This window comes from Zootoca vivipara, chromosome 5 (genome assembly GCF_963506605.1).
Source record: "Zootoca vivipara chromosome 5, rZooViv1.1, whole genome shotgun sequence".
NCBI classification, from domain to species: domain Eukaryota; kingdom Metazoa; phylum Chordata; class Lepidosauria; order Squamata; family Lacertidae; genus Zootoca; species Zootoca vivipara.
Genome location: NC_083280.1, coordinates 37,884,583 through 37,945,530, shown reverse-complemented (window position 1 = coordinate 37,945,530; position 60,948 = coordinate 37,884,583). Strand labels below are relative to the sequence as shown.

Genomic DNA, 60,948 nt, shown 5'->3' with positions numbered 1-60,948 from the left:
GAACTAGTGGGACTAGGCTAGTTCCCAAAATGTCCCCTGGTAAATTAGAGTGTTAAAGTATGGGGGCAACTCCTTCCCAAAGCCAAGGAAGCTTCTGTCCAGCTTAGGGAGGGAGGTGCAATGCTCACACATGCAACGTTGACAGCCTGCCCCCAGTGGCGGAGCTTCATGCGGAAAGCAGGTGGAAAGCAGGCACGGGCGGGGCTGGCGTGGGTTCTGGGGGCATGGTGCACTGCCTGTAGGGGCGTGGCACACGTTTTGGGGGCAGGGACTGCTGCCTGTGGGGCGGGGCAAGCCAGCCACAATGGCACCCTCAGGATCGCGCTGCCCGGGGCGGAGCACTCCCATCGCCCCTCCCTTCCTACTCCCCTGCCTGCCTCCATCACCTTCGCAAGCTGGTGCCTCTGGCCCTAACTGTTCCTCTATTTAAAAATATCACCGCACACCACTGAGGGGTACATTTTAGGAGCAGAGCCAAGATGAATGGGGTGGATCGGGGCTAGAGCCAGAGCAGATCTTGGTGACATGACTTACGGATGAAATCTGATAGAAGTTGCTGGATCATGTGTGCTGCCTGTCAGAATCTGAAGTTTACTGGCTTCTCAGAACCCAATGCTGTTTATCTGACAAAACAGTTTACTGGCCAAACTAGTAAAGTTGGCAACCTTGCACTATCCAGGATGCTCCAATATCGGGACCTGTCAGAAGCTAAATAAATCTGGTTTCAGCTCAGATGTTGGCCACAGGTAGTGGATTTTTTCTGGAAGAGAGCTGGCAGAAACACCATGTGTTGTAGAATATTTCCATGTTTGCTTTCAACATGGGACAGATCCTGTTGCAAAAAAACAGCTAAAGGATGTAGGACTTCTTAATGCAGTCAGAGCAGAACAGAGCAAACATATACTATGATAAGATATCTAGAAGTTTTACTCCTAATGCATAAATAATAATGGGACAAGGATTATGCAACAATAGTTCAGTTTAAGTTGGTATTATATATTACAAATATTGTATTAAGAGGTGCGGCATAGATGGACCATTATTCCCCATTTGTAATGCGAACCTCTATACACAATCAAGAAAAGAAGCAGATTGAATCTCCCTAACTCTGGCTAAGAAAAAGACAGAAGGATAAATTGACATCAAGCACATTATTGTCCTATACACAGAGATAAATAGAAGGGCAGGAGGAAATATTGGGCAGCACATTGGCACAATGCATGCTAAGATCTCCAGTGAAGATCGAATGCAGTTTGCTAATGCATACCTATACAATTACTGGTAGCAGTTTGAAAGCACATCAAAGTGCAAGTAGATAAATGGGTAGGTATACAGCGGGAAGGTAAACAGCATTTCCGTGTGCTGCTCTGGTTCGCCAGAAACAGCTTTGTCATGCTGGCCACATGACCTGGAAGTTGTACACTGGCTCCCTCGGCCAATAACGCAAGATGAGCGCCGCGACTCCAGAGTCGGTCACGACTGGACCTAATGGTCAGGGGTCCCTTTACCTTTTTATGTGCTGTGCTTAATCTGCCCCTCTGTTTTTATACTCCAGACAGGAAGTAAAACCAGGATGTTTATAGTGCCCAGGATAGCCTGCCCATACATGGGTGTTATACTGTATTTGGCTTGGCATATTACACTCCCAAATCATTACACACCAGAAAACCTTGATAGGTTATGAGCTTTATCCACACTCTGAGATACATTCTAATGACAGGCTCTCTCTAGTCGGCAGCTTCTTCCAATCCTGAGATCACTTTGGTAAGATGCCGGTGCTGTAGAGTTGCATATATGGTTGGATGTAATAGTCCAGGAACTGCCACACAGGGCGCTGATATGCCTCTGTCACTGTGTGATTGGAAAGGCAGGCAGTGAGGATGAAGACGGTGACTAGCAGGACGGTCAAGACAATCACCAGCAGGACACCAGCAAAGTGCCACAAGCCTATCAAGACCCAGGTGATCTTTGTCCTGTGAAATAAGAAAAGAGAGGCCTGCAGTTTAGAAAGACAAGGCAGGGTGATGCTGTCCTCTCTTGGTCCCAAGTGACGATCTGTTGATGGGGCAAAATGAGCACATAAGCAGCTGCCGAAAGGTTGTCACTCAGACCAGAGAGAAGTTTGGGCTTTTAAAGAAGGAGAATTGACTCCAAGGGTTTTTAGGAAGTGACACCAAAAGCACCTCTGGGGGGGCCCTTTCGTATTATCTGAGCACATTATGATCACTGGTTTTGTAATGCGTTTAACTGGAAGAAATCCATTTTGGCTGAAAAGGAAGATACATTCAAGTCAATCAAGGTTGACATTGCATTCCAATTACAGAGGAGGAAAATGCAACACAAACAGCATTATTTAAACATCTAATGCCACAATAGCCTAAGATGAACAAGGCAATGGACCATTCAATTCCTTCCTATCTGTATGGTTCCATGGCTAGTATGTTTGATTTGAATGTGGCAGAATCATGTTCAAATCCCTGCATCAATAAAGCTCTCTGAAAGGGTTTAGACCAAGTCAGTATTCCTCACCCTCGCCTTCTTCCCTGGAAGTTGGAGATGACAATTGTTAAGTACATTCGCATTCACGCTTCAGAGATTATGAACAATATGCTTTGCTGCTTCACCCATCCCTGTACCCTCCATGCCCAGTTACATGCCTGCTTCTACACATCTCCTTTTAGTTTGACAGTGTCTTCCTTTTCCCCTTGAATGGGCCTGATTTGTAGAAGATGCTAAGTAGCATGCCTGGGAAAACCAGGTGGACAGGGCTGGTCACACCTAATAATACCTTTCATGTACTTTGCTCACTTGTAGTACCTATTAATTAATCCACATCAGAAAATGGGCAGTTTCAATATTAAAGACAACCATTTGAAAAAAAACACACATCAGTACTTCTTCCACATATCTTGACGGGTGGAAGGAATTCACTGTTATTTATTTGCATTGTCTGCATTCATATGTACTTTTCAATGCTCTCTGTTTAGCATCTAGAGTTTTTTCTTCTTTTCTTCCCTTTTGCCAGTGGTACTTTCACAGTGTTGTGGTTAATGAAGGTTTCCAAACCTGTAACAGAATCTTGCTGGGTTTGTTTAGTCCTAGCATTGTTTGGAACAGGCAATACTGCCATGGATGAAACGTAAAACCCACCTCTAGATTCTGGTTATTTTATGGAATTTGGTACCATAGTCAGTTAATCGTAGAGTTATGAAAATCCAAGCAGAAGTCGCACACAGTCTCACCATAAATAATGGGGACCAACTCCCACTTAAAGTAGTATGACTAAATGAAATATAAGCCAGAGGCTATTGCTGCAAATTGTTATACATTTATGGATGCGTGTTTTTAAAAAGTGAGAAGACAGTGACAAATAGTAAACATTTTCTTCACTAACCTACCACCACAAAGCTGTTTCTTCACAAATTTCTCTTCTCTTCGCATTTTTTCTTCCTGTAGTTAAAAAGAAAGTTGGAAAAAGTTACCCCTCCAACACACATACAGTTGGAGTAGTAAATGAACAAGGAACTCAAAGCAGTTCATTTCTGTGAGTTTTAAAGTTCTAAACTGTGTGAATCTCCAAAGTGAAGTGAGGAAAATGGAACTGGCTAGCCATGCAATGTTTTTTTCTGTCACCAGAATAGCCATGCTGCCAAATTAAAACCACAAACTTCTCCCACCATGCCAGCTGTTGTGAGGCAAGCCCAAGTTTGCACTACAGCAGTTAGAACAGCACCTAGGGCTATTTTAATCGCTTGTGATGAGGAATATATAATAAGAATAGCCCTTTCTGAATGAACCCAAAGGCCTTTTTAGTCCAGCACTGTGTTTCCTAAAGTGGCCAGTGAGATTCCTTACCATTGTTATTTCTCAGCCACTGGAATTCAGAGGCATGCTGCCTCAAATGCTGAAGGTAGCATATGGCCACTATGTCTGGTAAAACAGCAAAAGTGTTTTACTTGGGAGGCGGTTTACTGAAACACAGCACAGAGGCTGAAATTGGGTCACAAACTAACAGCAAAATGACAAAACATTCCCTTGGAGTAGTGCGCTAGGCTCTTGTACCAGATTCTACACTTTGCTACCACTGAGAGGAGAGAGTAAGATCAGGCTGATAAGCCAGAACTTGTAGGACAGCGCATTCCTCTTGGCTTTCTAACAAGAGAACTACTACAAAGCATCAGTGATGTAGAATGTGAGCTTATGATGCATTCGTTGGCCACATAGCATGCAACACACATCTCCTTCCTTTCAGAAGCTGTTAAATAGCATTCCCTCTACCTTCACATCCAAACACAAGGGGGCAACCAAGCCTCCGACGCTGCTGGCCTGACCCTGCGGGGTTCAGCTGCAATAACTGTGTCAACTTTATGTATAGCATAAAATCAAAACCTTCCTGTTTATTGATCGATGAACTAAAATTCATGCTCACAAGACTGACCAGATAGCTTTCTCTTTATTGGGTAAAACAAGATTACTGACCAGTTCAGCCCTGGCCATTTCATACATCAAGCTCTTTGGGTGAAGGTTCAAAAACTTGCCTGGCAACTTGCTCTGATGTCTGAAATAATTGAGAAAAGGTTGGATCATTAGCAAATTTTTGTAGCAGCTATTCTGTCTCTCTGAATTACAGGAATGTTCTCTTTGCAGCCCCAAACAGGGCAATGCACAAAGTCCTCTGGTTCATTGAAGAAGAAAATGTTGTAAGGCACATGGATAAGCCAGATTCTGGCTCTCCCTGAGGGAGCTGGTAGCCTTCTAATCAACATTTCATGATAGGACCATGATAGGAGATTTTCGATTCATCCACATTTTTAAGTGAACTGATCTTCTTTGCTCCTCAGGGACTAATGCAGAGATCAGAACATAATTATGTTTCAGATTTCACCAAATTTTACTGTACAGTTATTCACTCCATTAACGTACCAATACAGTATGTATATTTTAGGATAAAATATGTTTGGGAATACATATTTTACATTGAAATAAAATACTGTCCATGCTTGAATATTGTTTTGTGATAAAATATGAATTTACGTACACTTCTGTATTTGCATTCAGTAATGGCTTTTTATTTTGAAAAGAATTAGGAGATTAATGTGGAAACATTGATGGAATGGGTTTATGAATAAACACATGTGAAACTGACCAGAAATGGATTGATCCTGAAGTTATTTTGACATAGCATACTACACATGATGCATGCAGAGCCAGGATGTACCGAAGATCACATTGTAAGCATAACACATCCACATTAACAGGGTGGTTTGGTTATAATGGTTATAATGTGGCAAATGATATATTCCCCCACCTTTTTAGTACATATGTACATGATGATAAAATTCCCTTTAATGACTATGAATTAGAACTAAAAGATAGGTCCCCTCCTCCCAATTATTTAACAAGGCAGACAAATATATAGTGTTTGTGGTACTGGAATTCAAGCTCAATACCTGGCCCAACATCAAATCACTGAAGGAAAAAGAAGATTAAAAAGGTTTCTCTCACAATGCTAGTGGCTAAGTACATGCATAATAGTTTAGGATGCAAAGTAAAACACTTTCAGTTTAACTCCTAATAATTTGATGCTCTTTCAGATACAATGTAGATTCTCTGTGGGTTCTTTACGAAGCAGTTCCCTTTGAATATGAGGACCAATGTGGGAGTGCATAATAAATGCTTCTGAAAATAAGGAATCCCCTTAATTTATGAATTTATTTCCCAGATCATGGCTGACAGTGAATCAAGCTTTCAAGCAGCCATTTCATCATACATAAAATCAATTACTGACTGCTGTGAACTGAACTGAACTCTGAAGAGCCAGCTGGCTAAAAGGTAGCCAGGATGTCTGGAGAATAAGAAAGAGGAAATTGGGAATAGCGCTGAGAGCACTTGTATGACCACAAAGATGGCCCATAAGCAGTCTGTCTGTGGAGCCATATAGTTTCCTTTTACAAAAGGAGGAGCATTTTCTCTTCTAGTTAGTTCTAGGATGTCATTCTGTCTCATCAGCACAAAGCAAACTGCTGGCATTTTCCTGAGATGTATGGTGGTACCTCAAGTTACAAACGCCTCAGGTTACAAAAGCTTCGGGTTACAAACTCCGCTAGCCTGGAAGAGTTACCTCGATTTGAGAACTTTGCCCCAGGGTGAGAATGGAAATTGTATGCTGGCGGCGCAGCGGCAGCAAGAGGCCCCATTAGCGAAAGCACGCCTCTAGTTAAGAACAGTTTCGGGTTAAGAACGGACCTCCGGAATGAATTAAGTTCGTAACTAGAGGTACCAGTGTACACCACTGAGTGGAAAAGGTTGTGTGATAGAGGGACAGTCTTGAGGAGCGCTTGTGGTAATTCTGTTGTCTTTAAATAAAGAGTCCATGGCCAAGGAAAAGCATGGTTACAGAAGAAGTGCCTGGCCAGTGCCTGGCCAGAGATACATTGAGGTCATGACCTAGCCAGTGCCGGGTCTATGGCCAGGCTGGGTGGAGCAGGGCGCCATGGTGCCGGCCCGCCAGGGGGGGCGCCACGCAGCTGCTCCCGCCCGCCTGCCGCCCGCTCTGCCGCGCAGCACTAAGCGCTGTGCGCTAAGCCCGTCCACTCGCCGCAGAGCAGCGCCCTCAGCGGCCATGCTGCACGCTGAGCCCGGCCGGCCGCCCGTCGCGCTGGAAACGGGGCGGCGGGGGGCGGCGGAGGGATCCGTCGCACCACGGCACCAGGGCGACAAAGGTGCCTAAGACGGCCCTGAACCTAGCCGAGGCATCCCCAAACTGTGGCCCTCCAGATGTTTTGGCCTACAACTCCCATGATCCCTAGCTAACAGGACCAGTGGTCGGGGAAGATGGGAATTGTAGCCCAAAACATCTGGAGGGCCGAAGTTTGGGGATGCCTGGCCTAGCCCAATGCCGTTTAAGTCCAGACCATGTGATGTGTATGTGTGAAATTACATAGATGACATAAGCAATTCATGAATGAGCAGGCCAACCAGAGTAATTAAAACTTGAAAGGTTGTGTTTGAAACATATTTGGTGAAGAATGAAGTATGGATCTAGATAAAAACAGAGTGATGAGTTTACTGGCCTTTGGTCCAGTAAATTGGTTTTGCATTTTGCAAAGGTTTACTTCCATCAGCATCTATACTTTGGATAGTAGACTGCACCTTCTGGGTCAACCTCTGGCACATCCTCATCAAATATAGCTCAGGAAAACGATATGAATCTGCTGTTTCCTTGACCGCTTGCAGTCATAAAATAACCTCAGCTATTCCTTGCTGTCTCTTTTGCTCAGTAGTATTACATATGTTACAGCTGAAAGCTGTGCTCTTCACTAGAAGAATTACCATGACTTTGATTCATCTGACATGCTTCAAGGACTGACACTGGTTGCAGAAAGGATTGGACTCATAGAGGAGTCTTACCGAACCTTGTCTTTCGCAACAGCTGACAGCTCATCCTGCAGGCTTTTCTCTCTGTCCTGAAGCACCTGAAAACAAAATAATCAGCAAGTCCACTTCAAGTTTCTGTTTCTTCATCCTCCCCACAGAGATCCCTTATAATCCCCACAGATCAAGACCTAGAGCCATTTTGTATAAATTCCATGGGTAGCTGGTGTGGTGCCCTCCAGATGTTATCCATGTACACTCCTTGCTTTGACAATTCGTGGCCTCTCCATTCCAACAACCAATGGGGAAATACCCAAATATTCAGAATTCCCAAACAAAGCAGTGCTTTCCCATGCATGTTTACTCATAAGTAGGGGTGGGTGTGTCCTTTTCAGTTCCCCCAGTTGCTCATTTTTCAAATATAAAATCCAGTTCTCCACAATTTACAGTAACTGTAATTTTTTAAGAAAAGAAAATTCTCATGAAAAATTATCAGCATTTTAGTGTGAATTTCTCCTAACAAACACATTGTTGCATGTAGTGTACACATTATTGTGTACTAGTGTTGTGTACATTGTTGTACTAGTGTACACATTATTGCAAGCAATTTTCCTGAATATGATGCATTTTTGTATGCTATTTTCACTAATGTATTTTATTCACGCTTCCCCTTAATATATGCATTTTTGTAAACATTGTTTGGCTGGAGAACTGCATTGCAAAATTTGGATAAGTGAATTTCAAAAGATTGTGTTTTAGTTTGTGTGTTGTTTTGGAAAGTATGACTGTGATAGATTCAGATTTAATTGCACACTGAATCAAATTTTTCCTGCATTTCTACTCAAAAGTAAGTCCCACCATGCTCACTTGTGGTTACTCCCTGGTAAGTGTCTTTAGTGCTGCAACATAAATTAGGCAGCTGTTGCTTTCCTTATTCAAGTCATCAGTGGTTAAGCATTTCACACAGATACCTGTATTTTCACTTTGTATTCTTGTATATACTCTTCTAGTTCCCAGATTTGGTGTTTCATCTGGAAAAAAAGAACATGCCTTTTTTCTTTTGTCCCATCCTTGTAATGCTTCTTGCCTTGGGTTTTTAGTCAGCACACTTATAATTTTTGCCTAGTATGATCATACCAATTCCAGGTGTTTTATCAATATTCAAGGGATAGATCAGACATCACTAGGCACGGCCAGGCTGCCTGGTGCTCACCTTGAAAATCAATCAGGCCCCCTTATCTTTTGGTTTGAAACCCTTTTGGGGGTTGGGGTTGGAATTGAGCAAGAAAGAGGGCCTGATTAATGTCAACCTTCCATTGCCTTCTACCCCCCTTTGCCAAAGATGGAGTAGGTGTTTCTCTTTGAGGATGGAGAAAAGATAGAAAATTTTGCAAATTGGGAGGGGAAAAGCGGTCCTTGAGGTATTATTTTGTATCTTATATTGTTTATTTGTAACCATTTCAAAACTGTTTCCAGTAGAGCTTTGAAACATTTTCCTACTTTGCACATGGGTTCATATCAGGGATTCCATTTGTAGCAACTGTAACAGTTATGCAGATAATATGGGGAGGGGAAAACCCATGTATGCCACCTTGGACTCCTTGGAGGAGAGGTGGAAGGTAGGCAAATGTGCCACAAAAGGTTGGATGTTTTCAGTTCAGCCTTTAGCTAACTGATGACTCATCACTGGAAAGTCAAGCGGAGAGCTCTCACAGCAGGAAGATGAAACCTGAGAACTCAGTGCCTTAGTCCATTGATGGAGACAGCAGCCACAGCAGTGGCTAAGCTCTAGAATGATGAACAAGCAAGTTGCTTAGGATCTCTCTCTGGGACCAAATAGAGGAAAGTATATCAAACAGTATTAATGACTAAAAAGAAGATGGGACTGCATTGCTCACTGTTAAACAGCAACATTTTACTTATTTTTATTATTTACTTATTTAATTTGTTTACCGATCCTCATCCAAAGATCTCAGGGTGGTTCACAACATAAAAATACAAAATGACAACTCAAAAAACATAATAATAATAATAATAATAATAATAATAATAATAATAATAATAGAAAACACCAAATAACTCCCTTCCCATAAACATATTTAAAACGACATAGAATGTTAATCAAAGCCAAAGGCCTGGTTAAAGAGAAATATTTTTGGCTGGCATCTGAAGATATGTATGAAGGCCCAGGTGAGCCTCTCTAGGGAGAGCATTCCACAAGTGGGGAGCCACTGCAAAAAGGCCCACTTTCATGTTGCCACCCTCCAGACCTCTTGTGGAGGAGGCGCACAAAAACGGGCCTCAGATGATAATCACAGGGTTGAGCTCAGTTCATATGGGGAAAAGCTGTCCTTGCGGTATTATTTTGTATCTTATATTGTTTATTTGTAACCATTTTAAAACTGTTTCCAGTAAAGCTTTGAAACATTTTTCTACTTTGCACATGGGTTCAGATCAGGGATTCCATTTGTAGCAACTGTAACAGTTATGCAGATAATATGGGGAGGGGAAAACCCATGTATGCCACCTTGGACTCCTTGGAGGAGAGGTGGAATGTAGGAAAATAAATAATAAATAAACCCACTGGCAAAATTGTGCATGTTACAGCCTAATTGATTTCAACGGGAGGGTTAGCCCAAAGCAACAGAACCCAGAACTGCTTAACCTTGGCTCGGCTGTCTCCTATGTATATGATAATTAAGTTTACCTTTGTAAAAACTTCATCCTCCTCACCACAGGTCAGTTTGCATTCCTGGAGCTCTCTCTAATTAAAAATAAATATATAAATTTTCAGTTGGCAACATCTCTGAAGCAAACGCATGTAAGACTTTTGTTTTCCACTCTGGCCAAGAGAGCCAATCCTCAGTGAAAGGAAACGGCCGCCTTCCAAGAGAACACTTCAATGCCGCTTGTACTGGAGACCTTCTCAACAGATTGTGCCTCTCACTGGAAATCCATCTGAGTGCTAATGTATAGCAAAGTATACACATTTATAAATCTTTGGAGAACTTTAGATGAAGTCCCTTTAAAGTATACAAAACACGTTGAACTAAAAGGCCGATGCACACTAACAGAGCAATCCAAACCCTCTTTATGTCTTGCTGAGGTTGGGTTGGGTGGAGGTGTTTCTATGCCAGGCGTCAGCAATGTTTTCTGCCCGTGGGCCGGAGGATTCCCACGGACTATCATCCATGGGCTGGACATGGGCCGCACAGGCGCAGAAGCGATTTCCGGTGCCGTGCCGCCCATGTCCCAAACACCGGAAATGGCTTCTGTGCATGTCTGCTGCTGCACAGAAGCGATTTCTGGCGCTGTGGACATTTTGAAAATGTCTGCAGCACCAGAAATCGCTTCTGCGGCTGCGTAGACGCGATTTCCGGCGCCGCTCGGCAAGTCGCTGCGCCACGCTGCGCCAGTTTATCGCAGTGCACCGGGGACTTGCCGAGCAGGTGGCTCGGTTCACGGGTGGCCCGTGGGCCGGATAAACGGCCTCCATGGGCCGTATCTGGTCCATGGTCTGGAGGTTGCCGATGCCTGCTCTATGCCAAGCTCTGCAGGCTAAGCTGGACTTCCACCAGCCGATGATGACAGAGTGACGCAAGAGTCACTCTACTGGTGCAACACTTCCACTTGCTAGATAGCAGTGAAGTCAGTGGAATTCTCATTAATAGTAACCAGCAAAAGCCCCAAAGTGGGGAGGCGAGGGGCTGAGCAGGCACGGGATCTTTTGTATTCGAAGCCAGTCTCGCTACCATCACACAATGACAGTGGACCCAATCTGGGTCTCATCTTTGTGACAGCTCTAGGGTGGCCCAGTGATCTTCTACACATACACACCACCTTCCACCTTGGCCACCATGAACCACAGAGGTGCATATGTGGCTGTGGTCTCACAACCCTGTGGTTGAGGGGAGAGGTTTGGATTGCATCCTAAAATCTTCCAAATCCCTAATGGGACAAAATGAAAATGACCTGACGATATTTTGGACTGCCATCTTTTTCAACTGCCCCCCCCCCCTGTATCTGTCATACCCAGGTGCTAGTGTGCAGAGCCAGAAGACTTTAGCACAGTGCAGCAAAAGAACTTCATCTCTTTGGAGTTCCACATAAACAGGAAATGCAGAGGTGACCAAAACAGGGATGTGTGAAATCTTCTTGTTTCCCCCATATATATGTCACCTTCACAAATACTGCTATCTCCTTTTCTCAATTGCCCATGTATTGTCCCCCATGTGTTTTGTATTAATTCCAGCGGGCACTTCTTTTAACCTTCCTCCTCCAACCTTCCTCCAACTTACTTTACTATTGTGGTTCTATAATATTACTCACTTTTAGCTTGTTGACATGGCAGCAGAGCTGCAGGTAACTCTGTTGGTTGATCTTCATCGATGCAGTCAATGCTGAGCTCTGGTTTGAGGCACAAAACACACAAATATTCAGATTCAGTCTCACCAATATGCACTGGCCAGCCCGAACCTTCTTTGCTATTCTGTTACAACCTCAGTGTTTAGAGGGCAAATCAGAAATGACACTGGTGATCCTAAAAAAGGACCCTCCTTCCCTCCTTCCCCCCTCCCTCCCTCCCTCCCTCCCTCTAATTAGTGGTCTTTTCTCTCAGTTGAGTTAATAGGAGCTTCAAGGTAGGGAGGAAGGAGTTTCAATGGGGCAATGTCATGGGACAAACAGGTAAAACCCCCTCATTCAGGCCACATCCATCAACTTGCAGGAAGTCAGGTAAGGGCAGTTGCTCAATGGAGGAGTCTGGTTTGCATGCGGAATGGCCCATGTTCAATTCCTGGCATCACCAGGTAGGGCTGGGAGAGGCCTCAGCCTGGATCCCTGGAGATCAGTGAAGACAATACTGAGTTAGGTTGGCCAACGATCTGATTTGGTGCAAGGGAGTGCCCTGTGTCCCTGGGGTGCTTGTAAGCAAAACAAAAGCAATGGGAAATCACCATCATGGACCTGCTTTGTCATTTTTGGCTTTGCTTTAGACATCCATTTCAGAATGACTGAGTGGAACAGTGTCTATCAAATAACACTAATATTTATTCCAGTAGAAATTAAAGAGTAACTGCAAAGCTATGCAATGAAAAGGACTGCGGTCTGTCAAAGCCTAGAGCTTCAAGCAAAACATTGACTTCTACAACAAGTGAGCATACAATGGAGATATTCAGGTATGCATGCTGTTTCATGCCTACTTTAAAAAGGCTTTGGTGCTGCCAACACAGGCATACAACAAAGAAAGATGAGCATCAGGGAGATAATAGATGTATTACATTTTTTTTAAAGGGATTCTTTTGACATGACTGAACGAACACTAATGCAACAGTGTCGATTTCCATTTCCATTTCAGAGTGGAAATCTGATGCAGTTATTCAGGACCAGCACAACGCAAAGACTGGTTCATGCACCCAAACTGGCATGTTGAGAATGTGGGTTGGGTGGGCCCATGCAGAGCTGACAATAGCAATTGTGCAAATCAGTAGTGATCAGTGGGGAGAAGCATCATCATTTAGCTGACCTGTCCCCAATTTCACTGCGCTTACTGGGCTGGCGTGGGGCAGAAAGGCAGCATGGTGACCAGCATGTCACAAACACATCCAGTGTTCCTTCTGGTGCATTTGCACCATGCCGACCTCTGCACTTGCCATACATGCCCTTCTCCCTCCCAGGAAGCTCAGCAATGCTAGTGACAGATCAGGTGAGCATCACCACCCCCACCTAACCACTACGGGTGTGAATACTTCATCAGAAATCCAGCCCACTACTCAACCTGCGTTTATTTTTTTCCAGCTCTCGACTCACTTTCAGTGGCTTCACGTTGATGAGGTGCTTGTGAATTATACACCTGCAGCACATTCACAAACATGGGGAAAGATAGGATATGGTGCACGTATGGAATTCAGAGGAAACCTAGCTGATTATTGGTGTACCTTCTCAGAAAGCATGAAGATCCTCAAGTGTAAATTTTCGTTATCCTTCTCCTGTGAGGGTCAGAAATTGCCACAGTTAGTTGCAAAGATTGATATATACCTGACCCTTTGGGCTGCGGCTGAAGGAGCACAACAATTCATTACAAACTAAAGAAAACCCCCAGGAAAGGGTCACACACCACTCAAAGTCCTAACTCTTCAATTCTAAGTTCCAGTGCTGCTGAATTTGATTGGGCTGATGCAAAATGAGTTTCCTGTGCTGTGCTAGCCCAGGCAGATGCCATAACAACAGCAAGTGCCTTCTGCTGTAGTCCTCCCTCTTTCTTGTTTTGTAGTGGTGTGCGAAACACCAGAGGGTCCACATGATGAATAGCTGTTCACAGATGGCAATATGGAAAGCCTCCAGGCAATTGGTTTTGCAGTCTCCTTATTTGTAGGGAATGAGCCTCCCATTCACAAGGCTCTCCCTCAGATTTGTGTAAGTTATTCTTTGCACAGCGGATGAAACATGATGAATACAAATAGGTCTATAGCTGGTAAGGGCTACAGAATGGAATCTATATTAACTGAAGTATTCATTCTATAGAAATATACAAGTTTTTGGTTTGCCACCAACATGGTAGGATAGTCTTGACCAAGGTGGTGCCTTACAGATGTTTTGGACTACAACACCCAGAAGCCACAGGGAAGTATGAGTTGTAGTCTAAAACATCTGAAAGGCATCAGCTTGGTGAAGGCTGTTGATGGAGGCCATTGACTCCACAGAAAATACCATACTAGTAAATGTCCAAAACTAATACGGTTTTTCTTTTTTAAAAATGATTATGGAATAAATATCACCAGACAGTGTTCACCTAGCTAACAAATCTTTGGGTTTTGTTGTTTTAATGATGCCATGCAGTGTGTGTGTGTGTGTGTGTGTGTGTGTGTGTGTGTACGCGCTTTAAACTCTGATCAGGAAGATTTCTTTTGCCTACCAGCTTTTTAAGATACTGCTCCTCTAAAGATGCTGTTACAGTCTCTTCTTCTTGATTTTTCTTTGTGGCTTCAATCTCTGTTTCTAAATAGGTTATTTTCTCTTCAGCTTGCTTTATCCTGTATATTGTTGAGGTAATGATGATGATAGTGTTGATGATAACAACAAAAACAACAACAACAATTCAAAGACTTGTACCCCCCATTCTGCCCCAAACAAGACCATCAAAGCAGCTAACTATCACAGTAAACCACTGATGAATAAAGAAGTATACAAATTACTTAAATAAGAATAACATTTAAAATAGCAACAGTGTTACACCACCCAAAAATATTTGTAGCATGCAACTGATTTTTGTGAAGTTTTCAGGGGAAACTTGGTAAGGTTCAAACCTTCTGAAAAATAATTGTTCCCAAGCTGGAATCAGCCATTCACTCAACACCCCATTGATTATTGACACGTGCCTTTTGAGCTCAGCTTTCATGTTCTTCATAGCTCCTTGTAAATCCAAAATATTTGCCTTGATGTTGTTCCCTTCTGTAATGAGGCAGTTGATTTGATCTCGCAACCATATATTTGTATGCCTGGACTGGAAGATGGAGGCTCCTTTTGCTGCTATCCAACTGTCCCTAGTTGGGATATTAAAAGATATTATACAGTACCTTACTTATTGCAAACTTGGGATCTAAGAAGAAATGGTGTTCAAGTTAAAGTGGAAGACCTGCAGAAGGATTTACATTTGTGCAACAGGACTTCTCTCTCACCTTGCACACCCTTGAAATTGGCACAGTATGGGTCAGTGGGTCTGAAGAATCTCCAGATGTTGAATGCTGACCATTAACTTAACACATGCAGATGTATACAAATAATCCTCTTTTTTGGTGATGTGTAAGTTGCCACCCTGTTTCATGCTCCCCTCCCGGTTGACCCCACTTCCCTTAACTTAAGAACACTTACCTGGCATTTTTGGTTCCTATGTTGACAGCTGTAAAGGCTTCAGAAATCTGCTGGCAGAAATGACAGTTTAAAAGAATTTTTTGTTTAGCTTCCAAAAGCAAAATAATTGCACATAATGTTTAGTGCAGACAGTTTTCCTTGTCCAGAGTTCACTGTTGATATTTTTCAGCTCAATCTTTTTTCAGATGACCTCAGTAGTTTGTTACCATGAGCCCCCAAAAGAGCCACAATATGCCTTCCACATTATTTTTGGTCATTAACAGAATGATAATATCAGTTATAGAGTCTTGTTTTTCTCCTTTCCTTTACAGTGGCACCTCATGTTACGTACCGCCCCGTTACGATTGCTGTGGGTTGAGCGCTCCGCTAACCCGGAAGTAGATGCCCCTTGTTGCGACCTTTGCCCCGGGATGCGAGTGGTCGGCAGCAGCGGGAGGCCCCATTAGAGAAAGCGCGTCTCATGTTACGAGCGGTTTTCTGTTATGAACGGACCTCCAGAACGGATTAAGTACGTAACACGAGGTACCACTGTATTTTGTAACCAGTTATGCAAATCTGAAATTTAGGCTCCTCTTAATCCGAGGCCCTAAACAGTAGCTTACGTAGCTTAGAGGTCTACCTACAGGGACTGCTATCATAGCTTCAATGTAAGCTATAAGGAGGACACATGTCTCATTTCTAAGCCAGGTGGCTTTTTCTGTCGCTTTACCCAAAGAGTGGCACATGTTAGCAGTTGAAGCAGAAACTTCACAACAACCATCACCACCACCACCCAATTCTTGGAGGGGTCCTGCTTAGCCTACTTTGAGAAAGGAAAGCAGAGGTTCCTTTCTCACAACCCACCAACATGGAACCTTCTGCATGCAAACCAGATGACCACCCCTGAGCTGTGGCCCTTCCCCCAAAGGGCTCCCTTTCAACAACGCCTGTGGGTTAACACAATGCCATGCTCCATCACAGCTACAGTTCTTATGAAGCTTCAGAACTATAAGCAGCCACACAGAGACCCACCCTTGCTCATTAGCATCAACATTACCTTTGCTTCACTCATGTCATTCTCTGCCAAGAAATATATTCAGATATGTCTAATTTGATTTGCTCTGTAGCCTAGCCGAGTCCATGCATAGCCTATCTGTGTTGTGTGCTCTGTGTGTCTGTGTGACTTGCTCTGGGTAGTGTCCCTGCAGCCTCTGATGTCACAAAGGGCTTAGCAGTCTCCTAAGAGAAAGCCCTCTGTGCTGGATGCAGACTTACATACAAGGAATTGTTTGGCGAATTAAAATTTATGTTCGCATCCTAGCTATGTTGCAGTCTCACTAGGCAAATGACTTTTTCTCAGCTTCAGGGTCAATCTATAGGCAATGGATTATTTCATAGGATTGCTCTGAGAAGTAACTGATAATACGGACTCACATATTGAATAGTTTCAGAACCATATAAAAGGGGAAACTGTCCAAGTACAGCTTTTCCCTTTTTTTGTCGTGTTTTGATGGTCAAAATTATATGAGGTTAAATTCTGTAGTGTTTAATTTTTTTGAAAGTACAGGAACTCTCTGAGGTCCTGGCCCCAGCTAATTCACAAAGTGAAAATACATTTCATAGGGTCCCATTGTGACTGTTTAAACCACTAGATGGCAACACAGTTCCACTTCAGTTTGTATAAATACATTCTTAATTTTGCATAAAAGAGCTTCATTTTTCTCTTTGCTCCAATACAGCGGAATTTCCAGAAAATCTTTTCCCCCTCAGGTTCATTGCTGTATTGGAAACATGCTGGATGCCTGGCCTCTAGAATTTCTGGAGAAACTGCTGAGGTGGGGTAGAGAGGGAAATTGGCAATAGCTAAGAAAGTGAATGAGAAAATCTGCAGTGTATTTTAGGAATAAATCATGTAACAGTTATTTTGAACATAGTATAGCCCAGTTCAGATAAGGCTTGTACCACTTCAGCTTGAAGATAGAGGCTCATTTAATTGAATTGGGACTGGGCTGATTGTCTGACCAAGATGAAATTTGGAGTTTGGAGAGTGGAGGTGACTATTAAAGTGGTGTGGTGGAACATTTGAGTAAGGGCATTGCCTAATATTTGCAGCAGGTGTGGGAAACAGAGTGTCCTACATACATATACGGTAGCTCTTGGCCTAATTTCTTGTGGATGGCAAGGGTGGGGAAAATGGGAATAGGAGAGAGAGAGAGAGAGAGAGAGAGAGAGAGAGAGAGAGAGAGAGAGATCCACTGCTCACTTTTGACTGTGGTCCCAATGCATCATTCATATGTCACCTCTGAGAAATTAACCTGAGGGAATATGGAACTCACCAGAAAAAGGGCTGCCTACCTCTGACTTCACAGTTTACAACATATCCAAGGGTTGGGTTCTTTTTCTCCTCTTTCCTTAAAAAAATCCATTGTCTGTGCTGTCTCAAATAATCAGTGAGTGAAATTAGCTAAAATGTATAAAACAAGTAACAAATGTTGGAAATGTAAGGAAAAAGAAGGAACTTAGATCATTTGTGGTGGGAATGCAAGAAAGTGAAAAGCTTCTGGGAAATGATATATAATGATATAAAAAAGATGTTGAAATATACATTTAAAAAAACCCAGAAGCATTTTACTTGGTATTGTAGGCAAAGATATTAGTAGACAAGATAACAAATTGAATTTATACACGATAACGGCCGCAACAGTATTGTTGGCACAGAAATGGAAGAACTACCGGCGAAAGAGGACAGGCAGATGAAATTAATGGACTACGCAGAATTGGATAAGATGACAGGGAGAATTCGAAACTGGCGGGATCAGAGGTTCCTGGAAGATTGGAGAAAATATGTGAACTATTTGAAAATCAACTGCAATCATCAGATTACGCTAGTAGGACTGCAATAAGTTTTGTAAGGAGAATTACATGAAATATTGCAGGGAAAATTTATGGAAAGGATTATTAGTTATGGATTAGTAAAAGTAATAGTGAAAATAATGAAATGCAAGATAAGTGATGGAGACTGAAAACCATCAGACGTTGTTGATGGAAGTGCTTGGCTTATAGCCAAAATATTGTGTAAGATAAGAAGAGATATTAATGCTGTGTACACACACACACACACACACACACACACACACTGGTATATATAAAAGTAATGATAAAGTACACCTGGTAGCCTCATTGCCACTGAGACATGCTTTGGATTATAAATTTGGCCCAGAAATATCCCTGGGAAAGATGCTACCAAGACATTTCCAGTTCCCATTTTCAGATAATTTTCAGATAGGGGAACTGCTAAGGAGACAGGGGGGGGGGGAACCAATCCTCAGCCAGCTTGTAAACTATAGGTATTAGTTAACACCCCATCTGACAGTCTCCAGGATTCTCCTCCCATCCTTCTTAGTGGTGGGTGGAGAGGTCTGGCAAAGATGGAGGTGGACTTTGGCCCAGCCCTACACTGAATGCTCCTTAATACAAAATAGTCCTTCTGCATTGGGAAGCAAGCACCAGGGAGAAAGGACAGGGAGATCAGGTCACATGGGGTTTCTGATCGCAGAGGAGTCTTGTCAGCCTGTCAAAGTGAACCTGCTTGCAAGACCCTCAGACCCCGGAGAGAGGAGTTTGGGGTGGAACACATGACCCTGCACCTTCCAACATGGTTACGCTTCCATGATGGCCAGAGATGGTTTGTAGCTTCAGGGTTATAATGGGAATAAATTATGATGGGCCGATGGATGTGCACACTGGTCTGAGCTCCTTTTACATTTTGAAAGATTCTTTGTTCCAAAGGCACTTGATGCAGCAATATTGCTGAAGTCAAGCAGATCTAGGTCTGGTCATGGATGGATAGCAGAACTCCCCAGAGGAAAGCTAAACGTAATAAATAAATAAATTCCAAACTAAGCTGACATTAATTGCATGGTTGCACTTAACTTGCATGGTTTAGTTATTTAAATAATAGCCATGGGGGAATCTGAATAGCCTGAAGACTGTGAAATGGGTGGGGGAGGAGTGGGAATTGGCCCCTTTCTCTCCGTGCCAATAAAGCACCTCTCCGAAGCTACTGTTTGCGCTTCAAGGGAAATGGGAGCTTTCCCTGAAGTACAAATGGCAGCTTCAGAGAGGCAGTTTTTGTCAGGACTGTTGCAGGGAGAGAAAGGGTTAAACTTCCTGACCAACCCATACACAGTCCTAAAGCTGCTCAGATTGCCCTATGGCTGCTATTTACAGATCAAAAAGCAGGCATGTAAATTGTATGAATGTCACTGACACCATGTCTAGCTTAGCCTTCACACTACAGTATGCTTAGAGCACCTGCCTGATCCTGGTATTTTGCACGAGACAGCCAAAGAGAGCCCTTTCCACTTGCTTTTCCTTCTTCAGATCTCCAAATGTTTGATTCCTCCTCCAAATAGCACATTGTATCATGGCAATAGCAAAGGGCAGTCCTCAGTGCAGAAGTATTGGAAGCTGTTGTAGCTCACAAGGGGTGGTACTTAGGTTGGGCCCTAGCACAGAAGAGCCAAAAATACCAAAAACTAAGAGCTGTTTTCCTGCATCAACAGTACCACCTTGAAGCATTTTGAAGCATTTGGCTATGATGCCCAGTCCTTGCTGTAGGGGAGGCATTGTTAATTCACACTGTGTTCTTTAGCTGACAGTATGTGAAGCTTCTTTCAGGGTGTATAACATACAGAGGAAAGCAAACTTTATTAACTCCTCCTTGCTGGCTTATTAGACCTGGCTAATGGTTGTTTCATACTGAAGGAGCAGTACAAAATTGCTGGAGCACGCCTATGAATTATGGGCCATGTCTGCAGAGAGAAAGTACTAGGTCCAACTAGTTTGGGCAGGAGTTTAACCGATGCTTTCAAATCAAGAGCACCGCAGATTATCAACAGAAGGTGTTTCTCTGCCAGTGGCAGCTGAGTTGGCTCAGGGACTGCCAGGCAATCAGTGAGATAAACGTATGCACAGGCTGCTACTGAGATACAGCTGTACAGCTAGGGACGTGCAGGATAGGTGCACAGCATTGCAGCCTTGTCATGAACACACCTTCTCCCCCTCCTATGGAGATAACCAATTTGCTTGTGTTGTCTGACTGTTTTATTTCATATTGGAAATAATCACAGATGCAGCAGGAGGAAGGCTAATTTGTAAAGTGGGAGGAATCATTGGATTATAATTTGATATCTGTAGCTAATGTTGGTAGGGAGGCTGGACATGATGTCAATTATTCATCGAGTGAAGAAGGGCTTGCTTTTGTCTGTCCTGAACATACTGCCAATCAATCAACAGATTACTAGGCAAAATCTGGCTTGGGTCCATGTCTGCAAATGATCACTACATCATAGCTTAAACGTACTGTCCAGCTCAGTGTTTCTCAACCAGTGTGCCTCCAGATGTTTTGGGGCTACAACTCCCATCATCCCTAGCTAGCAAGACCAGTGGTCAGGAATGATGGGAGTTGTAGTCCCAAAACATCTGGAGGCACACTGGTTGAGAAACACTGGTCCAGCTAATAATCAAAAGAGGCTGAAGACCCAAAGGTTCCTAGTATTCCAGGAATGAGATTTGGGTTACATAATTAAATCAGCATTTGAAAGAGGGTTAACAAACTGAAGATGGCTTGAGGGAAGTCAGAGGTGACGCTAGTAGGAAGTGGAGAGGCTGTTTTTTTCTGAGATCCAATGCATATTCATCCTTGGAACAGGTTCTGAGTGGCTTTTGATCCAGACACTATAGGACAGGGATGTCCAACAGGCCAATCACGATCTACTGGTAGATCTCTGGGAGGTTTTGGTAGATTGCAGTCGATTGCTGGCTCCTCCATCCGGCCCCGCCCCCTCGCCCCACCCTCTAGATCGGTAGAATGAAAGACGGAGCTCTCGCTGTGAGGCTGACTGTTTCAGAAAAATGGGGTAGATCACTGCCAGTTTTTAATTGTGTGAGTAGATCGCAGTCTCTTGGAAGATGGCCATCCCTGCTATAGGAGATTGCTACAGTGGCCAAAAGTGCTTTCTGCTGCATTTGTTGCACAAGCTCCACCCCTTCTTGGACAGAGGATCTTGCAACACTAATCTGTGCTTTCAAAGCTCTTTGGCTATTTCCTGTTTGTATGTACAGAGCCTAGGCATGTACAAGTTGTGGTATACACACAGGCTCTGATCTGAGGTTCAGGTGAAAGCATTAACTGTAGTGGGGGTGCAATCCTATCATAGCTGCCAAGATTTCCCTTTTCTCGCGAGGAAGCCTATTCAGCATAAGGGAAAATCCCTTTAAAAAAGGGATAACTTGGCAGCTATGAATCCTATTTCTCTCACCCACACATTCACATCCCCTTATATGCTGTATGAAAAGGGCTAATGACTGTAAGCTGGCCAGAGTGGCTGGGGATAATAATAATAATAATAATAATAATAATAATAATAATAATAATAATTCACAAGCAGAAGGTGGGATTGTGTTGGGATTCAAGTATATGCAGAGGTAGATTTGTGTACTTGAGGAAGCCCTACTTCTGTAAGAAGGAAGCAGACCACCTTAAGAATCTTCAAACAATGTGGAAAGATAGGAACTGAAAGAGGAATGAAAAACAAACTAATGGTGATGAAAAGCTGTCTTATTACAAAATAATTTCAGAATTAGACTGGAAAGAGAAGTTGCTGAACTGCAACTCATTACCAAACTTGGAACCATCGAGAGACCTGGCCTGAACAAAGACATTGGATTCTTATCTCATTTTCATAAAGCTATCTTTAGCCATCTCACCCCTTGCGTTTTCCTGTAAGACAAATTGCAGTCGTTAACAGTCATCAACGAGTTTCCACACCTATCAGTCAAACACCCATTCCCACCACCCTTCTGAGTAATACCCCTCCCCACCCTCTGACTATACATAAGGGTCTGGTGACTTCTGTTTCAGTGTATCTGAAGAAGTGTGCATGCACACGAAAGCTCATACCAATGACAAACTTAGTTGGTCTCTAAGGTGCTACTGGAAGGAATTTTTTTAAATATTTTGTTTCAACTACGCCAGACCAACACAGCTACTTACCTGTAATGATGATGAAATTAAGCTACATGTTACTGAGCAATATTTTTTAAAAAAAGATAACTGCTTTTCAGCTATAAGGAGTGGGGGAAGGGGTGGGAAAGAATCTCCAAACTTAAGCAAGCATCAGTTGAAACTGGCCCTTAGCATATGTCTCAACTGTCCCAATTTAAGCAGGACGTCCCATTTTGGGGGGCCCTGCTGTTGTGCAAGTCACATGACTTGTGGGGCAGTGCAGCCCAGAAAGACGCATGTCCCAGTTTTCTTCTGGGCCATGTTGGAGGGTATGCCTTAGTAGAGCGGAAGCCACTCTCGGATCATAAAGGTGATGCCACTGACCCTTCTGTGCCAGCCAGAATTTCCAGGTCAGAATTAATTCAAAAGCCTGGCCAGCCCAATGCCATCCCAATGTTGTTGGCTTGCAACTCACATAACCTCTGACCAGCTGGCCATGCTGGCTGGTGCTGATGGGAGTTGGAGTCCAACCAGAGGGCACTGCATTGGCTCCTTCCAACCTAGGCTGCTTCCCTGCAATGGGAATAAGAATGCCAATGGCTGCTTGAAGGATTCCCTTCATTGTCTTTGATTTCCACTTCCCACTCTCTTAATGCTGAGCACATTCCTTTGCTGGGATTCTATCCTGAGGGCTTCTTGTGGATTTTGTAGCACAGCACTTTGCTGTCATGAGAGTGAAACGCCGTCCATCCTTCTCTGCAAAGTCCTCTTTTTGAAGCGAAAAGAGGAGGAGGGGGGGCGCACGCGAATGTGCTTTGCTTCTCTCAATCAATATTATCCATTAAGATCCGTGTCTAACAGTACAGAGTCCAAATGAATAACTGAATGAGCTGCCTCTTGCTCTCTTAAAGACTTTGAAACCGTAAATGCACTCCTAAAAGGAGCCATTTGATATCTCCGCTCTATCGGGTTGCACAAAGGGTGGCTTGTTCAGATGAAATATGGGAACAAAATTGCATGCTATTTTGATAGGGGCAGAAAGCAAAGAGAAACACATCTTCATTTTTCAGTTGGATTAATGATACAAGGCCTCACGCTCATGGGTGTCAAATGCAATAGATCGGATTAAATCTGTAGAGCTGTGTCAAACAGATGAATCCAAGCTAATCTCCACATAAAGAGAGCTGCAGCCCAGAGCACAATCCAGTTAAATTTTGGTACTTGGATTCAAGCCACTTTAGGGCTATAAGCCACCCAGTCACTGGGTGGTTCACTGAACACTGTGCGCTGGACCAAAGGTGCATTTAGTTCAGCAGTTTCCCTCTGACTGTAACCAGCGGTGGAAGATGCTGGTGAAATTCAATGGGTTGAAGAGTACTTACAAATTCAACACAGAAATAGGGATGCAACTGGGGGAAGACTTTGGAGCAGAAGTCTAGCATCCAACTCAGCACAATGAGCAAGAGAGCCCCCAAGTGCGGCAGAGTTGGCTTACCGGCCTTTGAAGTAAGTGGAACAATACACAAGGGTAGTCAGTGCTTTGCTCCACTGGACTACTGCAATGCACTCTACGTGGGGCTACCTTTGAAGGTGAGCCAGAAACTGCAATTAATCTAGAATGCGGCAGCTAGACTAGTGACTGGGAGTGGCCGCCGGGACCACATAACACACTGGTCCTGAGAGATCTACACTGGCTCCCAGTACGTTTCTGAGCACAATTCAAAGTGTTGGTACTGACCTTTAAAGCCCTAAACGGCCTCGGTCCTGTATACCTGAAGGAGCATCTCCACCCCCATCATTCAGCCTGGACACTGAGATCCAGCACCGAGGGCCTTCTGGTGGTTCCCTCATTGCGAGAAGTGAGGTTACAGGGAACCAGACAGAGGGCCTTCTCGGTAGTGGCACCCGCCCTGTGGAACGCCCTCCCAGCAGATGTCAAGGCAATAAGCAACTATTTTACTTTTAGAAGACAACTGAAGGCGGCCCTGTTTAGGGAAGTTTTTAATGTTTGATGCTGTACTGTTTTTAATATTCGGTTGGAAGCCGCCCAGAGTGGCTGGGGAAACCCGGCCAAATGGGCGGGTATAAATAATAAATTATTATTATTATTATTATTATTATTATTATTATTATTATTAGAGATGTTTCTGGACTACAGCTGCCAGTCCTCCCAGTAAGTGCCAGGAAGTTAGCACTGCAGCTCTGCCTCACCAGGCAAGTCTTCTCTGAAGCCCAGAGTATAACATGATCTAAACTACTTTGCTGCATAATGGTACACTTATAACATGGGTCAGCATGCTGGGAAAAGGCAGTTTCACAATTCTCGGCCACATTCTCCTTTAAGGAATAACTGCACCATCATCACAATGAAAGGGCTGTCTTATCTACAATGCAGCCAGACAAGGCATGCCGCAGCAAAGATCCCTCTCTACCTCCCTTCAATGTGTGCTGCTTCCAAAGGTGCCTGAGGTAAACATAGTCACTCGGTCGATCACAGCCCAAGATGATGTTTTATACAACAATGAATGGAGTTTCAATTTCTCTAACCGGGAGAATTACTTTACTGCCTGGAAGGGCATTCTGGCATATTTGCATGCATTTGAGGTTCCGCAGAGTCCGAAACTTCTTTGTTTAGGCTAGCTTGTAAGTGTGCACCGCAGGAGTCTGCACAGCACACAGCAATCTGAAGTGCCTTTGCTTTTTCTCTTTTGGCAACCCAAGAGTTTGCATCGGCTTTTAACAGCAATTGAATGTTCTCCCTGATTGTGATTTGTGTTCTGTATCAGCAGCACCGTTTGGCATTTGCTTGGTCAATACTGTATTTTTCTAACAATCAATTCCTTTTTTTTGTCTGTGAAAGTTACCCACGTTTTTCGTATTGATCGTTTTAACTGAGTTTCTAGAAGTTAAAAGGGTACGTGAGAAGAGCCTGTTCAATCAGGCAAATGGCCCGTCTAGTCCAGCATCCTGTTCTCACAGTGGCCAACCAGATGTCTGTGGGAAACCCAGAAGCAGGGCCTGAGAACAAGAGCACTCTCCCAGACCTTCCAAGTGTCCCTATTTTCCAAGGATGTCCATGATGTAGAGAAGCTGTCCCAGTTTCTGATTTGATCCCAGAATATCCCACTTTTCCTTAGGATGTCCCTATTTTCACTGGAGAAATGTTGAAGGGTATGGAGTTATCCAACCCCTGAGCCCTCTGAAGGCAATCCTGTGTAGGGGAGGGCTTTTGTTTAAATGTTTAATGTTTTATTATATGTTGGAAGCTGTCCAGAGTGGTTGGGGCAACCCAGTAAGATGTGTGGGGTATAAATAGTAAAATTATCCTTATGGAATGCGATGTCCCTATTTTCATCAGACAAATGTTGGAGGGTATGCTCTCCCCTCCTGCAGTTTCCAGCAATTGGTATCCAGAAGCATTACCTCCTCTGATTACGGGGCAGTGTGCAATATCCAAACACAAAAATACACAACAAACAGGGCATTTTTCAGGCAGAACTCAGAGGAAACAAGTTCTGGCACCTCTCAAGTGGGTGCCATCACCATTACAGTCGTACCTTGGTTGTCGAACGCCTTGGTACTTGTCCGTTTTGGCTCCCAAATGCCACAAACCCAGAAGTGAGCATTCCGATTTGTGAACGTTCTTTGGAAGCTGAACATCCGACGGGGCTTCTACGGCTTCCAAACATTTTGGAAGTCAAATGGACTTCCGGAATGGATTCTGTTCGACTTCCGGGGTACCACTGTATAAGGGAACAAGGGAGGCGTTCATAGCACCTCTGTTTCTAGAAAAATAGCACTGGTAACAAACAATAGTAATAAACGTCTCCCTCTACTGCTCAGTTTAAAAGGCCATAGATTAATTAGCCAAAGGCCTAGGAAATGAAGAGCTGCTCTCGCTCTTGTCTGGTGCCTAAAGATACACAATGAAGGAGCCAGGTGAGCCTCCCTGTATGCTTCTTTAGCATTGCTGTTCTCACCCCACAGATCACAGCTTAATCCCTCCTCCCCATTAGACAGCTGAAGGCTCTCCTCCACCTGATATATGTTGTATTCACTTGCAATGACATAGCCTGTCCTGCACTGAATTTTGAAGCAGGGTGTCTTGGTAAACTGATGATAACACTTTTACCTTTTTAAAAAAAGAAAATAAAACTTTAATAGAATTTTAATCTCACAGTGATCTTGTTGTAGTTATTACAGAATAGCTGCAGCCAAGACCCGTTCGGCAGCATTTATTCTCTGCATAGGCAGGGATGGAAGGGAAGCGACATGCCGGAATTGTATGTCAGAGTGCTTTGATATGCAGCAAAAGCAGTGTCACTACGGACCTGCTTCTTACTCAGAGATTTAACTTCTAGAAACCCTGAGAGGGCTAGCATGTGGGGGTGGGGAGACAGAAAACCAGGGGGAGTGAGAATGGTTGAGTGTCCTAGAAAAGGCCCCTCTTTTCTTCCTAACATAATATTTCATGCAACACTAATGTCTCACAACAAATGAAACTGATCTGTAGAAAACACAACTTGAATAGTGTGTGTTTGTGTGTGTGTTTGTGTGTGGCATAGCTAGCTAGTTGGGATACTGAAGAAGAGAACTCCATGCTACAACATTTTGTTGCCAATCCCAGTTTTAAGGTATATTTCTTAAAACTTTACAATATGATATGTTAAGTAACAAACAGCATAGTATTTCCCCTCCCCAATATTTAGGGGAAATGTTTTCAGTGTTCATTATGGGAGACTCTGATATCTAAAGCATCTATTATGGGAGCCCCAGTGTCTGACTATCATCTCTCTCTCTCTCATCTACCTACCTACCTACCTACCGTACCTACCTATCTCTATCATCTCTCTGGAAATCACAGCCTCTATTGACACACACATACACACACACACACACACAGAGAGAGAGAGAGAGAGAGAGACCACTCTCCAAATAGGGAGAAATTTCAGGAGTCCCAGCACATGTTTCGGGTTTCATTTCCCTGGAATGAAGGTTACTGGAGACTTACTGTGCTTGTATAATATAAGGTTTGTTTATGCACACACATACACACAAGGTGAGCATAAAATGGAAGGCTCAAAGTATCAGCACTCCAACAGATCCCCCCCCCCTATGTTTCTACTTCTTGGAGGTGGGCATAGCTTTGAACTCAGCATAGAGAGCAAGCCAGGCCTCGGTGTATCTTTTCCAACTCCAGTCCCAAAGCTGCCTGACTGCTCTTCTTTCTCTCTCTCACACTTATTAAACTTGCACTTCATACTTAAAAGTCCCAAAGTGATTTACAATAGAAATAACATGTCATCTCCAGGCAGGAGTGGGCGGGGGAAGGCATGCCCCCTTCAGCTCACCTTCCATAAGTGTCTCCATCTTTTTAGTTTCTATGGCAACACTTTGGCCCAAGCTCACATAGCAAAGCAGAAACTTAAGAGATCCTGGCAAGGTTACAGACTTAACAAAGAAACTGGTTTGGCCATTTTTTGGGGGTCTGGCCATTTTTTGCAGCTTCACAATCACAGGGCTGGAAGGTCACCTGAGAAGGCATTCATCTCAATCTCAATCCTATACAAACATTTCAGAATGGAATCCAGTTTTTACAGCTGATCAGCCACATTGCTAAGTGCAAGCGCTTTCATTCAATACAGCTCACTTTGCCCCAAAGTTGATGGCACTAAATCAGCTTAGACCTAATGCCTTTTAGCTTAATTTGCCTGGGTTGTACTGTTTTCTTGTTCCTCAGTGATATATATGTGTTGTGGAAGAACTGTAACTCAATGGATAGAGCACGTTTTGCTTTGAACGCAAAAGGTCTCTGGTTCACTCCCTGGCATCTTCTGATAGGCTGGAAAAATGTTATTGAACTACGGTACCCATCATCCCTTTCTACTGGCCCTGCTGGTGGCGATGGATGGAGCTGTAGTTCCACAACATCTGGAGGGCAACAGGCTAGCCACCTCTGTGCAGACAATACTGAGCCAGTTGGGCAGTGTGAATCAATATCACATTAAAACTATTAGCCTGACATTTTGGAAGACAAAATAACTTTAGGGTGAACCACTATACCCAAGTCATATGAAAGATCTCTAGAAATGAACTCAGCCTTGAGCATCCTTCCTATAGTTCTCTCCCCCCCCCCCCATTCTTTGGGTATAATCTGTCCATTTTCCTATTTGTGCCATTACAGAGCAGAGGAGCGAAAATGTGTTTTTCTTCTTTGAATTAAAGGGTGTTTCCTTTATCCCAGAGAGATGGTAAAAGCATATCAAATTATGTTCTGAATCATCAGAGTACAGCAGATCAGTATCTTATCTCTGTATGAAATTGCATGTCTATGCAATAGTCTTACACCGGCTTTCAGTCAAGACATAAATTCATAGCATTGCTGGCTCTAAATAGAAAGCTTATTGGACCCTAAATTGCAAGTGAACTATGTATGAGACAATTTCAATACTAATGAGCTCTGTTTGCCATACGGCAGTAGAATGTTCATTATATACTGTGGGTTCCTATTGTTAGTCAGGACTCGGTCCTCGGTGCATTCTTTGAAATTTCATTAACCTTAAAAATGGGAAAGATGGAGATGAATACAATGTAGATCACACTGCCAACCTTTTGAGGAAAACACTGCAGCCAAACAGCTGCCATGATTCTCCTATCAGTGCTGTTAACATCACCCTGATTCAGGAGAAAGGACAGAAAGTGGTAAGTGTGCATGGATAGCCCTTCTCTAAACAATAAGGTGCTGGAGGATGGAAGGAAAGACCCCCATTTCCACCTGATGTGGCACCAAATAGACAAAAACATGAGAAGGTTAGCAAAATCACTTAAATAACACAGGGGGAGTCCAGAGAGAAAAGTCCTGATAACACTTTCAGCTTATCCACACCTACCTTTTGCCCTCCTCTTTCCAGACACAGGTGAAAACTTTAAAGCTCTGTGTCTGAGCGTCTCCCCCTCCCCGAGCTTTCCCTATGAAAGCCTGCTCTTTAAAGCTGAATTGGATCAAATGGCAATTCAGGTTTTCTTCAGATTGACGTTCAGTCTGATTCAGCTTTAAAGTGTGGACCATACCAGGAAAACACAGAGGAAATGCAAGTGTGGACAAGCCCTTTACTGAGCAGACTGAATGAAAACAAGATATAATTTGAGGAGAAATGAACATAAAGGTTTCTTTTTGGGTCTTTCTCAGTTCAGGCCTTGTACAAAGCATGGAGACATGCAACCAAATGTACAGAGGAAAAACTCCCTCATAACTACACTGCCAATCAGAGCATATGCTACCTCATTGAAGACCATGCCTCTCTGCCTAGTTGCTAAGCAGCACTTCCACCCATCCCCTTCTTGGCTAGTTGAGCCCTGCTAGATCAGGGTAGAGGTCCATCTAGTCCAGCATCCTGTTCTTACAGTGGCCAACCTGCTGCCTATGGGAAAGATGCAAGCAGGGCTTGAGCACAATGACTAAATGTTATCAGCTCCAACCACCTTATTGGAGGCAGAAGAAACTGAATCCAGACTTAACCCCCATTAGATGTTTACTGTTTAGCAGGAGAGAATGGGCTGCCCTTGTTTGTTTAGCCTACTATCAATCTCTGATCTGCAAGAGGAGTGCGTAGGATGAGTTTGTGTTGACAGAGGGACTGCCACCCACAGTCTTCTCAGCCATACAGGCCGGTGTGTCCATTTAGGCAGACTAGGCGGTTGCCTAGGGCGCGTAAATGGAGGGGGTGCTGGCCAGCCTGCCCAGCAAAACCCCCGTGCCACCGCCGCCCTCCCACGGCATGCGCTCCTCCCACTTATGGAGGGGACGCTGTGAGCTCCTCAGTGGCTGCAGAGAGCGAGCGAGCGAGCGGTGGCGGTGGCGGCGGCAGTGCTCGTAGCTGAAGCCTTCAGCTATGGTCGCTGCCGCCGCCGCTCGCTGGCTGCAGCTGCTGAGGAGCTCACAGCGTCCCCTCCACAGGCAGGAGGGTGCTGAGCTCTCCTTTTGGCTCGCGATCCTCCTGCCTATGGAGTGGACGCTGTGTGCTCCTCAGCGGCTGCAGTGAGCGAGCGGTGGCGGCGGCAGCGCCCGTAGCTGAAGCCTTCAGCTATGGGCGCTGCTGCTGCAGCCGCCGCTCGCACACTGCAGCCACTGAGGAGCTCACAGCGTCCCCTCCATAGGCGGGAGGGCGCTGAGCTCTCCTTTTGGCTTGCGGCATTGTGCTCGATTTTGCCTAGGGCGCAAAAAGCCCTAGCACCGGCCCCATACTAGAGCAGGTTTTCTCACCTTAGGTCAGGCTGAACTGCCAGAATCGAGTGAGAGCACTCATCCTGCATTGCAGGGAGTTGGACTAGATGACCCTTGGGTCCCTTCAGACTTTAGGAGTCTATGATCATGGCACTATGAAATGCTATGTACTGAGCATATGTCAACAACTAGCTCTAGGAAGAGAAATGAAAGGTGAAGTGCCATGCCCTATGCTGGTAAATAGAGCCATGCCAGATTTCCTTTCAACCCTGCTGCTAATACAAACTGTTATCAAAACCAACCACAAAATGAGCCAATGGCTTTTCCCTGTGTGCTTGCAGCAAAAGATTACCCCCCCCTCTTTTGCCCTAACTGTAAATAATGTGGACCAACCCTGACCCTTTTGGGCCAGAGGAAAAATGCCAGAATCTAAATAAATATCATTCTAATTGGTGGTACTCTGTGTAATGAAAAACAAGGCAGTCCAGAGGTCACAAAAATAATGAATTAGCAAATTTGGTAGTTGTGGGATGAGGAGAGGTTCTCTTGCAAAATGGTAACAGGAAGCAGGGAGAAGGAATGAATAGACAATGCTCACACTTGAATGATGTAATGAGCAAGGCTTGCAAAGGATCTGTATTCTCTTGGATCAATTCGTTCATAAATGATCTGGAGTTCAGAGAGACCAGAGAGGTAGTCAAGTTTGCTGATGGCACCAAATTACAGTGGTACCTCACAAGACGAATGCCTCATGCAACGAAAAACTCGCTAGACGAAAGCGTCTAGTGATTCTTTGTTGCCTCGCAAGTCGAAGCTTTCTATGGCCACGTCTTGCAAAGCGAATTTTTTGTTGCCATCTGCCATTTGTTTCCGCAAGACGAAATTTTTCATAAGACGGCACGACCCCGGAATGAATTATTTTCGTCTTGCGAGGTACCACTGTATCTAGGGTGGTAAAAACAGAAAAGCATAGCTGCCAAGTTATCCCTTTTTTTAAGGGTTTTTCCCTTATGCTGAATAGGCTTCCTCGCGAGAAAAGGGAAAACTTGGCAGCTATGGAAAAGCATTGTGTGGAGCTTCACAAAAGATCTCTTCAAACTGCTTGAAGAGGCAATAAAATAGCAAATGTAGTTCAACAAAACAAAACAAATAAGGATAGCAAAGAACTCCAAAGGATCTGTCCTGAGAGGGGGAAGGGACATTTAAATGGCCAATGCAGTTCAATAAAATCAAGTGAAATATGGGGCATCAACTGCCAAATTTCACATATACCTGTACATTGATGGGGTCTGAGCTGGCAGTGAATGATCAGGTAATGGATCTTGGGGTTGTGGTGCATAGACTGGTGAAATTGTAGATCCTGTGTGTTGGTTATATGTAAAAGACAGATTCCATCTTGGTGATCATCAGGAAAGAGATGTTTTTTAAAAAAAGAAATTGCCACTAACTCAATACCTTTATTTTAAAAATCTGTGGTGCTGTTCCACTTGGAATAATGTATACAATTCTGTTTGCCACATCTTGGGGCTTTTTGGTTTGGAAAAAAGGTGACTACATGGGGATATCATAAGCGGCAGGAAGTAAGCAGTTAGGGAAGGTTTTTCTCCCTCTGTCATAATGCTAGAACCCAGAACCCTCCAAGCTGAAAGGGGATTCTGGACTGACAAAATGAACTAGTCCACAAGTTCATCGATTCATGGAGGATAAGTCTAGCAATGGCTACTGGCCATGATGAGCAATCACTCCCAGTACCAGGAACAGTATGTTTCAGAATAACCAGTTGCTTTTATGCTCATGGCCCGATTGTGTAGGCATCTGGTTGGCCACTGCAGGAACAAAATGATGGACCAGATTGGCCAATGATCTGATCCCTTGGGGTTTTCTCATGTTCTTAATGCCAGGCCAGTAAGTGGGAGGACCTTTGCAATCCAAGACTTGATCCTGGATAAATATGTCAACTTGGTTTGGCTGATGGATAACTAAGGGAGGAGGGGCATTCAATTCAATTCAGTTTTGCCCACCAAGTTTCTGGGTGTAGCAAGAAGCTAGTGATCCGATGGGCAAAACTGGTGGCAACTCCAAACCAAAAGCGTATATGTCAAAGCCTTAAATGGAATATAAGCCACAATTTTCAGTTCTTCATCACAGTCTTATAATAAGCATGCTCAAAGTCATGCATCCCAACAGGCTAGACCATAGGACTGCAATAAAATAAACTTTCTTTTGTACAATTATTGATGTTTCATTATGCCGCTGTTAGGTTTTGTTATTAACTGGATGATATATATATATATTTTCTTGCATAAATTGTTCTTCTGCTTAAGTGTGCTGTAAATTATACACAAATTCTCAAGATTACAAAGCAGAACTATAAACCTGAGGCAACATCCCAGTTAATGACAAAACAACAAAAATAACAAAAACCTTCCCTTCATTATGAGACAAAATTAAAATATCAGATTATGTGGGGATCAAGAAAATCCAAATTTAGCAGAAGAAGGTGTGGGCTGCTACTAGAATGAAGAGGGTGTTGTATGGATGCTGGGGGGAAAGAGGGGGAGGGGAGAAAACAGATTAGCTAGTAAGGGAACTGGTTCTCTAGCTTTGAGAGCACCGAGACTCTGCTTCTTTTCTTTTTATAGACCTGAATGCCAGTGGCTTGTTAGCTGACCAGGTCAAGGTGCACGATTGAAGGAGGAAAATTTATAACAAGCTCTTAAAGCAAATGTTTTAAGAATAAACAACCCTGCAGTGCCAATACTGATACCAGAATTTCTGGATTCACAATTTATTCTTAATTTTGATACTTACATAAATTTGGATGTTTTTATATTGTGGATAATAATTGTTGTTGTTGTAGCTTGAGAAGCACCTTGCATCTCCAATTTTCCTAGTAAGTAAAGGGTATAAAATGACTGATTTGTAGGACCGCTCTGCATGCATATGAATGAACATATTTATCAGCTTCGAGTGTACATTGAATATGCGCATGCATGATTTTCATATTGCTTTGCAAACCACAAGGGCATTGCATTGTACGGGTACCTTATTAAATTGCTCTTGAAAGAATAACGGGTGGCAGGGCGCTTTAATTATAAACTCAATGTGAATCTGATGTGGTGCACATGCTCCTCCTAATCTCAAGCCAGCAAAGCACTTTATATTTAATGTTAACCATGGGACTTGTTCAGTTTAAGTCAATGGGACTACTCTTACATTCCAGACAGTTGAGGGGCATTGCCTACAGTAAAACGTTCACTGGGAGAGGGCTTCCTTAAGTCGCTTGAGTGACAAAATTCATAACATCGGAAGGATTAATGCCTGCATCTACCTGAAAGTAAGATGTGGATTGGCTTCCGATAAAAAGACAAAAGGCACAAATCAGGGATTCAGAACTACTGTTGTTGGACTACAACACCCATAATCCCTGACAATCGACTATGCTGGCTGGGGCTGATGGGAGTTGGAGTCCAACAACCTTTAGAGAACTACAGGTGTGTATAGCTGGCAGGGTATGGCAGGATGCTATAGAGTGTGCGCCGGGGGAAGAGGGGCTGGCGTCTGACTTGTGAGAGGGGGGCAGTGATTAGTGGGGAACTGTTGCAGCCAGGAGGCAAGAGTTGGGGGCAGGGAAGCTTTGGATCTGGAGGGTGGAGCACAGGGTGGGACAGAAGAAGAGGAGGAAGAGGCAGGTCAGGCAAGAGAAGGGCCTGGTGCTTCTCCGTTCTGTCCTGCCCCACTGTGTCCCAGAACAAGGAGGGGACTGAAATGGGATAAGCAGAGGAAACTTTCAGGCAGGCTTAGTCTCTGGGTGCATGTGTGCAGCCCATCACGGGAAGGTACATTAACTGGTGGAGGGGAATGGCACCCTGTTGCTTCAACTACTCCATAGTAAAGACATAACTATCCGCCATGTGCATTCCTTTGGCTGGGAAGCAGCCTTGACAATAGCTTTCTCACTTCATGAGAAGAATCAGATTAGCATAGTGGTCAGACTGACTAGGACTGGGAGATCTGGAGTAAAATCTTCACTCCGTCATGGAGCTCCATTAACAATTTATTAGAGTGCCCTTTGGAAGTCAATCATCATGGAAAGTGGCTCTCAGTTAGAGGAGAGCAGGCAAGCAGAGTGTCACAAAAGCTCAGAAAATGATGCCTCAGGGAGTTTCGTTTCTGAAGCTAAGCAGAGCTGGATCTGCCCAGTAATAAGAATACAGGTTCCTGTATACAACATGTGGTTCTTATTAAAACAATTGCACCCATGATGTGGTATGCCATGATATTCTATGATTATTTTATGGGGGGGTTAATTATTACTATTAAACATTTCAAGTCAAATCATGCTTCTCTGTGGTGGGCTTCCTCTGGTATAAAGAGCAAGTATTCTTTACTGGGGTTCTGAGAAATTCTAGACGTATGTGGCTGCTTACAATCAGCATTTAAAAATCACCATCATTGTCGGCGTCATTTGTCTTTTTGTTTCTAAGTGTGCTCCCGACTTTGGAGAGAATAGCGTAGCAGCATGGTATTGCTTAGATGTTTAAGGTTAATAATTATCTTGCCTGTCACTTTGAATGATGGATATCGCTGCTGAATTTCTGCTCTGTCAATTTTTCAGCATGTCGGCCATCTGTCTATTGACCTTATGGGCTGTCAGTATCTCGAAGTCAAACATATGGACTCAACAGGGATCACACATGCAATTTTATATTTTCATGAATGACAGTGACGGAGAAATGAAGACTGAGCAATATTAATCTAGAGTGAGGGAGAAGGAAACACTGGTGCTGAATTGAGTCCTGCTGTGAATGAACCTAGAAACTGCACTTCATGCTATCCCTTTTACTTTCTTTTGAAGTATAATCAATGAAAATTATACTAATCCATGATGAAATATTACAATCATGTAGATATGGTGGCTGAGACTATGAACACAGGTTGGGAAAATCTATACTTCATATTATTGGGAAAACCCATAGTAGTTTATATTCAATGTGTTCACATTTTACAGTTATTTTACTCTTATAAAACCCCTTTAAAAATAATAATTTTAAAAAAATAGAATAAATCCAAGATGACCCACAAGTTTCAAATTAGCAAAAGGTTTCCAGGGGCATTCTGAAAGTTTCATTGCTAAAAAGGGACGGTATTTCATAGAATCATAGAATTGTAGAGTTGGAAGGGAGCCAAAGGTTCATCTAGTCCAGGCATATCCAACTTCAAGTTGGCTGCGATCTACAACAAGTATCAAAAACTCGCAGTGACCTACCACCCTCTGAAGTTGTTAAACAAACAAACAAACAAACAAACAAATAAATAACAGATACAGTAGTTATGTTTGGATATCATCATGGCAGATCCAAATAGTTACTAGATGGACAAGTAACTAAACAAGTAAGAAAAGTCAAACTTTGTTGGGCTCCAGACCACACACAGGGTCCCCCAAAGAAATCAGCATTGAACAGGGATGTTCCCCAATGTATCCCTCCAGACACATTCATCGCACGAAGGAACACCTAGCAAGAACTTCAGTCCCACTACGTTCCCAGCCAGTGTACAGTATTCTGAACTGCAGTCTTAAGGGCCGTTTTCCAACACAACTTTAAATAATTGCACATTGACCAGCAGGTGAATAGGTGAGTGGCAATGTCTATTTAACAAACTGATAAATTCCTGCCTTGTGCATGCAGCCATGTGTGGAACCAGGATTCTCTAGGTTCTGCTGACAGAGAGAAACAAAGAGAGTGCAACCATGCGCCTTTCTCCTTGCAGTTCCAAACTGTGATGGAGAGATGACAAAAGTCTTATCCCCACATGGGAAGATGCTGCCAATGATCAACTCCTCTGTATACTTGCATGCCTTATCACTTGGTAAGCAGCATTATGAATTCACCCAGTCTGACCTTTCAGTTAGCATACCATTCTGCTAGAAAAATAAAAGTCAGTGTGCTAGGACTTTGAAATGATCTTCATTTCCTTTGCAGAGAAGTATTTAACTTTTAAAAAAAACGAAAACAAGATCTGATTTTTTTTTTAAAAAAAAAGCCTCGGCTCTGTACGTCAGGCACTAAAACACAACACTGCTGTCAATCTGAAGAGGTGCTGGAAGTGTACGCAGCACTGATCACAATTAATGCAGAGCAATTTAAAATTATTTGAAGAGTCCTTACACCATGAAGTGTCCCAATAATTTGTAATTACTTAATGTTTCACCTGCTCCAAACCCCATTTACTTCCCGAATCAGACTCTTTAAAGGGATGTGAAGTGGCACATTGCAAAATGATCCGAGAGCAAACCTGGAGTAGTTGCTAATTCTAGATGCACTTCTGGAGCTTCTGAATACCAAGTAGTTTCTATGGATGCACTTCTCGAAAAGGTCACTTGGGGATTACCTGCCAGTGGGTGACAGGAAATGTAAAGGTGGCGCAGGGAGAGAATTAGAACATAATGAACATCAATAGCCCATTATCCAACCTCTATGGATTCAGTTGCAATTATAGCAAGTACAGTGCTGAGGCCACAGGGGAGAGCCTTCGTTGTGATCAAAGCCAAGGAGAGGGATGCAAACTGAATGAGCAAAGCAAGTGCAAAGGGTTCTGTACAGCAAGAAGATGTATTCATACTTCCCAGAAATATATTGTATGTGGAACTCTTGGGAATGCACACAAACACCTTCAAACTGTTCTTGGATGGTCAACCTGTCCTACCTGCCTGGTTCTCTGATGTATCTGGTCTCTGTGGAACAAGTTGTCAAGGATCAGCAGGTGACAAGAAATACAAAATTTATTTGCATTGTTCTAGCAAAGCATAGTCTCTGTTTGAAAGGGGCTACCAGTGCACAGTCATTCTATCTCTGTATTTTTTGTAAAACTAGAGGATAGGGTCAGAGAAACTAGTGGAATTGAGTTCTCATGGGTAGGGGGTGGATGAATCCGCCAGTTATGATTTTTCTCATTTTCACCTTTTCCCAACCTTAAGTTCAGTTGACCACATTTCTGCACCAATTTGCAATGTGTTGCTTTCTTTTCTTTTTTTAAAGAGGCCATCACAAAAATGTCAGCATTTTAGTGTGCATTTCTTTGAATACTCACATTTTTTTTCCAAGCAATTTTCCCAATATAAACCCTCCCCCCATTTTATGCACTTTCCCCTAAATAAACACATTATTTATACACAGTTTTTCATTGGAGATCTGAATTCCAAAATTTGGAGAAATGTACATTTCAAAGGGTAACTGTGGAGACATCACCTTGCTGACAAAGGTCCATATACCATAGTGAAAGCTATGGTTTTCCCAGTAGTAATGTATGGAAGTGAGAGCTGGACCATAAGAAGGCTGATCACTGAAGAATTGATGCTTTTGAATTATGGTGCTGGAGGAGACTCGTGAGAGTCCCATGGACTGCAAGAAGAGCAAACCTCTACATTCTTAAGGAAATCAGCCCTGGGGGATGAGTATTCATATCTACATTGGCTCCCAGTATGTTTCTGAGTACAATTCAAAGTGTTGGTGTTGACCTTTAAAGCCCTAAATGGCCTCAGTCCTGTATACCTGAAGGAGCGTCTCCACCCCCATCGTTTCAGCCTGGACACTGAGATCCAGCGCCGAGGGCCTTCTGGCGGTTCCCTCACTACGAGAAGCAAAGCTACAGGGAACCAGGCAGAGGGCCTTCTCGGTAGTGGCACCCGCCCTGTGGAACGCCCTCCCATCAGAGGTCAGAGAGATAAACAACTACCTGACATTTAGAAAATACCTAAAGGCAGCCCTGTTTAGGGAAGTTTTTAATCTGTGATATTCTAATGTGTGTTGGAAGCCGCCCAGAGTGGCGGGGGGGGCAGGGTATAAATAATACATTATTATTATTATTATTATTATTATTACTCCCCTTTAATATTAGGTACCAAACCTACAGTACTTTCTTTCCCCAATCCCTAGCCACAATGACTAGAAACCTCCTGGAAGACAACAAGTTTTGTTCACATTAATTTTATATATTCCTAATCAGACCATGCTGTTCAAAAGAATCAGTCTCTCTCTCTCTCTCTCTCTCTCCCTCTCTCTCCCTCTCCTCTCCTCTCCTCTCCTCTCCTCTGGAATACAGAGGACTTGGGGGAGGAAGAGGGCCCCTCCTCTCTATTCACATCATGCTTTGAAAAAACTCAAAATTTCATGGGGGATTCTTGCTGCTTCCAAGTGTCCTCAAAACCTGACTTTGGAGTGAGAGAAGCTAACTTCTCCCTCTCTTGAGGAGTCTGGATCTGCAATAGTGGCAGGATTTTGGCTGACTACAAATAATAACCAGCTCAAATGTGTGAGCCTTTCAAACTACTGGTAAGCAGTGAGAGAAAGATTGGAGCTGGGGAACAGGACCTAGGTGAATCGTAGTCTTAAAAAAATTGGTCAGCTGACTGACACCTGGGCTGTTAAAGGTCCTTTAAAAAGTCAATGGAAGGATGTGTATCTCCAGGGGCAGCGCTCCACAAATACGGAGCCACCAGTGGAAAGGCCTTGTCTCTAGGGCCAGCTAATCTAATTGATCTTGCTGACAGGCCCATCAACAGGGCTTTTAATGCTGATCATAAGGTCCAGGCAGATTCACAAAGTGCAAGCAGCCCTTTAAATGTCATCACACAAAGAAAGCTAGTAAGACAAAAGGGAAGCTTATTTCAAAGCAAGGTTGTTCTCAGGAAGGAATATACATGTGCAACTCTCATAAAACGGCTTAATATGAAAAGAATGAAGGGATAGTTGGGTAAGAGAATATATGAATAAATCAAAAGTAGCACATGCTTGAAGTCACCTGAAATGAAATCAAACCTAATGAATAAACACATGGAGAAAAGATTTATATTTATAACGATGGTCTAAAAAGGGCAAAAAATAAGCAGATAATTAGCCAACATTATGCGGTGTCTCTAATTCACATGTAAGAACTTCTTGACTCCCAAGCTTGTTTTTCTTTTTTTAAAATTCGTATAATTCCAAGTAAATTCTTGTCCTGCAAAATGTAGATTTTATTTGCCAAAAAGTGTTATCTACATTGGGCATTTAATTACATTTGTTCCAATACCACATTGTTACGAATCCCAGAATGAGGGTAGCAAAGGGAGTGTTCATCACAAATGCAGTCACATTAGATTAATTCTTGCCTCTTTTGCAAGTTCAAACAGACTTTCCCCCCTATCCATATGCCTCAGAAGTTGTGAATTGCGGCAATAACCCTCACCCTCCAGCACAAGGAATGCAGCTCAGTGATCAAATTTAAATTACAATAAGCAGTTTGAAGCATTGCCTAGCCAGAGAGAGAGAGAGAGAGAGAGAGAGAGAGAGAGAGAGAGAGAGAATGTGTCTTATATAGCATGATCCCTGCATCATCTTTGCAGGGTTAGGACTTCAGGAGCTTAGCTTGTAAAAAACAAAGGTGGGGGGAAATGTGGGCTCGAATTAAAGTTTCCTCTCAACTATGCCTTGTTCAGAGGCAAAGGCAAAACGGGCTTATATGTTTTCAGCCAGAAGGAAAATGGATCAGATACTGCAAGCTGCTGTCACGATGAGAACATCCCCAGAAAAAAAAAGACTTCAAAGCACAAATGCAATCCAATTTCTCTAGCATCAGTTCAGGTGAAATTCAAACAACTAATCTCCACACAGAATTCAGAGATCCCCTCCTAATGGACAGACAAGACCAAAGGAAGACCTGAAACTGAAAATAAAATAGAATTCCCAAGAGCAATGGTTGATGATTTGAGATATCTTTGAAATGGAGCTTGATTTTGTAAATTCTTTTTTCCTACTGTGCTTGCTATATTGAACATCTCTGGTGGCAAAGCTAAGCTACCTCTTTCGGAGTTTCTTGTGATCCTTTCCGTTTGGATTTTAGCATCAACAAGTTTCCCCTTTCTTCCCAGTCCTGGCGCAAAGCACAATACGGTACTATTCTCACAATATTCAGTTGATGAATGAATAGAGATGCATTTTGGGCAACGTGTTAAGACAAAGACAGAGACAACTTGGGAGTCCAGAAAGAGCCACAACAGGAAGTGCTGGTTTTGAGTCTTCTCATTTTCTTTTTAAATAGCATTATTGCATTGCAGTACAAGGCTTCATGGATGCAATGCCCTCAACAGTCAACAGCAGCCAAACACTATTGATAATAAAACCTCACAAGCGCAGTTTTAAAAGATGAGCTTCGAGGAGTGAATCGTGGGATCTGTAGGAGTAAAGAACCATGAAAAATGCATATGATTCCTAGAGTTAATCACAGCATTAATGTCTGTTTACTAACAAAACCTTCTTAGCACACAGAAGAACCCCCATTTATCCAATTTGTCCATTTATCTGGAAAGCAGCTATCGGAGTAAATAAAAAGACACCATACAGGCAAGGGACTCCAGTGCAGTAATTCAGAATTTGTCTGGCCATAGAATCATAAAATAATAGAATTGTAGAGTTGGAAGGGACCCCGAGGGTCATCTAGTCCAACCCTCTGCAATGCAGGAATCTCTGTCAGATCATACATGACAGATGGTCAGCAAACAGAGTGGCAGGTCTCAATGTAACAACTTTGTTCTGAACAGAGAAACAGAGAAAAGTTCCTGTGGCCATTGAAGCAGCACTAGGTGTCTCTTTCTGATCCTGCCTCTGGGAAGATGATCAACATTGTTGGGTTAGAAAAAAAGTCTATGTAGCCTGCTGTTTACACGGACTTCCAAACTTCATTTTATAAAATTCAAAAAATTATCCTACTATGAATTTGCTTCTGCTCAGGGATCTGGGTTGGAATTCAGAACCTTTTGACTTGGGACAGCTGCTTCCTCCTCTGTGTCCTGCTCAACATTGGATCATGCTAGAATTTGGTATATTCCCAATATTAGTTCTTTAATTTGCACTTAAAAGTTCCATTCCAGCAGTGTACACACAGCTAAGATCACTCACACGTGGCTTTGTCAGAAAATTGCCCAATGTGCTGCATTAGGAATAGGCCATAGATTAGCAGCAGAACATCTGCTTTGCATGCAAAGGTCACATTTCCAGTCCCTGGCATCTCCAAGTAGGCCTAGGAAAGACCTCTGTCCTGCCTGAGACCCTGGAGAGCCACTGCTTGCCAGTGTTGACAATACTGAACTGGATGCACCAACAGACTGACTTGGTAATAAGGCATCATCCTATGTTGCAACTGACTGTGCAGAGGCATCTATAGGGACAGTAATAATAATAAAAATAGTAATAATAATAATAATAATAATAATAATAATAATAATAAATTTTAAAATTTATTTTATTTATTTATCCCCAGTCAAAACCGGGCTCAGGGCGGCTAACACCAATAAATACAATAAAACATAAAAAACAATTAGTTAAAATACAGATTAAAATACAGTATTAAAATTTAAAGTGCAGCCTCATTTCAAGTAGGCCATAAATCCAAGCCATGAGGGAGAAAAACACAGGGGTCAGGCTGAGTCTAACCCAAAGGCCAGGCGGAACAGCTCTGTCTTGCAGGCCCTGCAGAAAGATGACAAATCCTGCAGGGCCCTGGTCTCCTGTGAAAGAGTGTTCCACCAAGTTGGGGCCAATACTGAAAAGGCCCTAGCCCTAGTAGAGGCCAATCTAGCCGCCTTATGGCTCGGGATCTCCAGAGTATTGTTGTTTGTGGACCTTAAGGTCCTCCGCGGGGCATACCAAGAGAGGCGGTCCCGTAGCTACGAGGATCCCAAGCCGCATAGGGCTTTAAAGTTCAAAACCAGCACCTTAAACCTGATCCTGTACTCCACGGGAGCCAGTGCAGCTGGTAAAGCACTTGATGAATATGATCCCGTGGCCGGGACCCCGTAAGGAGCCTCACCGCTGCATTCTGCACCTGCTGGAGCTTCTGGGTCAGCTTCAAGGGCAGCCCCGCGTAGAGTGAGTTACAATAATCAAGCCTGGAGGTGACCGTTGCATGGATCACTGTGGCCAGATCAGGGCGAGAGAGGTAAGGGACCAACTGCTTGATACGGCAGAGATGGAAAAATGCCACCTTAGCTGTGGCTGCAACCTGCACCTCCATGGAAAGGGAGGTGTCGAAGGTTACACCCAGAGTCTTGACAGAAGGCGCTGGCACTAATTGAGCCCCTGCAAGAGGTGGGAATTGGCCCCCCAACCCCATGTCGTCCCGACCCAGCCAGAGGACCTCTGTCTTCGAAGGATTTAGCTTCAACCGGCTCCCACGTAGCCATCCAGCCACAGCTTCCAAGCACTTGGTCAGTGTGTCCGGGGCCGAGGCAGGGCGGCCTTCCATCAACAGATAAATCTGGGTGTCATCAGCATATTGATGTAACACCCCTATTCACAAATGTATTGGATAATTTGCTTGTTTTTCAGAACTACCCGGTACACACCTAGGCAGACCTACCAGCTGGATCTGGGAAGAAATGGCACATGCAGTACCAGTTTGGGTCTAATTTTTTGTACGTAGATTATGTGGCTTCTCATCCTGGTAGGGATAGGCAAGCAACAGCCTGCTCTGGGCATGTATGCCGACTATTGGGCTGAGCTGGAACTATGATTATACAAAAGTGTTGCATCTTACTGCATTTTGTGGAAGAGTACTTCATGCCAGTACTATGAAGTTCAAGTAGTTTTAAAGCAATTTTGCAACAGCTGGATCCAAGAAAAAGCCGCTGTTACCATCATTGGCTTGCACTCGGGGTTTCTCATCAAAACAGGATACACACAGAAAAGCTTCCTTTTATGTACATATCTCCCCTAGGTGGAGAGAGGCAATCTGCAAAACCACAGTGTCATTGGTTACAGGGTTGCGGTAGGCCACACAGACTCCGGGGAATTGGGTATGCTCTGATATATTTAGTGTTTTATTGTTTTCATAAGCTGCCATGAACAATAGGGCTATAAATATTTTGGACAGAATAAAGAAATCAATAAATATTTCCCCAATCTATCTGCTTCCCAGTGCAGTGTGTGTTTGTGTGTGTCAAAGAAAGATAAACAGACAAGCTGAGATGTAATAAGTGCACCAATGATACCCAGCTCTATTTAATTGCCTGTGGAAGATGTTCCTCTTTCAATAACCCTTCTAAATGGGCAACTTTATACCAGTTGGCTCAGTCTTGGATTTGCATTGCTTTTATGTATGTGCTGTTGCTTTATATCACTATCTACCATCTATCTATCATCTATATCTATCTATCTATCTATCTATCTATCTAATCTATCATCTATCTATCTATCTCATCTATCTATCCCACCCACCCACCCACCCATCCATCCACCCACCCACCCACCCATCCACCCACCCACCCATCCATCCATCCATCCATCCATCCAATAGTTCTAACTGTTTTTATGTATGCAACTGTTTTGTGTTTTTACACATCCTGCAATACATATTGGTTATTGCTGTTGCATCAAATTCACTCCCTTCCCCCCCCCCCACATTTCAAAAGCACCCTTACCAGAATATAAGGACCTTATTCCTAAGTGCAGACTCAAAGGTCCTGTTCAGATATAACCAAAGAACACACCTTCCTGTTAGGAGAATCTGCTGTAGCAGTCCATGGAGCTGTGTGCTTTCTCTCCCCTTCACACAAGGGAAGAAGTAGAAAGCTTCTATTTTTGGTTCAGAACAACCTACCATGTCTTTTTACACCCAAATATGAGATGCTGTAGACCTGGAACCACATTGTTAAAACCATCTATGTGAGCAAACCATAGTTTGCCGTAACTCAATGTAACGGGAAACCATGGTTTGGAACAAATCACAAGCAGGAACTTTAAACCCCCCCCCCCAACACAATAAGAAGGTAGAATGGAGGACGAGGAGTGCATGGACCTGAGTCTTATCACAACAGCTTCTTGTGATAGGAAACCATAATTTTCTGTTATGTCTGAAGCAAGTCCAAGTGTTTTTGAGCAACAATATCAAGTATCTATCTGTGGTGCAGGACCTAAGACACAGAAAACCAGCAATTTGAATTCCATGTTATTTTGTTGATATTACAATTAGCTAAGAGGAAATGTTCATAAAAAAGAGTCCTTCTTTTATTTATTATGATTTCTTATTTTAGAAACCTAATTTTTTATGCTAAATACTGAAGAAGATGTAGCAAAAAAAAACGCATTCCCCTATAAGCAAAGAAGGACTTGTTGGGCATTTCTTAGAGTAAGGGAAGAAAGTGGAACAAAAATTGAATTATACAACAGTTTATTCAGCAGTAGGAAGAAAAATACTGAGCATGTCTGCTTGGCCTTGATAACATTTTAATAATTTAACAGTGCAAATTTCACCACAAGGAGAAGCTTTTGAGATGGATGATCAAAATGTAGGGGACCATAAATAAACTAGAAAATAAACACTAATTTGCCACAGTCAGAGAAGAATTTGGGCAGCACATACCAGTTTGGGCTGGATTTAGTTACACAGCCAGTTTATCAGCCACTGTCAGTTTGCTTTGGGTTGAGCACCGGGACTTTGTGGTGCTCGAATTATTGGTACAGTTGTGGGTGAAAATGACAGAAAAGGAAGGCTGACATTACTGGAATCAGCACTGGACTGGCTAATCATTGATGTATTCTGTCATTGCAAAGAGAAAGGCAGCGTGGTGACCTTTTGAGAAGCAAATTTGCATAGTGGCTTGGACCATTCCAAATGGTAAATAGTAGGGGTGAGGCAAATTGGGACACAACCCACCTCTCTTGGCTTCCCCTCCCCCTCCTGCTCCCTTTCCCACCATGGCTCTAACCACTCCCCCGCCTCACACACCTTCACCTGTTGCCACCACCCACCTGCCTGCCACCTGCCATTGGCTGCTCACTGCTACCTCCATGCTTTCCCACCCTGGTTCCATCTACATAGATTGTGAAAGAAATGTATTCTTGTGGTGCAGGAGGAAAGATGTTGGAGCCTGGATGGGGGGCAGAACTCTCAGTGTGAAGTGCATGCAACTATCCTTGGCCAACTAAACCAGTTTCAATTCCCATTTCAGGAAACTGTCCAGAGCCAAGGGCAAGTATGCAGTCAGCTGGAGGGAGGAATCAAGTACTTTAGTATGCAGAGGGCACACTTGGATGCTTCTGAAATGAAAATGCCTGGGTGTCAAAATATTGAAAACTGCTGCAGGAGTTGCAGTTTAAATGCAAAGGCCTAAGGGTTCAAGCTATCCCACCCACATCCAAATGCAGATTTTGGATTAAGCTTCATAATGAAAATGACCTTTTTACTGCCAAGCCCCCAGCTTTCATTTGATTGCAAAGGCATATGCTAAAATCTGAATTATAATCATTTTCAGGACTAGTTACCGGTAGCTAAAGGGAGAAAAAAGGGGGCGGAGCAGGATGAGGGTCTGGAACCCTGTTCTTGTGGGATCATGGTGTCCCCCAAACACAGGTGCAACTCAGTGAGTAGTAGTGTTTGATAAGTCAGTATTTTCAGTCTAACTCACCTGAACATTAGGGTCGCCATGTACCATGCTTTAGAGAGGACTCTCCACCAAAATAGGGGACGCGGGTGGTGCTATGGGTTAAACCACAGAGCCTAGGGCTTGCCGATCAGAAGGTCGGCGGTTCGAATCCCCCTGATGGGGTGAGCTCCTGTTGCTTGCTCCCTGCTCCTGCCAACCTAGCAGTTCGAAAGCACGTCAAAGTGCAAGTAGATAAATAGGTACCACTACAGCAGGAAGGTAAACGCCGTTTCCGTGTGCTTCTCTGGTTCGCCAGAAGCAGGTTTGTCATGCTGGCCACATGACCTGGAAGCTGTACGCTGGCTCCCTCGGCCAATAATGCGAGATGAGCACGCAACCCCAGAGTCTGTCACGACTGGACCTAATGGTCAGGGGTCCTTTTACCTTTACCTCCACCAAAATATGAAAAGCCAATTGGTTCAGGAAAGGGCAACCAAACTGGTCAAAGGGATGGAGCAATTGCCCTACAAGGAAAAAATTGAGCATTCAGGACTTTTTTATTTTAGAAGAAAAGGCGAGTTAAGAGGTAACATGATAGAAATTTATAAAATTATGCATGGCATGGAGGAAGCAAATAGAGAAAAGGTCGGGCCCCCCCTCTCATAACACTAGATATTGTGGACACCCAGTGAAGCTGGTGAATGTGCTCTGCCAACAGAATCTGTGGCAGAAATGCTTCTGAATACTAGTTGCTGGAAGTCACAGGAAGGGAGAGTGCTCTTGTGCCTGGGTCCTGCTTGATGGTTTTCCACAGGCACTGTGAAAACAGGATGCTGGACTGGAAGGGCCACTGGCCGGATACAGCAACTTCATCTTACGTTCTTAGGATAAACAACCTTAAGTAGGGAGAGCGGCAGGGACCTTGAAGTTGCCCATAAAGCGTTAGCACCTGGTCAGGGTCTTCCCCACTATGGTGAGATGCATTATACTTCTATTTAAATCATGGCAATTTTGTCTAAATTTGCATTTATACATAGAATCATAGAACTGAAAAGTTGGCAGGGACCCTGAGGGTCATCTTGTCCAACCCCCTGCAATGCAGGAATCTCAGCCAAAGCATCCATGGCAGATGGCCATCCAACCTCTGCTTAAAAGCTTCCAAGGAAGGAGAGTCCACCACCTTCTAAGATAGTTCATTCACTGTTGAACAGCTCTTACTGTCAGAAAGTTCTTCCTGATGTTCAGTCAGAATCTCATTTCTTATAATTTGAACCTGTTGGTTTGGGTCCTACCCTCTGGAGAAGGAGAAAGTGAGCTTGCTCCATCTTCCATGTGATAGGCAGCCCTTCAGATATTTGAAGATGGCTATCGTATCTCCTCTCTGTCTCCTCTTTACCAGGCTGTTGTTGCTTAGTTGTTTAGTCGTGTCCGACTCTTTGTGACCCCATGGACCAGAGCACGCCAGGCACTCCTGTCTTCCACTGCCTCTCACAGTTTGGTCAGACTAATGTTGGTGGCTTCGAGAACATTGTCCAACCATCTTGTCCTCTGTCACCCCCTTCTCCTTGTGCCCTCCATCTTTCCCAACATCAGGGTCTTTCCCAGGGAGTCTTCTCTTCTCATGAGGTGGCCAAAGTATTGGAGCCTCAGCTTCACAATCTGTCCTTCCAGTGAGCACCCAGGGCTGATTTCCTTAAGAATGGATAGGTTTGATCTTCTTGCAGTCCATGGGACTCTCAAGAGTCTCCTCCAGCACCATAATTCAAAAGCATCAATTCTTCCGCGATCAGCCTTCTTTATGGTCCAGCTCTCACTTCCATACATCACTACTGGGAAAACCATAGCTTTAACTATACGGACCTTTGTCGGCAAGGTTTACCAGGCTAAACATACCCAATTGGAGAGATGAATCCAGTAAGTGTAGACCATACATATCTCAACAGATCAATGGTGTGACTTGGACAGTTATAGGACAATAGGGAATAATAGTATAACTGCTTAAATTAATTGGAATCAAGACAGTAGAAACATAAACATTAGCACCCAGCAATAGGTATTAAAATGCTAAAATTCATTTAGGAATTTTGTTTCAAGCTCTGCATAATAACTGTGGCAGGTCTTTGGCCTTGATGGGAGTGAGGAAACTGTCTTTATTTCTGTTTGTCCGTAGATGGCAGCATTGCTCCATTAGAAGCTGCTACGGTCTGGATGGCTGTCATTGTTATCTTTGGCATGTCACTTAAGTGACCCTTACTGATTAAATTTGGGAAAGGGTTCTTTTTTACACTTAGATTTTTCTTACCTCTCAAATCCAAGACCGCTGTTGAGTTTCTGAAAACAGCAAGCGAGAGAGGGAGAAGGAGGGAGGAGGGCAGGGACTGCTCATTTATAGGGGGCATCAGAGTGTCTCATTCCAGCAATTTCAACCTTTGAACACATACACACATGGCGTGGAAGCAAAATGCACTGTTTATTGTGGATGCTGTGGAAGAAAGGGAGGCAGGACTGAATAGCGCAGCTCCTCTGCTGCTGAGACAGAGGAAACTGGTTGGCAGCTCAGGGCCTCACAAACCGGTGAGAGGTTTGGGATTCCAGAGCAAACGTCTAGCCTTATGCTGATTAATATCAGCTGGATCCACTACTTTCCCCTGAATAATGAGCAAAGCCAGCAATGAATGGAAAGAGAACACAAATGCAAAGAAATGTGTGCATTGCAATCCTATGTTTATTTGGAAATCTACTCCCAGGTGAGTGTGCATTAGATTGCAACCTGAAGCAGGCGCAAAGCACCCAAAAAGCTTTGATAAGATTATCAGGAACAGTGGCTGGAATCCAGAGGATGGCAAATAGAAGACCACAGGTGAACAAGGCCTCCTACCTGCTAATAGGGGAATGCTTTCATTTAGAGTCTGAACTCCCCACAAGCTCTGGGGAGAACATTCAGCAAAGCTCTAGATGTTTCACACAGCAGGTCTCCAGAAAAAGCAATAAGCAATACTTGGGGGCTTTCAGGGAACAGAGTATTGGAATCTGAACTAGAAGAATTGTGTCTCAAGTGATGCATTGGGTTGCTGTCACAAGTCCCTCCCTCTCAATTTCTCCAGCTGTAAAACAGGAATTATATTGATGTGACTGTTGTTGTGAGGACAAACGAGATCAAAATTTTAAGGCACTGTCTGGTCAGAATGACCGCTCCCCACATCAAATGGGGGGCGACTTTTGTGTGGACGCGCGCAGCGCCTTGGATCCCAGTGTGGCTCCCGGTAGTTCGGGCTGGCCTCATCCTCCCCAGGCTGGATACCTGGAGGTCTCCGCCTACCTCAGTCAACTGCCCAATCCTGCCTGGGGAGGCATTGCCAAGGGATTGGCCAGGTAAGGGGAGGGACCGCCCTGCCCACACAACAGAAGGTGTAGCTTACCTGGGAAGCGGCAGTCGGCCCCAGAGCTTCTCCCACCCTCCACTCCCTCAATTAAGTCTTCTTTTGCAGGTTAACCTCTTCTCCACAGGTACGCAGGTGCTGCTATGTCAAGGTCGCTGTTGAAGGGCTGGAAAGGAATTTTCCTGCATTGGCAGGTTTTGCCTTTCCCGTAGCAAAATGGCACAACTCTGGCAGTTTCAGGCCTTGGGCGGAATCCTTTAGTCTACCTTCCTAAATGGGGGGGAGGGGCTGAAGCTTTGTCCCATGCCCCCTTTGCGGCAGTGATACCAGGGTTCCCCGTTAAAGGGTTCTTGAGGGGATGCATTGGCCATATGCCAAGAGGTTGTCGTTGCTCTCCCCTTCAGTGGTGGTGAATGGAGGGGGGGGGGCTCTCTGCTTGAACATATGTTCTCCAGAGCCAGCCCAATCCCTACACATTGTGGATAACCCTGAAGTCTCCCTGATTCCCGGCTGGGGACTGGGAGAGATAAATGCCCAATGCCTGAGCCAAGGTCTCCCTACACCTGAAACTTAATAAAGTTGTGGCCAATTTTAATCCCATAGCAAGTTGTCTTAAGCAGGGCCGGCTCTAGGGGGTAGGCTGGGTGGTGCGGGGCGCCAGGGCGCCGGGTTGTCAGGGGGGCGCTGTGCGGCAAAGCCACGCGGAAACCATACTGCGCGCTGCGCCCACCCACCAGCCATGGGAAGAAACAGGGCGGGGGCGTCGGAGCGATCTGCGCACCACGGTGCCAGGGTGCCCGACCTGCTTAAGACGGCCCTGGTCTTGAGTCATTATTCTGCTTGGGAGTCGCCTGGGGTTTGGGGGCTCCACCTGTCCACACAATGCTACAATATACATCCACACTGTTTTCCTGCTCCTTTGAATGTCTTGCAGCCTCCTCATGATGCAGTTTTGCTTCAAGTAGCCATTGATAGCTTTTTAAAGATGTCCACCATCTCTTAGTAACAAAATGATGCATACACAGCACTGGGAAGATTCAAGACATAAGAACATAAGAATAGCTTGCTAAGGGCCCAACTAGTCCAGCATCTTGTTTTCACAGCGGCCAATCAGATGCCGACAAGAAGCCCTCAAACAGAACCTGAGCACAAGAGCATCTTCCATCTCCTGCAGTCTCCAGCAACTGGCATTCAGAAGCATGACTGCCTCCAACAGTAGAAGCAGAACATAGCCATCAGGGTTAGACATTGTCTTTTCCTCTTCTTCAGTCAGCTAAGTTGGCGGCCACCATTGTCTCCTATGGGAGCAAGTTCCATAGTTAATGTACTTGGTGAAGACATAGTTTCTTTTGTCTGTCATGAACCTTCCAACATTCACCTTCAGGGGATGTCTACAAGTTCTAGCATTATGAGAAAGGGGGACAAACATTTCTCTGCCCATTTTCTCCGTGCCAGACATTCTTTTGTACACTTCTGTCGAGTCCTCTCTAACTCCTCTCAAATGCTGCAACCTTTCCTCACATGGTCTTTTGGCCCCAGCTGTATGTGCAGCAGTGAGAATATCTGTGGCACTGGTGAGCTGAAGATCAAAATGTCCCCTGAAATCTAGCACAGAGTTGTAAAAGGTTATGCACCGAAAAGACTCTGCAAAAATCACCATGTTTTACAGGCCCTGTTCAAAGCAGGAGGTTCTCCCCCCGCCCCATTTTATCAGTCTAGTTCAATTCCACCTAACCATACAATTCCATTAATTACTGACCAACAATTAAAGGCTACATTAAGCTAGATCATTGCTTGGCATATCTATCACACCTATCTCCTCGTTTTCGTTAACAAAGATTTGCCTAGCAGTCCATCCATAAAAATGTACATTATAAAGGAATCCTGATAATAGCACACTATTAGATTCATTAGCATTAAGAAAAAGGGAAATCACATATGGCCGCTGCCTGATAATATTCAATATAGAAATCCATTTCACAAGTTGGATGGGTTGCAATGAACGAGGCAAAGCACTGAATGACGGAACGCAGAGGCTAAAAATAAATAATGAACAGTGTCCTCGTTCACCGAACAGCCTGCATGTGTGATCAGATCATTATAGCCGCAGAACAGCGTGCAATGCAGAAATGCCCAGAGGGCTTTTGCCACTGTTTGGAAGCCTTTTTGTAGCTAGGAAAGTGCACAACGTAGAGTAAAATGCAGACATTCACCATTAACTAAGGAGTAAATTAACTGTAGTTGGCATGCAACCACCTGGGGAGCCTGGTGTCTGAAGTAGCCCCCAGTCTTTTCTCCATGCCCCTCCTTCTCTGAATAAATTCTATTGTCCATAGGGAAAGATGCTACAACCACCTGGCTATGTGGCTTAAGGCTGACAAGCAGAAACACTTTTTTGCACAACAGAAAATGAGCTTATGGAACACACTAGCACAGCATGAACCAGTGTTGTGTAATGGTCAGAGTGTCAGACTAGGACCAGAGAGACCAGGGTTTAAATCCCCACAAAGCCATGAAGCTCACTGGGTGACCTTGGGTCAGTCATAGTCTCTCAGCTTAACCTACCTCCCAAGGTTCTGGTGAGGATAAAAATTCAGCTGTTGCTAGACATTTAACATCATTCCTAATAGTCAGGAAACAGGGAACAGGGAGAGAATGGAGAGAGCAATGGCCCAACAATTGTCAGGAGGCCCTTGAAACCATAAAAGAAAAGCTAACAACTTCTCAGTTGCTGCCTGGAAGTGTCCATATATATTGCTAATTGATGCCATTTTGGCAGGGTTAAGTGTTGATTTAGACACAAGCACAAGAATCTAGGTAATTGCCTCTGCTGGTGGAGAGGCTTGACTGACACAGAAAGGTGCAACTCTGTGCAAAAGCTCAAGTTCTTCGCCCTTAAAAACGGTAGCAAACTGAAAACATCCCTTGACTTTTCATAGGGGGCAAGATAGGAAGTTGCATCTGACAGTGCAGTTTGATGCCACTTCCCATGGGTGGTTTGTGACAGCATTGAGGAAAGACCTCATGATCCAGATGTCATGCAGACGCCCCCAAACCGCCATAAACCAGATGTAGAAAAAGATTTTCAGAGATGGACTCTCCAAACCATGAACCAAATCTCAAAAGCTGCAGGTGTACCAGCTTTTTGACCCTTCCTGGACAATGATAACCTGGCCACAGCTATCAGGGTTCTAGTAACATGCATTTGGGCTGCTTTCCCCTGGGTGTTTGAGATTTTGTTTTAAAGCCTTTCATAGAATCGTAGGGTTGGAAGGGACCTGAGGGTCATCTAGTGCAACCTGCTGCAATGCAGGGATCTTTTGCCCAATTTGGGGGGGGGGGTTGAACCCACGACTCTGAGATCAAGTCTCATGCTCTACTGACTGAGCCAACCCAGTGAGACTTACACCCTAAAAAACTGATTGCTTAAAAAGTGGAAAAGAGTTCATTAAAAAAAATTTAAACCAGCCTTTGGCAACCTGGTGCCCTCCAGATATTCTGGATTACAATCCCCACCATGCCAAGATAGCATGGCCTTCTTAGAGGAAGGGAACTGTGGTCCCAAACATCTGGAAGTCACCAGGATGATGAAGGCAGGTGCAGGTAATACTGTGGCAGATGTGAGATGCAGCAGCTCCCCAGGCTCCATCCATCAGTTTTGTGTTGTTTAAAGTACTTGCTTTTGTTTGTCCTGAATTCACAGCTAATCAATTTCCCCAGGAGATCCCAAGTTATAGTAATATAGGAAAGTGAGAAAAGTGTGTCTCTGGCTGCATTCACACAGCAAATTATTCCATTTCCCTAACTGTTAATTTCCACAGCATACTTGAGCTTTCACCTGAAAGCTTGCAGAAAGCTAATGTAATATAGCACATATTTAGCACTCATTTCCGTGTTATCTGATTGGGGGGGGGGATGTATTTGCGGATCCCTTAACCCAGAAAATCAAGGGAGTAAAGTGACAAAATGTGAGGGCGGTATACCAGCATGTAGTTCTTTCCTGCTGTTTTTGTGGGGTGTGTGTGTGTATGTGTGTCATGGGGGAACAGAAGCCCACATGTGTGGAAAGGCTGGGCGAAGGTGACACTGCCCAGTGATGGAATTTAGCACAGCAAGTTGGTATATCGGTAAAAAATGCACAGTTTCATAACAACAGGTACTGCCGTGTGAGAGGAATGCTGGAAACTGTAACAGAAGCTCTGGCATTATGATGAGGAAAACTAAAGCAATACCCCCCATGTCTGAATGCACCCTCCATCTATTTTCTCCCCACTATGCATCAATAACTTTATAAACCACTATCGTGTGCCCCCCCCATAAGTCACCTTTTCCTCTAAGCACTCCCCAGTGCAGGTGTGTTTCTGTGCAGCTCTCATTCTTTCCAATGTGCTGCCCCATGAAATGTCTCTGCTATGTTTGGACATATTCCTGCAATGTTTTGCTTGGGACAATAAGAGCGACAAAGCTAATACATGAATGAGTCACCAACAGGGTTTCTGGTGGCATATCCATGCATTATGCCTTCATTGCTGATCGTCCTGTTGCTGTTTTTATAAACTGCATAATTATAGGTTTTTTTGTGAGGAGGAAATTGTCCTTGGTTGCATGCATCCCATCCCATAATGTACATTTAATAGCTTACCATCTATCACCCACTCTCTTCATTTATTTCCAAGACACATTCTGATTGTTTTGTTTACTGCTTACTGTGTTTATTATTATTTTCATGGAAAATGTGATGTGATACATTTTGTATGAAGGTCACCGCTTAGATAGTCTCCGTGGATATACTTTATCCAAGCAGCACTGATTTATAATGAACTCATACCAGCCTCATGCTGAGGGGCCCTTCCTCCTCCAGATGGGGGGCCCATTGTAATCTGACATTAGCAATGTGCTGAATAAATAACATTACCCACTGAAATACTTGGCAATCACCGCAGATGGGATAAAGGCCACTGCGTAGTTGCTCAGGCTTATCATTTCATCCAGAGGTTAATGCATTACCAATAAGCAGGGACACAAATGGCAGTAGAGCGGTGCCGTCACAGGTGGCTCCAGATATGGCAATTGGCAGCGATTGCCTCCCGTCCAGCAGTGTAAATATATTCAGGCAAAGCTCTGGAGATCCTATATGCTAATAGCAAACTCGTTCTCCAAGAGGTGAACCTTAGGCAGGCAGAAATGGCACCTCCACTCACCACAGGCAGGTATCAGCAGGCTTGTGAAAACCCCAAAATTTGCAGAAGTACAAAAAAAAACCCTCTTTAAGAGGTGAACCCCGCTCCCCACTAAGTATTTTGTGAGACACCAAAGCAGGTCAATGTGGACTGGGCATTCTCAGTGGCCATGGAAAAGAAGCTGGCTGTTGGAGGGGCAGATAAAAAACCAGGGAGAGTAGGGGGTGGAATGGAGTATCCAGGAAAAAGGTATGGCTGGCTGGCTGGAACCCTGAGCTCCCTTTTCTATTTGGTTATGCCCTAAGCGAGCAAAGTGTGCATAGGGTCCCACTTCCTTCCACGAATCTGCACTGATTTGGGGACAAAGACTTGAGGAAGGGCATCCGACCACTCTTGCAACAGCAGGAGAAAACTGTCCAGCTTTTATGGAGCCCCCACTGCAACCCCTTCCAGTTTGACAAATCAATTGCCCCCTTCCCCCCACCCTCCCATGCAGAGCCAGAAAAAGAAAACACGTGTTAAAAAATGATCCGCCCCATCAGATCAGTCCAGTGGAATACTAGAGTAATAACCCCCAGGCATGTCTGGGGATGGAGAAAGGAAGAGTGGAGAACTTCCCCTCTCTCTGCTTTCTACTAGAACCTGTGTCAGTGTTAGGGACTGCCAGCCTGGAGCTCACAATCTCTGAAATCAACTATGGATGCTGAGTCTGAAGAACAGACACCTCAACTAGTGCACACCTTGCTGTGGGATGAATTATCCTGGCTCTGTTACTTCTATGCATGCCTTTTAGCCCCTTGCAGAGCCATGCGAAATGGTCCTTTCTCCTGCTGAAGTGGAGAAGCATCCCTTGCCCCAGGCACCAGTCCAATGCCTAGCCAATGCCAATCCCAGCAGCATCTGAAGAACACCTGATCACTGAGCAACTCAAGGAATGCTTCCCTTCTCACCCCCAATTTTGCTGCTCTGTCTCCTCACCCCTCCACCCCCTTAAGTTTGCAAGCTCTGCCCTGCCCCCCTTCACACACCCCCTAAGTGGGACTGGCTGCTTCTCCACACAGGGATGTCTGGAAGGCTGTGTTGACTGGCTGTTGTTGCTACTGCTGCTCCTCCCCACTGCAGCTTGCTGGCATGAGGCTCACTTCCTTCCATTCCATATCCAGGAGGTTACGTTTAAACTTTTTACCATACTGGAGGTAACAAAGGGAAGGATGTGAGGCCTGAGTACAAGGGATGAATGTGCATAAGGTTTGGCTTAAGCTGAATATGTGAATAAGGGGTTAGAGAATAGGATTTGTAGAGAGAGAAAATGTATGGATTTTTCAGATTTCTCTGAATAGTCAAAAAACTATTGTGGCTGTTTTTACATTAAGAAATGTATAATGTACAGTGGTACCTCTACTTACGAATTTAATGCGTTCCGAACACACATTTGTAAGTCGAATCCCATAGGAATGCATTGGGAGAAAAAAATTGTAAGTTGAAGCAACCCTATCTAAAAATTCGTAAGTAGAAAAAAATCCTATCTAAACCGCATCCAAGATGGTGGACGGAGCTCCGTTCGTAAGTAGAAAAATTCGTGAGTAGAGTTATTTGTAAGTAGAGGTACCACTGTATAATTATGGAATACCCCATTTTTGGACAACTTACCACAGTTAACCTTCAGTTAGATATTGCTTGGCATGAAAAATAAATCTCCCTCTACATATTAGTTTCTGCAAATATTACCTTTCTGTTGTGTAACCAGTCAATCTCTCTCTCTCTCTCTCTCTCTCTCTCTCTCTCTCTCTCTCTCTCTCTCTCTCTCTCTCTCTCTCTCTCTCTCTCTCACACACACACACACACACACACACACACACTTCATTTACTGTTATATACTGACTTCTCTCTCATTTCATGTTTGTTTGCTCTATGATTTGCTCCCTGCATTTCTTTCTGAAATAACTTGCAATACATCCTTTAAGTTAATATTATGAAATTACAATCCTTTCTGAGCAAACAGGAAATCCAGACACATATTTTTAATCCTCTAAATTTATGCATACAGAATTGTTTCCATTTTGGAGAGGGGTATATATGTCTTAGGAAATAATATATGTATGTAGGTGCATGCTAAAGACAGAGTGCTTTTAAATAGGCAACACAACCCCTGATGTTGGGGTGGAGAATGAGCAAAAGCCTTTGTGGGGTGATAAAGTGCAGGGTAAGGCAAGACAGTGTAGAATAAGACCCAAGTGATTGGCAGACTGGGATCAGGAAGCCCAGAACCAAGACTCTTTGTGGCTCAGACCAAAATAGCTGCCTACAGATATGAAGTATCTCCTCCCTTAGCAGATGCTTTGAGGTTATCAATGTGAACATTGTGCAGGAAAAGACATTAAGGAGGAGGTAGATCTTGTTATGGAATGGCCGAAATGTTCAGGATCTTCTTAACAACTAAATTCCATGTGCTCACTAAAAGGTAAAGCATATGCTTATTTTCTCCTGCTCCGGAGGCTAGGACCTGAACCAATATATCCAAGTTACAAGAAAGGAGATTCCAATTGAACAGCAGGCAGTACTTTTTGACAGGGAGAGCTGTTTGACAGTGGAACAGACTCCCTTGGGAGATTGCAGTCTCTCCTTCCTTGGAGGTTTTTAAGCAAAGGTTGAGTGGCCATCTGTCAAGGATGCTTTAGTTGAGAATTCTGAGCCGCAGGGGGTTGGACTAGATGACCATCGGGGAGTACATTCCAACTCTACAATACTATGATTCAATGAAATCAGTATTAGATAAATGAGAAATATGCACTGACTCCGAGGAAGTAGGTGAGGGAAGGCTGTCATAGCACTGCTGAAAAAAAGATACCCCTCTCTCGCTCTCACACTCACTCTCACACCACCCACAGCCCCCCCCACCCCCACCCCAGCCTAGCCTGATTAAACAATCAAACCAATAAGAAACCAAAAATATTGGTGCCTGTTGCCAGCTAGGTGAGCTCGGTTGCCAGAAATTTTGCTGCGCTCTTGTGCATTGTTGGCATCCATCTGTCTTGAGAGATAATGGAGTGCACCTCTGGGGGTGAAGTCACTCTGCTGTGTCAATGGCACCAAAGGGACCTCCCAATGGCACAAGCATGGGCAGTGTGTATGGCGGACCTGGGCTGCCCAGACAACAAGACCCTCCTCTCAGCCTCGCTGATGTGGCTGAAAGGAAAGCAGAGCAATATGTTTGGCACCAGCTTGCAAGAGTTGGCAGGGGAAGGCTAGGAAATTATCAGCTCTGGCTGGGAGAGGTGATAATGATGGGTTAACTCCATGAGCATAGGAGAACCATGTGCAGCCCATCCCTGTACCTCTGGTTCCCTGGGGAAAGGTCCTTGTATTATAGACATTTGCTCAGAAAGACAGATGCAATGAATAGTTTCCAGTAATAACCAGATAAGGTTCTTTTCACCATTCCTCTCCAAAACCTATCCTAGTTTGATGTGTAATTTTGGACCTCATATACTGATAAACTATATGCAATTAATTACTGCATGAGCATATGATAAAAATGACTCTTAGTGCATTTCACTGAAGTGTTCAAATCATTTGGGCTCTGACGTAGCTTCAGAAAATTATGCGCAACTCATGATAATACATTCAAGGTGAATGCAAATCTAGCCAAGCTGTGTTGCTCTGCATGCAAGTAATAAACACAAGTATTGAAACCTACAACAACAGAAACAAAAACCCAGAACACAAATCCTCAAAGCAGAAGCTGCCAGCAGCTTGTTAGTAGGATGCTTGTCACCTATACAGAACATTTCTTAAGGATAGCATGAAAACAGAGAATAACAAGTCTGATATGGAAATGAGACCCCCCCCCCCCCGCTTCAAAAATCCTTGCTCAGCAAACCTGAGCTCACTTGCAGCCTTGGATAAGTCTCTTAATTGAACTCACTTCCCCACCCCCTATGGATTGATATTTGTTCCAATTCAGTGGTAAACATGGCCAAGTGAGGATTTGAACTTTGGTCTCCCAGGTCTCTAATCATTACACCACACGGCTTCTCTGGGCATGAACCATTACTGGGTGCTTTGTAACATGACTTGAGCCTCTGTGATATGACAGGGGGAAAAATTATTACCATATATAATAAATTCCTATCATTGTGGCACATTCCAGTTACTAGTCACTGTTCCTTGATGCTGACTTTATAGTTGGGAGTTGTCTGAAATAATCTTGGCTTTTTGCTCCTGACCCTTTCCCTATAACTGGCTTCACACCAATACATATTAGCAAGAAAAGTGAAAACACAGAAGACTCAAGATCAAAGGGACCTTGAATTAGAATCTTCCCTGAACATTCCAGCACCCAGAAAAACATACATGCCCAAATCCCCAGGCTCAGGTGCTTCTCAGCCGGAAGCATTTTTGCCAGGCTTGATGGGGAGGAAATTGCGAAGGAAGATTAAAGATTATTTATGTATGCAACAACTGCAGCAAGAACTTTACTAGCCCCAAAGTGGAAAGTACAGCAGTTACCAACTACTGAGGAGGAATATAGGTTGGAATGTATTTTGTTTTGTTTAATTGGAAAATTTAATAAAAAGTATTTTAAAAACAACAACAACATACATGTCCAAAGCCAAAGGCTCAGGTGTATGTATTTAGATTGCCACATGAGGAAGGATAGTTCCATTCCCTTCAGCTCCAGGCAGTGTCAGGGACTGGACTGAAGCGGAGGAGGAATGGTGGGGATCACACACACCCCTTCAGAGGCGTAGGAAGGGGGTGTGGTGGGTGCGATCCGCCCTGGGTGTCATGACTGAGGGGGGTGACAAAATGGCAGGTGAGTGGGTGGCACATCATGCTCCCGGCGGCAGCAGCTCTTCTGACCCGGTGGCAGAGAGCAGCCCTCCTCAGCCGTGGTGAGGCACACCCAGCCGCAGCAGCTCTGTTGCTGGGTCATGTCTGACCCGGCTGCAGAGAGCAGGAGGAGAGTGAGCAGCAGCTTCCCTGCCCCTCTCCTACCCTGAGCTGTGGCATGTGGGAGGGCACTCTCTGCGTAGAGAGGGCACTCTCTGCTCTCTGCCGTAGAGCAGTGGTCCTCAACCCCCGGGCCACGGACCGGTACCGGTCCGTGGATCAATTGGTACCGGGCCGCCCAAGGAACATTAAATACAATTAAATTAAGATTATTAAATCAAAACAATCTAAATAAAATATAAACAATCAATGTCCCCCCCCCAGCGGGCCGCGAAACAATCAACATCCCCCCCTCAGCAGGCCGCAGTAAAATTATCAAACGTTGACTGGTCCGCGGCAATAAAAAGGTTGGGGAGCACTGCCGTAGAGGAAGGTGTTGTTGCTAGAAGGGAAGGGGGAGGGGCTCAGTGCGAGCCGCACCATCGTTGTGGAATGACCGGATTTCTTGTCTTTCACTGTGATGACTGGATAAAATCATAAGAAAGAACTTCCTTGTTTCCTCCCTGCTTCTTGGTGCCATCGGGGGAGGGAGAGGATTCCTCAAGCCTGACAGGCAGCATTCCACACTGTGTGCACTGAAACCAGTAAGAACTATATGCCGAGTTGCACACATGCACCAAAATCCCAAGGCACAAAGGGTTCACCAAGTCATAATGAGTGTGTACTTGTGAGCCCAGTGATAATTCATGCGAGCGCTCTAATGTCACTGGTGAGAGGCAGGATTGCAGTTCACGCCTTCCTGGGATCTTGTGAAACGGTGGGATCCTCTAGATTGGGGAGGCTGGTTGCCTCACTACTAGCTTGTGACCTTTGTACAAAGAGGCTATTGAGCCTCACAAATTCTCATATTATGACCTTGCCACTCAAACCTACCCAGATTTGGCTCCTGTGGTCTGCCTGTGTACTTCTAAAATATTTCCCCTCCTCCATTTTTCAACCACCTGCACAGATGAATTCCGCCACCGAGCCATTAAAATGGAGAAGGGATGCATTTGAAAAGATAGAACCACGAGGAAAGAAGGGAGCCGCGCTGAGGCATTCTGGACATGGAGAGTTGCCAGAGGCAATTAGCAGGCAGCATGAATCTTCCACGCTTGCTGACCGACCATGTGCAAATGGGGCCGCTTGTCCTGTGGGCTGCGGAACGGCAGTTTAGCCTGTCAAGTTGCACTGAAGTTCTCTGATTGAAGGGGCTTGGACTGTGCTATTACAAAAACTACATTTAAGAAAAACACTCTTAATCCCTATTTTATGAGGCACTCATGAAAAAAGGCAGCTCATTCCTTTGTGGGGAAGTAGCAGCATCAGCAGCTAGCAAACAAAAACGCATTTGCAACCTCCCGGTTTTGAACAAAGTCAAATTGGAAGCAGCAAATAAAGGTGTTTATGAACTCCTGGGACCCTAGGTAAATATCTCAGGCTTTTACCAGGCCTGAAATAAAAACACAATGAGCTATTGATTTTTGTACTGTTTTGCTTCATTTTTTTTTTACCCTATAAACAATGTAGTTTTCTTTCATAGTTACTGTGAACCGGAACACTTGATCAATCCCGACAGGGGCACACCCAGTTCCAAAAGA

General features: G+C 44.0%; 1 protein-coding gene across 1 annotated transcript; it reads right to left on the bottom strand.

The window, feature by feature from the left end:
• Positions 1 to 1,738: 1,738 nt before the first annotated feature.
• On the bottom strand, positions 1,739 to 16,294 carry LOC118093908 (uncharacterized). Its single transcript, XM_035133753.2, has 12 exons — positions 16,280 to 16,294; positions 15,244 to 15,290; positions 14,751 to 14,915; positions 14,288 to 14,405; positions 13,311 to 13,361; positions 11,704 to 11,781; positions 10,082 to 10,138; positions 8,346 to 8,405; positions 7,411 to 7,475; positions 4,480 to 4,558; positions 3,395 to 3,450; positions 1,739 to 1,973 (listed from the first exon to the last, which is right to left on the bottom strand). The coding sequence occupies exons 1-12, from the start codon at positions 16,292 to 16,294 to the stop codon at positions 1,757 to 1,759; spliced, it is 1,008 nt and encodes a 335-aa protein (XP_034989644.1). The 3' UTR covers positions 1,739 to 1,756.
• Between the last annotated feature and the right edge of the window lie 44,654 nt (positions 16,295 to 60,948).

Excerpts from the sequence above, each read along its gene's own strand:
- LOC118093908 (XM_035133753.2), bottom strand. Across the intron at positions 14,406-14,750 it reads ATGAAAGCTGAGCTCAAAAG|GATAAAGCAAGCTGAAGAGA; the intron begins GCACGTGTCAAT and ends AACAATATACAG. Across the intron at positions 4,559-7,410 it reads GTTGCGAAAGACAAGGTTCG|ACATCAGAGCAAGTTGCCAG; the intron begins GTAAGACTCCTC and ends CAATTATTTCAG.